At 31.8% G+C, this 71756-nt stretch overlaps 7 protein-coding genes across 12 annotated transcripts; 3 read left to right on the forward strand and 4 right to left on the reverse strand.

The window, feature by feature from the left end:
* Positions 1-459: 459 nt before the first annotated feature.
* LOC123674207 (tubulin-specific chaperone E) lies at positions 460-7203 on the reverse strand. The gene is made up of 8 exons (XM_045609122.1): positions 6884-7203; positions 6640-6813; positions 6116-6319; positions 4634-4822; positions 3234-3627; positions 3048-3179; positions 1915-2068; positions 460-882 (listed from the first exon to the last, which is right to left on the reverse strand). Exons 1-8 carry the CDS (start codon positions 6892-6894, stop codon positions 587-589), a joined length of 1554 nt encoding a protein of 517 aa, XP_045465078.1. The 5' UTR covers positions 6895-7203; the 3' UTR covers positions 460-586.
* Positions 7204-7209: 6 nt separating this feature from the next.
* On the forward strand, positions 7210-8705 carry LOC123674209 (beta-centractin). The gene has a single exon (XM_045609125.1). The coding sequence runs from the start codon at positions 7371-7373 to the stop codon at positions 8499-8501; it is 1131 nt and encodes a 376-aa protein (XP_045465081.1). The 5' UTR covers positions 7210-7370; the 3' UTR covers positions 8502-8705.
* Positions 8706-11380: 2675 nt separating this feature from the next.
* LOC123674213 lies at positions 11381-13693 on the forward strand. Its single transcript, XM_045609130.1, has one exon. The coding sequence runs from the start codon at positions 11481-11483 to the stop codon at positions 13671-13673; it is 2193 nt and encodes a 730-aa protein (XP_045465086.1). The 5' UTR covers positions 11381-11480; the 3' UTR covers positions 13674-13693.
* A 1190-nt stretch (positions 13694-14883) lies between these two features.
* On the forward strand, positions 14884-26471 carry LOC123674211 (serine/threonine-protein phosphatase 6 regulatory subunit 3). Of its 4 annotated transcripts, XM_045609127.1 has the most exons (14): positions 14884-15018; positions 15079-15266; positions 15342-15421; positions 15506-15779; positions 17890-18060; positions 18947-19125; positions 19347-19460; positions 19519-19669; positions 19805-20338; positions 20395-20487; positions 20683-20786; positions 20948-21195; positions 23785-24196; positions 25413-26471. In XM_045609127.1, the coding sequence occupies exons 2-14, from the start codon at positions 15207-15209 to the stop codon at positions 25471-25473; spliced, it is 2481 nt and encodes an 826-aa protein (XP_045465083.1). In that variant the 5' UTR covers positions 14884-15018; positions 15079-15206; the 3' UTR covers positions 25474-26471. The 4 variants fall into 4 exon arrangements, with proteins under 4 accessions (XP_045465083.1, XP_045465082.1, XP_045465084.1 ...); XM_045609126.1 differs by lacking the exon at positions 14884-15018 and having other exon boundaries at positions 15025-15266; XM_045609128.1 differs by lacking the exon at positions 14884-15018 and having other exon boundaries at positions 15025-15266; positions 23785-24190.
* A 1486-nt stretch (positions 26472-27957) lies between these two features.
* On the reverse strand, positions 27958-30569 carry LOC123674214 (NEDD8-conjugating enzyme Ubc12). Its single transcript, XM_045609132.1, has 3 exons — positions 30142-30569; positions 29992-30086; positions 27958-29938 (listed from the first exon to the last, which is right to left on the reverse strand). The coding sequence occupies exons 1-3, from the start codon at positions 30245-30247 to the stop codon at positions 29588-29590; spliced, it is 552 nt and encodes a 183-aa protein (XP_045465088.1). The 5' UTR covers positions 30248-30569; the 3' UTR covers positions 27958-29587.
* Positions 30570-33037: 2468 nt separating this feature from the next.
* Positions 33038-44240, reverse strand: LOC123674215. Of its 2 annotated transcripts, XM_045609134.1 has the most exons (4): positions 44038-44240; positions 37773-38123; positions 33399-34630; positions 33038-33277 (listed from the first exon to the last, which is right to left on the reverse strand). In XM_045609134.1, the coding sequence occupies exons 1-4, from the start codon at positions 44095-44097 to the stop codon at positions 33208-33210; spliced, it is 1713 nt and encodes a 570-aa protein (XP_045465090.1). In that variant the 5' UTR covers positions 44098-44240; the 3' UTR covers positions 33038-33207. The 2 variants fall into 2 exon arrangements, with proteins under 2 accessions (XP_045465090.1, XP_045465089.1); XM_045609133.1 differs by having other exon boundaries at positions 33038-34630; positions 44038-44236.
* Positions 44241-52065: 7825 nt separating this feature from the next.
* Positions 52066-70359, reverse strand: LOC123674216 (MOG interacting and ectopic P-granules protein 1). 2 transcript variants are annotated; one of them, XM_045609135.1, is made up of 10 exons: positions 70052-70359; positions 69604-69673; positions 68585-69549; positions 66606-67429; positions 65979-66275; positions 62745-63072; positions 60422-60502; positions 56595-57023; positions 54766-55072; positions 52066-52461 (listed from the first exon to the last, which is right to left on the reverse strand). In XM_045609135.1, the coding sequence occupies exons 2-10, from the start codon at positions 69656-69658 to the stop codon at positions 52454-52456; spliced, it is 3294 nt and encodes a 1097-aa protein (XP_045465091.1). In that variant the 5' UTR covers positions 69659-69673; positions 70052-70359; the 3' UTR covers positions 52066-52453. The 2 variants fall into 2 exon arrangements, with proteins under 2 accessions (XP_045465091.1, XP_045465093.1); XM_045609137.1 differs by lacking the exon at positions 60422-60502.
* Between the last annotated feature and the right edge of the window lie 1397 nt (positions 70360-71756).

Genomic DNA, 71756 nt, shown 5'->3' on the forward strand with positions numbered 1-71756 from the left:
AATTCTGAATAATATTTTTTTTTATGAATTTACAAAATACAGAAAATCTTTTAAATGATGATCAAAAATATCATAAATTTACTCTAAAGCCAAAAATGTAGCTGCAAATGCAGTCTTGATTCAATATTGTTCTACCAAATTGATTGTCACCATTTATTGAATATTTACATTGGTTGTGACGTCATTAGAATTATGTTATATAAACTGTTATTGTTGGAGTACAATATTCATTGCTTCATGGTCTATACTTATAAATTCTTTTGAAATATTGACTTAGTGGTATTGAACCAAATGCTAAATTTTATCTTGAAGTAATTTCAATGTAACTCGATATAAATTTCACAAAAGCTTCATTAAACTTAATAATAATCCTAAAATATTGAAATATACCTCGGCATTTTTTCTTTGGGAAAATTCAACATAACAAGGTGCAGACTTGTTTCAATAAAACAACATCAATCTGGTTGCTTTAATTAATTCATTATCATCAAGAAATAGTAAATTATAATAATAATCAGTTAAAAGTTATTTTCAGTAAAAAAAATTAATAGAATCTATTGTTACTGAAGTTATAAGTGGAAAAAAATCACTCATGACTTATAAGAATTCTATCTCCATCTTGCATTGAATAAAAACTTATTTCTCTTTGTTCTTCCAAGTTGATTTGCAAATTAGACTCCTCCCCTCTCATATGAATCAAGTTTGGTCTGTAATTCAACTTGAATGCCTTTTGTGCTAGCATAACTAACTTTTGGACTAAAATGGTCTTAGGTAATTTCTTTATAACTATCTGTCCGTTATATTCGAATTTCAATTCAATGAGAGTATTTGTTATCGATTGGGATTTGACAACCAGCTCTCCTTCCACAGGTTCTCCATACACTAAAAAAGAAAATGATGACTTTTAGTTTTTCCTAACTCCTAAGCCTCTTAAAGACCTCTACAAAGCTCAGGTCTTGAAGGGGCTTAGGAAAGTCACGCCAAAAAACATCAGACAAAAAGAATGCACATTTTTTTACTTTACTGATCCAAACCCAAAAACAGCATCGTCCAGATTTTGAGTTATGATCAGAATTTGGAAAATTTAGTATTGATCTAGAAGCATTTTTTGATAAGTAATTGAAAGGTATCGCCTGTCTGTGTTTGCAAATCCTGAGAACTAACAATTCTTATCAATACAAAACCTAATTAAATATGGATATTCAATTTGAGGCGTGTACGTTGAGCAAGCTCAAACATTAAATTCCTGGGATTGTAATATATCTAATATACAGTTTGTAGCTGGTTCTAAAGGCATTTCAGCTTTTTCGTATTCACTGTGCACCCTACTCATGCTTGAACATGGAAATCCCAAGACCTCAATATCTCACATTCTACTAGTCCGATTTTGATGACATTTGGAAAATATATTCGTGTTGAGACATAAAAGGTTAAAAAGAATGACTGTTTATGGCAGATAGATAATATAACTCACTGTAGAGTGCTGACTTCTTAGGGGAGAAGGACATGAAGGCGGTCATATCATGGATTTCTGAACTTAAAAGTAATCAATGGTAATTGAGACATAGAAAATTGATCGGTCATTTGCCAGTTGTATTGGAATACTAATCATACTCGAAAGTGATTCCTCGCATATCCCTTTGTAAAACATACTTTCAATATAATTGAATTGTGAAACGTATAGTCAAGTGTTTTATTTATTTTCTTTTACTAGTCATACATTGAACCGGAAAGCGGGAAAAAGAAAAACAGCTTCTCTTATCATCTTGCGGAGTCATAGATTAGTTTAGTCGTAATTTACAGGGAAAAAATCTTATAGAGAGGACCTAATAGTGCGAAAATTCCTCTACAGAAATTTGCTCAACAAGAAGAAGAATGAGTTGATTAATGAATGAATGAATAACTTGAACTTACTATTGATGAGTTCTAGAAATCTATTATGTAATTTCAGGAATGATTCTCTGACTTTAGTATTCTTCACTCTCAACCATTCTAAACCATATATTTTCATATAGTCATATTCAGCTTCCTTTCTCATGTAAGATTTCAATTCTGTACCATTCAAAACCTAGAAAATTATTGTATTTGAAGCAATTCATGCTGATTGAAGTGAATGGAATCATATAATAAGTGCAGCATTTAAAAGAATATATGCACAATAACTAGAAAATTAAACAATTTTCAACAAATCCGTGTTTTCACCTCCTCAAGAAAATATGTTTCAGTTAAATATACAGGGTTAGGACTATGAAATCAGGCGGCCAATTTGGACCAAGCCAACTTTTCGTCTATAAATTTCGATTTCCATATCCAATGAGATATTAGATCATTGATGTGATCAGATTGAAATTTTTCACAGAGCTTGCAATTGTTATTTCATACGACCACTCGAAATCTATACTCCATTAGTTTTATGGTCACCAAAAATATTTGGTAATTTCTTTTCGATATTCGAAATTGTTATAGTTACATATAAATGCAAAGTTGCATTTTTTATCAAATCTCCAAATTTGCAATTAACGTGAAAACAAAATTTCGAATGGACATATTTACTGGACTTTAGTAGGATTTTGTACATTATCAAACTTAACCTACCCTGACTGAATATTTAAAATTTTCGTGTAGAAACAAAAATCTTGAGGAAAATTACAGGGTGATAGAGAAATGTAGACAGACCAGTCAATCAGAGAAAGGTGTTATATACAGAATGTTGACAAGGAAGAGAATAGGGATATATTGATAAAATGAGATCTAATAGAATTGTATAATCTGCAAAGACCACCGAAAAGATGGGAACAAAGTTGGTTTTCCCATCTATGAATAGATTCCAAAGCTCAACAAACAGGGAGAATTCTCTAGCTAAAAGATGAAGAAGAAAATTGTAATGGGGCCTCCACATGGTTTATCCAATCCTAGGAAAGGATCTGTCCGCTATACACTAATGTTCCGCATATAATTTGAAAAGTGCAAAATCTATTGTCACAGTGAATATTTTAATTTGCAAGAAATCAAGAAAAATATTGTTTTTAGCAAACACAATCACTTACCTTCAAATTCCCTATTCTAGCAACAATAATTTCAAAGCTATTCGCTAAACTTTCACTTTCCAAAATGGGATTTTTTATAAATCTCAACTCTTCTAAATTTTTCATTCTATTCAATTCGCTTATCGAATCCCACTGTAAAATATAAATTCACAAGAATAACATTCAATCAAGTACACAATGGCTCACATTATCGATGAGATTGTTACTGATGACTAGTTTCTTCAATTTTGAGAAGGTGTTTACTTTAGGTTCGTCACCCACAAAATCAATTCTCTTAAGACCGACATTACCAATTAATAGTTGTTCCAAATTTTCCAATACACTCAATTTGCATATTTCCGACCATTCTCCTATTTCATTATCCTCAATATCTAATACTTTCAAGTTTCTCAGTACTTCTGGAGATGTATCCAGATTTGTAATATTATTCATTGGCACTCTTAATTCCTCTATATTTGGAAATGCTAATGTTACTTTCAAGATATCTTGCCATGTTAAACGCATTGTAGTACATATCAGAGTTTCTACAGTGGGTACATTATAATCCTCAATTTCTTCTGGTATGATGAGTAAATTTTCACTGAAAATCAAGCAAATGATAGTTATAGAGTATCTCTCAATAATACACTGATTTATTCAAACATTGATTCTAAATCTAACGCAAGGAGATCAAATATGAAAAATTAACCCAGGACAAAATTGAATTTGCATTCATCAATAGAAAGTCTAGTGTGATTGGAACAATTGATATCAAATGGATGCAAAATAATTTCTATGAGGAAAAAAGTTGTAGCCTGCTTCATTTTTCCAACCGAAAGTCGGTAGGGCAAATGAAGAGAGGTTTTGCTATTTACAGATCACACAACTGACAGTGTTGTCGATACAACAATGGCGGGTTTGAGAATTTTTCCCCAGAATTGAGGAAATATTTATAAACTGGAAAATTCAATGTTATTTAGAAACTTATGGAATTGAAAGGATAAGTAAATAGACATAATAATAGTAATAGTATCAGTCTTGAAACAAAATTCCAAAAAAAATTTTTTTTTAAATTAGAACACTGTAAGATTGAAAATCTGCATAAGAACTCAATACAATAATTTTGATTTTCGGTAAAAAATACTCTTTCAAAAGACCTAATTTTCCCTTCTGAAATATCATTACCTTGATTGATTTTACCATTGTCACAAAACAGGCTTGTTTACATCTATTTTTTCTTTCAATTTAACAGGAAATTTTTGCAAACACGAATTGTCAGATTAAGAGAACTTTCAAATGATGTAGCACTATTCCTTATCAAATTTTTAGGGGTTGAAGCATTTCCTATTTCAAGAGATTTTTTTCATTCATCACAGTATATGCAAATTATACACTATATGTAGTTCAGTATTTCCTTTTTAACGCATAATATCTGGATATAAAGATACATATCAATGAAATAACTGAATACATATCTAATATGTATTAAACAAAAAAAAATAATATCACATAATATAAAAAAGTATTTAATAGACCAAAAATTTAAGTAACTGAAATCTTAGGGTGATTTTTCTTCTGAGTTAATTTTATACAACTAAAATAATTACCTCACATTCAACCAAGACAGTTGATTCAATTGAGCACATATCTGAAAGACTGTTTTCCAGGAAGAAATTAAGTTTAAACTTAAATTCAATTCCTTGATGTTGGGAGATAATTGTTCCAACTGATTACTTTCGCCAGGTGAACTGATTTTTTGGTTTCTCAAATCCACCACTTGAAGGGAATAAAAATCGCTAAAAACATCATAAGAATTTAAAACAAAGTTTTATTATCCCAGATAAAACTTGAATAAAATATATTCAAGAATAAGTGCATGTGCTTTAATGTCCAACTAGATATATGTATAATGAAAATAGTTTGGGAAGCATTAATCCTCAAGAAAGCATTCACTATAAAAATCTTATCTAAAAATTACACAGTGTAAAGGCCACGTTTTGAAAATAGTTCCAGATGCACATTTTGCTCAGCCAATTAGTACCTACGTTCAAACTCTTGTGTCTCCCTAAGTCACCAGTTAAAATAAAGCATTGGGAACAATATGAAGTGTTCAGAATATAATGAACTCAATTCAAATTGTTGACAATATAAATGGTTATTCGAAAATAACCAAAGACTCATTCAAAATGCGGCATATCCTTACTTATGTAAAAATTTCAATTTAGAATGGTGAATTTCAGATAATTTTGAACCAATCATCAAAATGAATGCCAACATATTTGTCTTTTGAGCACATGAGAGTACCAGATCTAAACATTCTAAACTCATCATTTATAGATTTACCGGTCAAAGAATAAAAAGTATATGGAATGTTCTCCACTTTTCCAGAACATAAAATTAGACCATCAAATTAGGTTCGAGAAAAAATTTAGTTTGACTAACTATCTGAAAAATATAAATTGAAAAATTTTTAGGCGTGTATCGAAAGTGCGTGGCTTTTTTAATCCAAATACTGCAAGGCGCGTACATGGAATGTCAATAATTCTGGATTGCTTGCGTTGAACTATTTGAATCAAGTAAATGCAATTGTGGTAGAAAGAATGCTCATGCTTAATGGTTCCACTATCGGCGCTTTTTGATGTGTGGAGACAGTACTTTAGGTAATAGGTAGGTGGTTTGTCTACTTGTATCAAACATTTGAGGTTAATATCAAAATATAGCATACGCCCTCACACCCACAGCATATGCCCTGTGGTATTTGGAGCGTGCTACTAAGTACTGTCATTAGTGGCTTCAATCAATATCTCGAAAATTGAGTGAACATTATGGTTTAAACATTTTCCTTTAGAGAAGGACATTCAAACATGATAGTAAAATACATATTCAATTTACTATGATCTTTCAATTTCTTGATGTTTTCTACTTTGAATTTAGTAATTAAGTTTGAAGTAATCATATCTCATAATGTTTTCAAACCTCACATAAGATTATTATTCAACCATTGCTACAATCAATTTTGTAGTTTTGTGCTCCTAAAGAAGCCTATTGTTAAATATGAATAGAAAGAAAAACATGTTAATCTACCTTACCTCTGTTTGTCAAGAACTTTCTCAAAACCTACCATTTCTAAAAATGGGGCATTAATACTTTGTTGAAAATTAAACAATTCTTGTTGGATTTCTAAAGGCATAGAGTCATTATGTTTCTTTCCATATCTTTCTATAATTGATGTAATTATTGACTGCCCAAATTCCACTTTTTCTGGTCTAACAAATGTTCCTGAACTCTGAAAACTAAAGAACTGAATTCAATGAATGTGAACAAATGGTTAATTATAATTGTTATAGTAGTTCTAAGGTAAACGTTACTGCACCTTTCTCCACAGAACCGTCATTTGTAACAATTGTATGATATGGTTACAATAACAACATTTTGACAACGTATCAATTTAAGAATAATAGTAAGTCCAACATGAACTCAAAATTTGATAATTGGATATTGATAACTCAAAATTCATACATGGGATAAGGATACGCAGTTGTGAATATTCAGAATGGTGAATTACCTAACAGGCAATTTTGATAAAACTACATTTGTGTGTAATATTCATTACCTAGCTTCGAAGTATTGTTTTCCATTAAAATTTCCATTATGCTTTCCTCTATTGGGATCATCCCAGTCAATTCCCAACCAAATAGATGAATAACCTTCTATATTTCCTATATACTTCACTGTACCTATGGAATCGGAGCATTCAATTCTATCACCTATTTGAAAAATTTTTTCACTGAAAATAATAAAATTTTCCAAATTTAAAAATTAAATCGCATTAAATTATCAAATTTTAAAGAAAGTACCTCTTGGCCATAATGACTATATATCCTTCAATCCGAAGGAAACTTAATTAATAATATAGTTTTTCTTCATATGCAATAATATAATTTTCAAATATCCATAAGATATTATTTATCTGTCAAAATTTAAGCAATGTTGCCGAAATGTAACTGAACTTTCTCCATCTATAAATTCATTTCAGCCAGAAATATAATGAATATTTTGTGTGTTGAGAGTTTTTCCAAATAAATAAATTATTTGGAGCATAATAAGTTTTTTTTTTGTTTTCGAACTAAAAAGTAAAGAAAAACGTTTTCTTTCTCCGAACCTTATTGGGTTGACAGGTGCAAAACAGTGACCTGAGTGACAGCAAGTCCAGGCCCTGGGTGGATGATTAGATGGTTGTTTTACCCTGATTAAAATTAATCTATACTTATCAAATATTTAAAGCCTTTTCGAAGTTTATGGAGCAGATAGAACTAAATTAAAAAAAAAAAATTTGAATAAAAAATGGAAACTTATGATGTCATAGTCAATCAACCGGTAGTAATAGATAATGGATCTGGTGTTATTAAAGCTGGATTTGCAGGTGATCAAATTCCTAAATGCAGGTTTCCAAATTACGTAGGACGCCCTAAACATGTCAGAGTAATGGCAGGAGCTCTAGAAGGAGATATTTTCATTGGACCGAAAGCTGAAGAACATAGGGGTTTACTTTCTATTAAATATCCAATGGAACATGGACATGTTACAGACTGGAATGATATGGAAAAAATTTGGACTTATATTTATTCAAAAGATCAACTATCGACTTTTTCTGAAGAACATCCAGTGCTCCTAACTGAGGCACCTTTGAATCCCAGACCAAATAGAGAGAAAGCTGCAGAGTTGCTCTTTGAATCATTCAATGTGCCAGCACTTTACATCTCTATGCAAGCTGTGTTGAGTTTATATTCTACAGGTAGAACCACCGGTGTAGTTTTAGATTCAGGAGATGGTGTTACACATGCAGTACCAATTTATGAAGGATTTGCAATGCCACATAGTATAATGAGGGTAGACATAGCTGGGAGAGATGTATCTAGATATTTAAAACTTTTACTCTGTAAAGAAGGCATAAATCTTCGAACATCTGCTGAATTTGAAACGGTTCGCACAATCAAAGAAAAAGTATGTTATTTAGCAGCTAACCCTGTAAAAGAAGAATCTGTAGAAGTTGATAACATGCAGTATACACTTCCAGATGGAAACATAGTAAAAATAGGACCAGCCAGATTCAGGGCACCTGAACTCTTATTTAGACCAGATCTTATAGGTGAAGAATGTGAAGGTTTGCATGAAGTCCTTGTTTATTCCATTCAAAAGTCTGATTTGGATTTGAGAAAAATTTTATTCAAAAATATTGTGTTATCTGGCGGTTCCACATTATTTAAAGGTTTTGGGGATAGACTTCTAGCCGAAATTAAAAAACTTGCTCCTAAAGATGTTCAGATCAAAATTTCTGCTCCTCAAGAAAGATTATATTCCACTTGGATAGGCGGCTCTATTTTAGCATCTCTTGACACATTCAAGAAAATGTGGGTATCAAAGAGGGAATTTGATGAAGAAGGACAACGAGCTGTCCATCGAAAAATGTTCTAAGTATAAAACAAATCTTTATTATAATTAGGTAGCAATTTACTTTTATTATAAGTGATAAACTATATTTGCTAATAACAGGCTTAAAGCAATTTATTCCACTCATTTTTATACATATTGTGTAATAAATAAGCTGTTTTCATTCAAAATTCTGTTTTTTTAATTTATTTTATTGTATAATGTCCATTAAAACGTACTAAATGCTTACTGTATTCTTTAAATGCTCTATCCCATCCATAAAGTAAAAATTTTGAAAAATGAATTCTCAGAAATCATCATGTTAAATTGTCAAAAATCCCCTCACTTATCATTTCAATACATACTATTTGCAAAGGTATCCTAAGTGACGTTATACGTTTTTACAGGAACAACCTTTTTTTGTTACGACGTGAAGCATTCATCTAAGGTACTCCATTATTAATATGCCCACTAAAGGACTAAAAAAAGTATTCGGGATTACTTTACATAAATGGTTTCCGCCAAAATAAGGGTGATCCTGTAAAAAACGCATGGTGTCATTTACGATACTTTGGCAAATATATATCGATTTGAAAGTTGAACCGTCATATTGGTTTAAATATTTTGAAAACAGTTACCCTTCATTCTTCAGTATTTGAACCTACATCAACCACTATAGTCTGTTAGTTCTCATCTAGGTAAACGTCTTACTGCACCATTAGTAGTACCATGTTATTTCCAAGTTGACGATTATGTTAGAATTAGAGTTGATTAATCCCTTTTGCATTATTTCCTGGTTGAACACTCTAAATTAAAAAAGGCACCCAATTACATAAAATGTAATATTGGATGCCTCTTCGAGCAGATTTCACAAAATACCTGCTAGAACGTTTCAACGAAGTAGTCGCTCTATTATCATTGAATTAAGAATTTTTGCTATTATTATAGTGACTAAGACATTACCTAGATAAAGAATATCTTGCTAGGTTGATTGAAGGTCGTAGTTCGAAAGAAAAAAAATTTTTTTTTAATTATTTAAGCAATTTTCACTGACACAGTTAAACACCAATATTTCATGAAAAAAGATTTAATGCAAAATAATACCAATTCTTAGAATTTGATGGAGTAAACCAATAGAACATTTTGTTTATTTGATTAGTTTCATAAATTTTTATCGCAAATAAAACTCCCTCTTGTTTCGGATTGTGAAAAGAATCGGAAGAGATATTTGAGATTGTGTGTCTAACCTTTATTAATTGGAGACGGCACCTTGAGAAGAAGAATATAATAATCCTCCTCATGTTGAGAGGAATGGAGGTGTGTATTACACTATATAGACTATTTTTGACCAATAAAAAACATTTTTTTGCCATTTGAAAAATATTAGTTTTGAGGCTTTTTGCCATGGCTAGGACATTGACACTGAAACCGAAACACCCTGTAGCATGTCCAATTTTTGATCAACGACTGAGAAGTATCGGTATGTATTCTGATAGAAGCTATAACATTAGAAGTTTTCATGCAAAAATATCAAAGTTATTAACATTGGAATGAAGGCCTATTTGAGAAAATATAAATATTTTTTTAGATTTCAGACAAATTTTCTGGAAAAAATATTCAAACGATTCATTAAATCCATATGTAGAATTAAATGAGTATCTGATAATAAATGAAAAAACTGGATGTTACTTTAAAAAACGAAAGTTAGTATCATTTCCGGTGAATCTCCACAAGGGGCAAGGGCGTAATAGGTATTATCATAGACAAATAATCCTTTCTCTATGGGTATTATTTATATTTATACGAATGACGAGCGCTCAATACGCTCTATTTGTGTGACGCCACACACCGCCATTTTTGGTTCTCCTGTCAGTGTTCGGAATCCAAACAAATAAATTGTCATTCAAATTAGTACGCAGTAGTTGAAGGAATTGGCTTATTTTCATAAATAAGAGTATTTGAGGAACGATTTCAGTATTAATTGATAGACAGAAGGAACGAGGTTAATACCAGTAAGTTTGAATCCTGTATCATTCCCCAAATTTTGTAAAAAGCCGTGTTTATTAGTTGAACTTCAAGTTCGAACTTACTGGCATTAATCTCGTACCTTCTATCTATCAATTAATAGTAAAATCGTTCCTTAAATAATCTTATTTATCAAAATGAGCCAATTTCTTCAACGACAACGTACTTATTTGAATGACAATATGTTTGTTTAGATTCCGAACACTGACAGGAGAACTAAAATGGCGGTGTGTGACGTCATCACTAATAGAGCGTATATCTCTCAACGTCAGTGTGTTGAAAGCTCATTGCATCTAGTTTCTGAATTATATAGTTTAAAATAATCATTCTAAGACAAATAAAAAATATAATTAGATGAAAGAGAATACATTGAGCCATACAAGGTGCTGCATTTTTTTGGGGGGGCAAAGTAAATCGAAATAATACGCAAAAATTGAGTTTTATATTGTTATAATATGTCATATTTCTCCATCTCTTTGGGTATCAAAATTCTGATTGGTTAATTCACAACGAAAATAATTTCTGCAATATCAGAAAAAAACGCCTGAAGATCTAAAAAACCGATCGTTATGAATTTTCATTGAAAAAGCCGCAATTCACACAAAATTATGGAATGAGACGAGGTCCCTGTAGGCACCACTATAGAAACAAAACACTTTTGATTTTTACATTTTAGGCCAGGAATTCACCGAACACTGAAATATAAAAATTTAACCGTTAATCGAGTCTTTCGAATCTACCTACGCATGAAATTACATTTCCAGCCGATAGGTGACTTGGAGAGGAACTTGAATCGCTAATCGAGCTCAACGAGTTAGAGAGAAGAAGAAAAAGAACGAGTGCTTGAAAAAAGATTACATCATTTTAATTTTATGGTTTTTGTAACTTAAACTAAATATTTCAACTTAACCTTAACATTTTAACTTAACCTAAACATTATAAGTTATAGTATTTATTGATCAAGTGTGTGTTTGTGAATATTCAGTTAACGCAGTTACAATGTCCACAGAAAATGAATTCGATATCACGTTAAATTTATATGAAGACAGTAAGTCAAGATCTATTACCTTAGACTGCATAAAAAGTTTTTTAAACAATGAAACTTACCAGAAATCTTTTGTGGCAAATATCAATAAACTATTAAGTTCATCATCTACAAGACTGGATGGTTTACAATTGTTGACAGAATGTATGACAAATTTTTCTGCCAATGTGATATCTGAACAGGCACCATTTTGGTTAAAGTGTTGTCTAACCAATTATGAGTATAGTACTGATAATGAGTTATATTTGAAGACCTTCAGAAATATTATTGAATGCTCCCAGAAACACTCTGAATTTAGTAGAAAATTCGCAACTGAGTTTTTAAACCCTATTTTGGATATATCGTTGAATACTTCAAAGGATTTATTCACAAAGAAAGCTTCACTAGAATGCCTCACTTCATGTTTGAAGTATTACTCAACTTTTTGTAAACAACATAAGAAGAAAATTGAAGACTATCTATTAAATATTTTGGGATCACCATTAGCAAGCCTGATAGCTGACTCTGGAAGAGCATTTATATATTGTCAAAATATTCCTACCATTGGCAACAACACTGTTAGTTGTATTACTAACTTGACTCTTTGTGTGAGAAAATTATGTGTTACGTACCATCGTTGCCTTGATGGTATTTTCGAACAATGGTTAGAGATAGAAAGATTTGATATAGAAGGTATTGAACCATATAATATCATAGACCCACCTCTACATTATAATTCCTTTTTGAAAATACAGTACAGAACACAAATCATACTCAACATTTTAGAGTGGTTCATAATGTTCCTCAGCGAAAAAGGATTTCTAATAGTTTATCCTGAAGAAATGTTGAGTGCTTTAGCAAGAGGATTATCATTGCATAGGTGTTCCAAGCAAGTGGCAATAGAAGAAAAATTCTTTTCTTCAAATTTAATGCTCATTCAAACAAAAATTTTGGAGGTACTTTGTGTTAAAACATTATCATTGAAAAATAGATTAGATTCGTTTTTTCCATTTATTTCAGAAATGTTAAGAGATGTCCTTAACAGAAGTAAAAATTGCGAATGTTACAGAAATAGCAAGTTATTCCAAGAAAATTTGTATGAATTGTTATTAAAATTGTTGCTGATAGGGCATGGGTTAGAAAGACCTTTGCAAAATGCCCTTGTTTCCCAAATAATTTCATATAATACACCTAGTGATGAAGGTGTTACTGTAAGAATCCAAGGAAATTTAGTAGGTCAATCTTCCAAATCCAAACAGAACATTATACTCAACAGTATTGCTTCTAAAAATAATGGGATAGATAAGACCAAATCATGGACTAAGGAGAAACTGAATGTTTCTATTAGTTACCTTGAAGGTTTACTAATACTAATGGAAGATTCTCTTGATAGTAATACTTTAGAAAAACTCACTTGTTTTCTCATAAATAATATTTTGCTTCTTCAGAAAGGAATTGTAAAAGCTCCTTTTAATGTTCAACGGACCCAAGAATTACTTTATGAAATAATATGTTCAATATTTAAACATGATGATAAAAATATATTTTTGAACTATGGTGATGACATCAATAGAATATTTGTTAATGGTTGCATTAATGATAATCTAAATATTTCTACAACCTGCTATATGGGATTAAGGGAAATGGAGAGAGTGTTCCAATCATTAAAGTTTGAAAAGTGCAATCATCCAAGTAAGCAACCAGTAACACCTAAATGTTTTGAATCAAGTGTGAATGGTATGACCTATTCAGACTCTAAAAATACTGAAATATTGAATTTAGAAGAAATGAATTGCCCAAATATGGAAGAAATTAGTGAACTTTCCCAAGTTGAACCAGTACTCAAAAAGACACACAAAAGTGTAACTCCTAAAGATTTTGAATTAGGTATGGATGATATGAACTATTTGGACTCTGAAAAAGGTGAAACATTGATGAACACAGAAGAAATGGATTATACAAATATGGAAGAAAGGAATTGCCTAAACTTAGAAGAAAAGGATTGCCTGAATATAGAAGAAAAGGAATGCCTAATCATAGAAGAGAAGGATTGTCGAAATATGAAAGAAATTTCTATTGATGAAGAGGAACCAATACTCAAAAAGAGAAAGGTAGAAGAAAATATTGCAGATTTATTTGCAAATGAATTCAATGAAGATTACAAATAAAATATGTATATATATTTAAATGTTGCATTTTTTTCATATTCATGGAAATAATGAATATGTCAAATACCCCTCCTGAATTGTGAAATATATAATGTGAACAATCACTAAATCTCATTCACTTGAAAAGTGGAAAAATAACTTATAGAAACTGAAAGGTAGATATAAAATACACAATCTTTAAATGTTTTGAGGAAAAAATAAGATATACATATTCACATATTATTTCTTATTTTATTTAAGTGAAACAATATAATCAATTGATATAGACAAGGAAACACTCATCAAGTATATGAATATAATAAATATGATCAGTTTTTTTCTATTAGAAATGGTTTGCACTTATATTGAAATTATATAAAACAGTTCTCAAACAATTTTTTCAACTCCACTATGTAAACCAGAATATATAATTATCCAAGTAACCAAAAATCCAGCAAAAGAAGTCATAAATCCTTCTTTACATATTTCCCATGCTCCACCATATTCTTCTTCATCTACATTTTGGAAATTGGAGAAATAAAAGTAAATAATACCTGCATTCAATAACACGAATAATGATAGTCCAATAAAACCGCTTAATGGTATTAATCCCCATAAAACTCCCAACAAAAGTCCTATAACTTGTCTTGTCCAATAAATAACGTCTAATAACTCCTCTTTATCCGGCCAGACTGAGTTAGCTGTAATTGCTCTTATCCAAATTGATGGCAGCTGCTTTTCCTGGTTTTTTTCTATTGTATTTGTTTTGGAATTCATTTTAAAACATAAATAGAAAATATAACGTGATATCATCAATTCATAGCATCAATTGAAATCATAACCTCAAATGTTATCACAGACTATCTAGTAATCTGTGGTATTATCACAGACAAATATGGGTTCAGATTAGCTATCTTAACTGATGCACAGATGAAAAATTTTTGAGTTAAACCTAATTCTAAGAACAGTATAAAATCCATAAGTAAACTTTTCTTTATTATTTCTACCTAAACATAATCAAACATTTTATTCATGCCACAGATATTCTGGAAGAAATATTTTTTTATTTCATCGAAAATTTTTCGAATTAGCTTTTATGAATAATGATACCTCATTCAAAAAAATATCAATATTCTTAAAAAATTATTCCAAAAATCGAACAAATATTTCAAATTTCCCGGGATTGTCAATTAGATATTCTTCATTCAATAAGTGCATTGAGACAGTCTCATTCATAGAGAATGAATTATCATTATAATTGATTAGTTTCATCATCAAATTGTATTTCTTCTTAAATATTTTTCCACTAAGTTTATTAAGATTACTGAGTTCATTGCGTCTAAAAAGCGTTAACAAGTGACAGAATGTATGTAGCTTCTGTGTTCAAAGTATGGGAGAAATGAGAAATGTTTATAATTGATTCCAGAGCCTGTATCTACAATCTTTTGAATTAGTTGACAAATCATTAATCGCCTGCTCCAGTGCCTTTATTCGTCAAGTATAAATGTTCGAAAGCTGAGATTTCCCAGAATATTATATTAAAAGATAGTAAACATGTTTTGGAAACATAATGCAAACTCCTCTTCGGAAATAGAGGCCCTTCTTGGAAAAGAGGTAATCATTTTTCATTGTCTATTACCTCTATGCAATACTTAATGCAATTGCATTAATTAATTCACTAATTTATAGGATATAACTCTTATGGAAGTTATGGATTCGGATGACATTATCAATGAATGTAGAGTTCAAAATAAGGCCTTAATAGACTTGTATGTATGAGCAGATTTTGTATAATGTTTTGAAACTTAATTGTATAGATTTTCTGTTTATAACAATGTTTAAATTTTTGCTAGTTTACAAAAGCCAAATATAATGGAAGAATTGGTAATATTAACTACTAATGAGCCACCTATAGAACTAGAAGATCATATACGCTACAAATATCCAAACATAGCATGCGAGTTATTAACATGTGATGTTCCTGCTCTCAATGAGAGACTTGCTAGTGATGAATTACTTCTGGATAAATTATATCATTTTCTGGATAGAGAGCCACCATTGAATCCACTATTGGCTTCATTTTTCAGTAAAATTATGGGTGCCCTTATTGCAAAGAAGACTGAGCAAGTAAGAACCAATTGTAATTGTAGTTTTGAAATTAATTTCCTTTAAATGTATTTGTGAAAGTTTTATTAGGATTCTAATCCTGATACATTTCCTCCATTTATTATTTCAATGAATGTAATTCTTGGCAATCAGTTAATATGAGTTGAGATTTGTATTTATTTTAATATTAACCCCTTAGTATGATATAAGAATATAAGGTATGCTAGAATCAGAAGAATAGTAGAGAAACTATTTCTGGTCATTTTTATTATACTTTTCAAATAGAATGGTTCACATTCTTCACGTCACACCCATTCATTTCCGTATTTCTCAGTTTTTATTCAAGAGGAAGTGGGTTTCATTAATATTTCTGTAGTAGATATTTGAGTTTGATTCAAACATGTGATATACTCAAGTTAATAAGTGCTTTCCAGTCACCATTTGGAGCTCCTTGGTACAGGTCCAAAGCGTACCAGTCCGCATTTTACTGTACCAGGAAACAGTGTCGAGCCCTTGCTTTACCTTTCCCTTTCCTCTGATGCACCTCCCGATTTTGTAGGGCATCGAGCCCTGACGGGTGTGAGAGAGAAAAAAGACTGTTACTTCACATAAAGTACGAGACAGCTGTTGAATGCTTGTTTGTTTATGTTTAATTTGACAGTTTGGTTTTGACACATTCTAGTCATAGCGAGGGCGTGAGGCTCTAGAGCGCCGAACTCCGGGCTGACATACCTGTCACCTGACTTGCTGTTTATTCAGCAAGGGGGGAAATAATTATTTCTTAATAACTTAAATTTTCAATTTTGAGCTGGGAAGGGTCTCAAAAGATTAAGTGCTACTAGTACACACGATAACTTTTAAACGGAAGGACTTGGAAACTTTTAATGTTCAGGCTAGTCTTGGCCTCAAATGCGCAGTTGTGTTCTTCAATGGGCTTTAGAGGTTCCATAAATATAGCCGTCCAAAATTTTGTGCTACTGTTAATTTCTAAACTGCAGAATCAATCTAGATGAAAATTTGTATTTAGATGTAAAATTTAAAGCCTCATGCAGAATTTCATGTTAATCTCTTAACCAAAAATGTTCAATGTTGGGCCAATGTGTTAAGTTTAACATTTTATATTTATAACACTTCTAAGAGTAACAAAGGGGCAAACCATTTCATAAAAAATACATTGCTTATTATTTATTCATTCAAATGGAGATGCCATTTTACATTTATATTAATCATTATCACATATAATTACTAAATCATTCAGATTAGTTATTAAAATAAAAATACGAAAGTCAATAAAATGAGCCGGGAGCTTTTAAACAATGGTCAATCGTAAGCCAATTGTTTTCCTTGTCTCTTTCAATATTGAAAGAGACAAGGCTTATATATATCAATTTCACCCTTGGATATAGGTATATTATACCTATATCCAAGGGCGAAATTGATGTATGATTTTAACGTAAGCGCTCAAAACTCCTTCACGTTAGTGTTTCTCTCATTTTTAGTTTTTTACTCAATACTCTTAAACTTTATATAATAATGATCTCCTTGAGTTTTTGGGATATAAAATTTTTTTTAATTTATTTATATTCTATTATATTATTATTTTTATGGGTATGTTTATGTTTAATTGATTAATTGATGTATGATAAGTAAATTTCTTCAATAATATTTGCTCTGTGGATTGAGTGGATATCCTTAAATTATATACTTTGGCAGTTAATGTCCAAATCAATACACAAATTAACACATTTGAAATATACACTCAGAGTAATATGATTGAATATTTTTATGTATCTTTCGGTACAGATTTGAACTGAAATCATAACAGGTAGAACATACTAAGGAGATTCAGTTATATATTTCACCAAATATCGATTCATAGATGCAAAGCCTCACTCTCCTCTTAAATGAGAAATAGATTCATAACTAGAAAGAAGACTTAATTCATTTCTGTTCTTGAACATTATTCCATAAATACCAGTTATATTTTCAGTTCAATGTTTTGTGTAGAGAGTGAATTTATGTATAACTTGTCTGATTGAATAACTTTATAATAAGAAATATTTCTCCCCATCTTTTCCCTGGTTCCTATTCATTCCTTTCTCCTTGATATTTCCTTGATTTCCTAACCAAGAACTGGTTGTCCTATCAGTTTACTTGCTTACAGGTCCTAGACTTTTTAAAAGCCAAGGACACGTTTATATCATTACTGCTCAAACATATAGGCACATCAGCTATAATGGATCTCATGCTCAAGTTATTTACTCAAGTGGAAGGCATTGAAACTAAGCAGAATATATTGAATGTAAGTATTACATAATAGTTACTATAAATAAAACGAAAGTATCCAGAAATGTTCATGGACTGATTAAATTTAGTTTTGCCAATTTTGAGAATATCAGTTAAGCTTCATTGAGTCAACTGTAGCGCTATCAACAAATTAAGGCAGATATGTTATTTATTAGTTTTGTGTCATTTTGTACGTACCTATGTTTCTTTCATTATAGTTATGACCTGTGTAAGTAATTCTTGAAATTGTAAGAACACCAATAAACTCTCTTTATTCAAAATATTTTAATTCATTCTAGTAAACGTTTTGTGTTTTGTTTCAAGACTTTGCACAATCATACTCGGTTACACATCGCTTTTGATTGGCCTGGATCGGGTTTTAATTAATGTATCCTATCAAAATCAACGGACAAAAGATCGAAATGACAAGTATGATATTGCGGCGCCGCCACGAAATAAAACTAATATTCTCAATTTGGTCGAATGTCATTGCATTCAAAAATTGACGAGTGCATACACTATGTTTTTAGACATCTTAATAATATCTGTACTGAGAAGGGCGCCATTGAATAGCATGATGAGAGATATAAAATTATATTTCGGGATATAATGGTGAAAAGTCACCAAAACAATATCGAGCTTCATGCAAAATTTCGTGTTGATAGCTTCATCAGAATCATAAAAATTCAAGCAGAATATTAAACAAAAAAAACTGAAATTTTAGTGACAACAATTTCATTCGAGTTGAACTTATGCATATATATAAAGAATTACAATTTCAATTTGTTTAAAACATACTTGCAATGAAATTTATATTTATAATAATGTTGATTGAATTTTAAAAGCAACCTTTTAATGATTTTTATGTATATGTACTGAAATTTTTAATCTTTTTATTTCAGTGGTTAGACAGCCAACAAATTATACAATCTTTAGTCTCTATGTTCAATCCTAGCATTGATAAAGACAGACATTATAATGTAGCTCAACTTTTATGTGATTTCATAAGAATTGCAAGAGAAAATCAGAAAAATTCTTTGGAGAGGGCTGATCCAGATCCTCTGCTCAATACTCTTGAATCGTATGTATTTATTAAAAATACAGTTATTGAAGAATATGTTTATAATTCAAAAGTAATTCAACTAGATATTAATATTCTATTCTGATTGAATAGTCACATAGATATAATGAAAATTTCTGTATTCTACTGAAGTACCAACTAAGCTTTATATGTAAAATTTTCATAAATCCCTAACTCCGATAGGTTTTTTATGAGGTAGTCAGTTGTTTTTATGTTTTTAGTTCTGAAATAGTTGATTTGTGTTTGGAAACAATACTTACTGGAGAAAAATGCGAGTCTTCCACAGTCGGAGGTATTCAGGTTTTACTGGGGCTTCTTGATGTTAACCAAACCAGGTTTGTCAACAAATAGTTAATGAAAATATTATATGTAGAGCCATATAATTTTTTGCAGTATTTCTAAATTCAATTCAATAACAAGCTATAACGATATAAATGATGAAGCTAATGATATTCAACATAAGGAGAAAGTGTTAAATAATATTACTAAAGTCCTAATTGGAAAAGTAGCTGATTTTCACAATATACTATTAGATCCACCAAAGGTAAGAATATAATTTGTTTTCTTTAATTTTTTTAACTTTAATTTTGATGATGTATCATCATTTAATCCATTCTGATTCATTTAAAATAGAAAATCAAAATATTGAACAACAACTGTATTCGATGTTTTATTTCAGCAAATGCCATTGGAACTTACTTTTGGTGTACTGGATCCTCCTCTGGGTCAAACTAGGTTACAAGTATTAAAGTTATTCGTTTCAGTGATATCATCTAAAAATAATGATTTATTACATAAAATGATGTCCTTGGGAACTTTTTCAACAATGTTAGATCTGTTCTTCAAATATTCATGGAACAATTTTCTTCATACACAAGTAGAAAAGTGTTTAGTGCTTGCTCTAAATATTTACGTAACTGAAGATAGTGATGATACTGCAGTTGCCTTATGTAAACATTTAATAGAAAATTGTAAACTAATAGAAAGAATATTAAAAGCTTGGGAGGAGAATGATGAACAGCAAAAAGCCAAAAGTGTTCGTCAGGGTTATATGGGCCATTTAATAAATATAATGAATGAAATAATAATTTCTTCTTCAGAGAGTTACTTAGGTCAATTCCTCAAAGAATACCATCCAGAAATTCATGCCAAGTTAGAAGACTTTAAACAAAATACCCTTGCTGAAATCAACAACAAACAAACAATCTTATTGGTACATAATCTTTATTTCGGTTTGTTATGTCTTTCATTGATGTTTTCATTTCCTAGGGTGGTTTTCATCCTAATGGATCTAGTAACAAAGATAGTGGTGACTTTGGAGATTCAAGTCTCCCGAATTCTCTTGCTTCCCAACAGCAGCAGGTATTTATCTTCAAAGACATTATATTCAAAATAAATCTTTAGAGTTATACATATCGTGCATTGAATGATTCACTTGCAATCAATACCTATATAAGAATAAAGATCCGTATTTGACTACAGTTTCTTTTTATATAAGATTCTATTGTCTATGCGATAGATGAAGTTATTGAAGATAATCAAATTTTTTTTTTCAAGCTGTATGCTGAATACCAAATGCAGTATCTCAGTACAAGATACATAGAAGGTTATTATAGTGGATTCACTGATGATGCGTTCAACGAAGGAGGAAACACACTTCAGTAAGTCTATACATATATTCAATTTCGATTCATTATTTGATGTTTTTCTATCTCAACTCTTATAGACCAGAAGTTAAAATGTTTTTTTCAATAAGAAGAATCGATTATATTATTTGTAATATCCAGCAGGATAGCTAGTAATAAATAAATTTTAATTCTAGGTCCTTAGATCCAGAGATACCTATAGTGGATATGAATTTTGATTTCCCAGAGAATAATGCTCTTGCAAGTCAAGCGTTCAAACATCTTTGTTCTCAGAGCATTAATACATTAGATGATGCTGATGATCAGATTTTTGAAGATAAAGATCATACTTTCCAGACAGTTATTGAGAAACAAGATCAGAAGGAAGATAGGCTTGACAGTAGTGATAGCGATGATGATATTACAACTGAAGATGATATGGATCGTGAGTATTATTTACACTTGACAAGAATAGATTCCTTAACTGACTTATAAATGGTTTTAGATTAAAATGAGTTTATTTTTATTTTTACACTGGCAAAATATATTTTGGCGCAGTTTTATTAACATTTGTATAGTGTTGCCGACTTAATTTTTTTTATCACCTTTTTTACATTATGTGACATGGAAAAAGGAACACCCGGAAATAATGAATTTATTACAGATCTTTTGGGGCAATGTTTTATATACTCTGGACCCGTTGTGGGTGAATTTATATTCCAGATATTTGAACAAGTCGCTTGCGGTCTCAATTGGGACGCTTACCAACCCACATTTCGAACAAAGTAATGCTTGACTACTTATAGCCAGAATTTTGTAGAATTAGAAGCAATCAAATTGATTAGTTGTCTTGGCCCCCTAGATGCTCTGATCTTTCACCATTGAGTATGTCTAGCACATTATGAGAAAAAGATTACTTGGTTTACCCTGGCGGTACAAGCTACAAGTAGCCTGGGAGGGAACCTCAAGAGGAAGACGATCATATAATTAGGAGTATACCCAGACATGTTTCTGAGTGTATAATAATCACATAATGAATTGTTTACAAAAGTTAGATTTTTTGAAATGTTGATCAATCACTAACCCAACTCTAAGAGACATGTTTAAAAAAAAGTTATTGTTATAAATTAATTATTACTAGGTGTTCTTTTATCCATGCCACTGAGGGCCGGTTTTTTCACATGCAAATAAATGAATTTAATCCTACAGCTCAGGTTTTATCAACGAATAAATTCTGCCCAAGAGGAAAACATTTATTTATTCTCATGTAAAAAAGGTGGCCCTGAGTTTATGATTAATATATTATGATAATTTGAATTTGGATACCTGTTCAGTGGGCGAGCCTAACAGGTCATATTATAATCATCATTATTGAGATTAGAATTATTCACTGGCTGGGATTCATATTAAAAAATTTTAACATGAATTTATGAAGGTCCAACTTCAAGATGAAACAACCCTATTCAAAAGTTAATGCGAATATAGAAACATTAAGTAATTGATATCTTCTTCATTAGTGAATGGTGAAAATCTTCTTCTAATCAGGTGTCCAGAAGTCGACAGGAATCGCCAATTAATCAGTTATTAGAAAAATTCAAATTATGAATAAAAATTAAAGGCATTAAAAAAACCTGAATCCTGTGATGGTCTTTCACGCATATTCACGCTGCAAATCTTTATTCTTCTTAATTTTTTTTTATTATACAGGGTGTTTCATTATAAACTGGAAAAACATATAGTCGTGTAGATGACACAGGGAGAATCATTTTTGCCATATGACATATACATACCTCGTTTTCGAAGCATAAGCGAGATACAGAGTGTCCAATGTCATTTCAGAGCAATATTCAATTGAGTGTGGTCAGTTATGTATAATCTTTGAAGTTACGATTTCTGGTCAAATCAGAGTATTTTTGAACTAAGGGTGTTCAATGTCATTTCAGAGCAATATTCTATTGAGTGTGGTCAGTTATGTATAACCTTTGAAGTTACGATTTCTGGTCAAATCAGAGTATTTTTGAACTCTGAAAAAAAAATTTCAAAATGGCGGAAAACCTGCAGTGTTCGTGGTTTTTTTCGGTTTCCAAATTGAATTGGAGTTTCTGAATGAACTAAATTTCCTAAGAATTTTCCTGAAAAAATATTTTCATAAATCGAATCAAAATTTTTTTTTACATGTCTACAATGAAAAAAAAATTTCACCCGAAATTGTTGAAATATTTCACGATTGTACTTTTTTTATACATAACACGAATATGAAAACAGAATCAGAAAATGTCAAGCGGTTTCTTCATTCCAGTTTAAAATGAAACACCCTGTATAATCCTGTATACCAATATTTATAATTCAAAGTCAATTGCTTCAGCTTGTAAGAATATGCTACTTTTTCCCACACAAAATATTCAAAATAAATACTTCGTTCAGTAATAATTGACGGTTCTGGGGAATTTCATAAGTAACTTTGACATTTGGTGCCTTTAATGAGAATTTCAAAAATAATATGCAATGACCGGAATGACACTTTCTAGATTATTTCTTAAATTGTGCCCAATTTTTTTTTTTTTTTTGTAATGAAACTAAGTTCTGAACAAAAATTTTTTCCTTACTTAAAAATTATATGCCATCCAGACCTACCTCCTGAAACTATAAGAACTATTTTCAGACATCAGTTTATACATTCATTGTTCAGGATTATATAAAAAAATAAGAAGACTAAAGGTAGTAACATCAAGTAAAAGAACGTCACAGGGATAATCTTCAACTTCGAGATTCCTAAGCATTATAACTTATGTTACAAGTTTCTCTTCATTACCTTCAAATCATTGACTTCACGGAAGTTTGTACTATAATGAAGACATCCTTATATATTTTATTTCCCTGAGGTTTCTTTAGTAGTAGAAGTATATGGTAATGGGTAGAATGATTTGTTAAGTTTGAACTAAAGCAGTTTTCATTATGTTAGATATACTTATTATCATTTCTAAGTGATTATAGAATCGCACTTTAAAAACATTAGTGAATATTCAATTTTCAGCCTGGTCAACTGTGAAAACTGATGTTGAAAATCTAAAAACTCCAGAAGATCCATGGAATTCATCTTTTGAAAAAAAAAACTTGGAAACTGAAACATGGGCTGATTTTTCGTCAGCCTCTTTTGAAGCTGATTTTAGTAATACATTTAATAATCAATTTCCAACTAATAATGTAAATGATGAAAGCGCTGAACATAGTGTTGATTTTTCAAAAGTTTCTAGTGGGGAACTTGAAAAGAAAGATATGGCTAATGAACAGAATGTATCTGTAATAAAAGAAACAATCAATAATGATCAGATAATTGGAGATGTAGATACTTCAAATATTCCTCAAATGAATGAACATGAAACTGCAAAGAGAGAACAAGAGAATGAAATTGAACTTGATGAATTAACTTTAAATGAAGAGTCTAAGTGAGTATATAATAGTTTCCTCATTAAAAATGTCCACAATAATTCAAATTATTCCTATTTTTTTAAATTTTTGGTTCAATATGTCCAATAATAAACTTTTGAATTGATAGCCTTCTATAAAATTTTCAAGGCATATAAGATTGAAGAATCTACAAATCTATTGAAAAAAGTGATATAGATTATAGCACTTGCTTTTAAATATTAAAATACCAAGCACTGAAAAGTTTTGAGCGAGTATGTTTTTGCTTACTCTTGCTATGAACTGAGATGCATAGAAAACCTGGTGTGTTCATTTATACCTGTAAAACTTTCAGACATAACGGGAGATTTTTCAGATTTATACCTACTTGATTTCGAGAGATCGCATCTGTTTCAGATGCCACATACATCGTTTATATTTGACATTTCTCTCGGCTCTCGTAACTTATGAGTATAGAAAAAATAATATTTTATATTCTATGCTTGTAACAACCTTTTATACTGTGTCATTATATTCCATTTTTTTCATTTAAATTTGATAGGAACTGAATTGTAATTTGTTGTGAAAGTTTGTAAAGTCTAAAATCAGTATGTCATTTTTAAATGGCGCCAGGCAGATAGCGGGAATTCGAAAATTTATGAAGAGAGCCATCTTACAGAACTCTGGTGAAGCAGAACACCAAAGCAACAGGTGGATATCTCAAAAAGTGTGAAACAAAATCGAATCAGTACACACAACAGGGATTCTATGCATCTTACTATGAACTATACATCCCACGTCATTCTGTCATATATCTTCCTACATCTTGCCATTTTTTTTTACTGTTCTTACAAATGAAAAAATTCAAAACAATCAGAAAAACAGAAAGATATTCTGTGAGTTATATGGTTATCAGATCAGAAACACTTGATTATTTTTCTTTTGTGAGAGATATCATACAGCTACATTTCTAGATAACTCATTTCATCAATGAACATTATATACACAAAATGTTTTTGTAAACAAATTTTTAATCTTCCAATGACACGATACGATACGATACACCAATAGGTGCAATGCTATTCAAATGTATGCATACATTTTTGACTGAATTTCATGAAAAAAAAATTTTTTTCCGATTGAGTCAATCTACTACCTTGCTGCCTAGTAAAACAAATAACTATTCTGAGTGTTCACTACCTAAGAATAATGATGAATGGAATATCAACAAATGTTTTCATCGTTTTTTTTTCTCAGGGTTTCGAACAGTGGCCTGCTTGAACAGAAATGTCATGATTCTACTAAAACAGATGAATGATGTAGCAACATATCAAGGAATGAGTTTCAGAGATTGAATTCCTGAAAAAAAATATTTTTCCACCCTTCTGAAGCAATTATTTGTGGAATTGTTTTTTTCTAAATTGACATTATTGATTAGTGTAATCTTCTTATTTTCGATTGTCTTTAAATAATTTTACCTATCATTAGAAATACTTCACTCAATAAGTTTTGTTATAATTTCCTTCATATTTTAAGTATTTTCCAAATACATGGAGATTTTTAAGAATATATTTTATATAAAATATTTTTTTTGTTTTAAAAACTATTATTACTACCTAAATTTTAATTTTTTTATATAATAAAGTATTTTCTCTTTGACACTCAATTAAAATTAAATGATTATATCTCTTTTTTTGAATAGATAAGTTTGACATTTGGTTGAATATATTCTAAGAAAAGTTAAATTAGCTGAATTGAACACCATACTAATTCAAAGAAAAATTTGAGTTGATGTTTATTTTTTTTTTTTTCACTAAGGGATAATTTTCAGAGGAGTAGAGAATTTCAATAAACAGAAATATAAAGAATACTCTTGAAAGACGTATCTATATATTCATAATAGATGCATGTGCTTTGTACATACTTTTCAGTATTTTGCTGGAAAAACCTCAATATTCTTTTACAACAGTGGAATATTGGATTATATCTCTGCAGTTGAAAATAAAATATAAGGACATATTGTACTTGAACTAAAGTAATAAATTATTCAATTCTGATGCAGTGCCTAACATTGAGTGTATATTTTGGAATATTAAGCATAATTGAATTTTTTTAACACATTTTTAATTCCAATTCAACTACTGAATGTATTTATATCATATTTATTAGGAATCAATTGAAAACTTTGTAAAATTATTCAAAAATGAAAGGAATTAAAATCCTTAACATTTGCCAATCTATATATTAGTTGCAGTAAAGTGAATATTGGAAAATTGTATGTTTTACCATTTAATTTGAATAAAGCTTGAACAATAATTAATTGTTATCAATTTGTAATTATTAATGAAATATTTATTTGAAATTCTAGTTCTTGAGAATATAATTTTTCAATTATAATCATGATTTTTTTGCAAAAAAAAATTTATTGAAACAAATAATGAAACCATGAAAAAGTATTATTTCTTTGAAGTGAAATAACTGGTAACAATAAATTGAGAAAACATATCTATAACCAGAATAAATTAGATTCATATCAAATAGAGCTTCTAATCTAGAGTGTCACATTAGTTCAGGATCGCCAACAGGCTTCCTTGGGCCTGACATCTGGAGAATAATTTCTGCTTTAGAAGCCTAAGAAAATTACAGGGTGTTTAATGTCATGTTAGAGCAATATTTTGTTGAGTGAATTGTGATGAATGGTTTGTGACCTTTGAAGTAACGGTTTTTGGCTATATTAGTATTTTTTGGTAGTGAATTGAGATATAGTGTGATAACCGTGTTAAAGAATCCAAGAACTAATCGTTCATTTAAAGGTAATAATAAATAAAAGCAATGTGATAGTTTCGTTATGCACATTACAGGATGCAATTAATAAAACTTTCAAGAAAATTTCCATTCTCATATCAAATCAGTCAAAAATTCCGCATCATTCATTGTAGGTAGATATTGAATGGGAAAAACAATGCCATAAAACAGGATTGCCTTGTTGCTTCATTGAAAATATTCCAGATGATGCCAAAAATTCCCCCAAAATCATGATATTTTCAGAAAAATCCCCCAAATTTTCATATGTTGATTTGTAATGTAACTAAACGTCAATAATATTTAATTTTCGTTCGAATGATTGATTAAGGTCTTAATGCATGTACAGAACATAATAAAATTTATAGGATAATATATGAAAATATGTCTAGAGCAGAACTATTTTCTGCACAGGAAGAATTCCTTGAGGGTTGTTTCTCAAAGATAACTATAAATTCGAAATTGTAACCACCGATTAGGTAGTAGTAGACTAGTTGAACTCCATACAGTGATTTCAAGTATCATGGTTGAACACGTCCTACAAAAATACTCCCTTAAGCCGACGAAATAAGAAATATGCAATTATGCTACTCTGAGAAGGTTCCAAAAAATAGAAATATCTGGCTTTAAAAACCGACCTTCGAGGGTCCACGGAATTTGTAGTTTTCCATTAATAAATAGTAGTAAAAATTCCCAATAGAATAACTGACTCCCAAAAAATATCCCCCAAATTTGGGGGAAAATACCCTAGTAAGGCAACACTGCCATAAGAATCCATTTTTGGCCAGTACTATAATCTTAGAATATAGGATAGATTATTATTAATGTTCTTAGATTATACTCTATGATAACCGCACTTTCTTCATATTTCAATTGCGAATTATCTAAATGTTTCACTAGTGAAACATCTTTAAATTTAACAATACTATGTCTGTCAATACCATAAGAGCTCAACTCTTCTCTTAGTGAGGGGCGAAAAAAAATTATTCAAAGGCTACACTGTGATGTTACAATCATTTATAATAAAGACCTTGTATATGAAAAGCAACGTGACAAGTAGCAGAAAATCAAAAAAAAGTAATGTTTTATTTACAGAAATGTGAATTTTTTTTCCAACAATATCAATTAAAACAATATAAGATCATATGATTTTCTAAGCAATGCAAATCTTTCAAAAATATTTTTTTCCAACAAATTTTGACTTATAATTAAGTATTTTTTGGTATTAATATAAAAAATTACTATGATCGGATACCCAGTATCCTTGAGGTTGAGTATTTCTATCAATATATTCCATTGATTTTGCACTTTTAAGATATTACTTCAGAGCACTGAAATTATTGGAAAAGAATTAATTGATTATAAATGAATAGCAAATATTGAAACGTAACATATATTCCATCAAAAGAGCTGAAATAATTCAAGAATATTTCTCAGCTGCTGAATATAAAAGTTTGACTAGACAACCATAAATTTTTCTTTTAGTTCAATGAACATTATTGGCCTTCAGGTTTTCAAAGATTCAATGTACTAATATCTCTTAGAAAAAGCAAGTAGGCAAATATTAGAAAACATATGATGAAACTACTAAAATTATACCTTATTCAGAAAAAATTAAGAATCACTATGTCAAATTATTTCAACAATAGTACTTTGGAACATTAACATTATAAAGATACATTTATATTTGTGATCAACTTTGAATTGTTTTTTATTAGAGAACCTATCCAAGTAAAGAAAATTTTGTCGTTGAAAAAATATTTCCTTCTGCTAATTGAGAATATTCAGTCCTAAAATAGGTCTGAGAGAATACCTAATGACAAATTTGAAAAATTATGTTTACAAACAAAATTTCCAAAAAGAAAAATTAAAACCACAAGAGGTAGAGGAGAAGTAAAAAATATTGTTAAATCAGCAACTTTCTTCAATCATAACAATATTTGAGAACTGTTTTATTAACCCTTTCAAACTCACAAACATGTATCTGCTGATGAAAATATATTACCACAATTGGATGATCTCTTCCTAAAAAAAATATTTTGGAATAAAAGTAATAAAAGACAGACATAAGAAAAAATATAACTATGGAAATTTTGAAATATTATAATCCTTGCAATGTTAATTTGGAACATATATATAAATTCAACTATAAATATGACATCAGTTTTATCAAATCCTTAAAAGAGATAATCGAAATAATCATATTGAAATTATGTATATCACATCAACAATATAATATAATCGGAGACAAATGTTTAAAAAGAAATCTCATTAATTATTTTTTCAAACATTCAAGAAATTAAGTAGTGGTATTGAAAATCTACTTCAGAAAAACATTTTTAAATTGTTTCAGGTTTAAGTACGATGAAGATAAACTCAAAATGACATTCTTAAAGGTTCAGAAATCAAACAGTATATGTTATAAATATGAGATAGATATTGTAATGCTAATATATAGACTTACTAATTTAATCATTTCAATTCTGTATTTTACACACTTCACTTAAATAAACAGTTCAGAATAATTTTTATTCAAAATGCAAAGGTCAAGAAATTTTGTTCACTTGAATAAGGTTCCTCTTCTAAAAGACAATTTGCAAGTTATCATCAAAACACGCATTTCATTTTCATCACTTTGCTAGACATCTATCAAAATATACTCCTCCTACATTTCCACCTCGCATTGCTTTTTGAACATTTGTTTCAAAAACTCTTCTATTATTTGATAATACTTCTGCTGCTTCTTTATTTAAGGGATCTTCTGGGTTTGGCTCAAGGAATAAATATTGCAAACCATATACAATGCTATTGATAGTAAGGACAGGTTTCCAATCTTCCCTTAGTATATTCAAACATACATTTCCTTGCTGATCAATGTTTGGATGATAAACAGAGGTTTCACATTTCACTTTAGGAGGTTCATGTGGGTAATTAGGTCCTACTTTGAAACTGAATATAAATCGACCATTTTTATAAAATCCCTAAAATAATATTTAATAAGAAAAAGTATAAATATAAGTTATGAACAACAAACCTCATCTGGACAAATAATTAATCTGAAATTTAGTAAATCGTCTGGATCTGAGAATTCAGTAGCACATGTTTTAGGTAAATTAAGTTCATTGATATCTGTAATTAATTGGAATAATGAGATATGGCAATTTAAAGTGATGTTAAGAAAAACCTTTTGTGATCCTCAGCTGAGCAGCTGAAGCTTTTTTCTGCTGGCCTCCTCTAGGAGAAGCTTCACCATCCTTCTTTTGCTGTTTCAGTGAAAACAATTTAATCATTTTTTGTTTTTACTTGACAGTATAATCAAACTACAAATAGCCAATTCAGACGAATTGAAACATCTAAACAAAAACTTAATCAGAATTAGAGGGTACTTTTGACAGATCAAAATTTCTGTCAACTTTTTTCTGGGTTAGTTTTGTCAAACTTCCCAGAATAGTTTGTTGTATTTTTAAAATCTATCTTGAATTCTATTTCATTTATTCAATTAATGTGTAAACTATATGAATCAAATTTACTTCTAACAATTAATCAGAACGAGATATAAGAATATGACAAATTTATTGAAATAATTATTTCTTTGGTTCTCATTGCACAAGATACATAGATTAATCTTTTTCTTCTGTTTTATGCATTCTTTTTTTATATGCATATACTGCGTTCGGTATATGTCACACCGTTCGCACCATTCCCACCGTAAGCTGCCTAAGTAGTATATCCTACTAGTATATCCAAAGTCACTTGAAGGAAGCTTGAATATTTCAATTATACTCTCTCTTTATACCTACGTAAAATCAACTGAATGAATAATATAGGTTTTTTCCAAAAAACTTTTTGAGTGACTTGATGTCACTCAAGGATCTCAAGTAAGATGTCTAAAATTCAGGTGTATGAACTGATTAGCTTTTGTTTTGACAATTTTGAGAATATCAGATAAGCTTCGTTATGTCAACTGTAGGTAGCGCTATCAACAAATTAAGATTCTTGTTATTTATTATTTACGAGGTTTGTGCCATTATATACCTATATCTTTCATTATAGTTATGATCTATGGAAGCAATTCTTGTAATTGAAATACCAATAAACTCTCTCTATTACAAATATTTGAATTCATTCCAGTAAATGTTTCGTGTTTTGTTTCACGACTTTGCACGATCAGACTCGATTACACATCGCTTTTGATTGGTCAGTATCGGGTTTTATTTAATGTATCCAATCAAAATCAACGGAAATGACAAGTATGACATTGCGGCGCCGCCACGAACTAAAACTAATATTTTCAATTTGGTCGAATTCAAATTCATTCAAAATTTGACGAGTGCATTCACCATGTTTTTAGACATCTTAACCTCAAGGTAATGCACCTATTCTACCCTAGTTTGTCTTATCTTCAGACAACATTTCCGAATTCATCTCAAACATCGTGCTCTTATAATTCTATACAACGATCAGTTCATCATCGTTAATAGCGTTCCTTGATAATATATTACAGGTCGAGAATAAAGAATAATCAAATTATAACACCGTAGAATGACATAGTATCATTTTTGATGTAACAGCGAAAGCTACTCACGTCACAAATTTTCTGAACGAATCGACATCTGAGTCCCATACATACGCAAAAATATTATTTTCAACTCAAGGGTTTGAAAAGTGTGCGCCTATGGTTTATGACTGTTTTGCAATTATCTCTGGCCAAGCGTTTTTATAGACTAGTTCAAGTGACTTTGGATATACTATAACAGTTTATCGAATCTTTATTGATCTTCTCTACAGATTGGGTAAATAAGTAGGTATCAAAATTCATAATTAATTATTTATTCATCACAGCTCACTGGATCTTAAAATAATTTGAATTTTCCTGAGGATTACTGAAAAATTGTTTGACAAGAACCGATAAGAAACCATAAAGTGTAGTAATGGACCACAGCTTCTTTTTACATTTTACTAAACTACCAGTGGTTACCAAAAAAAAGTTCTGGTGGAAAGAAAGCGGGCACTCTTCCAAAAAAAAATATCATGCAAATAGATTTGCATTGAAAAATCTATGCCAAAGAACCAGGCAGCAGCCTAATGGAAAAATTGTTACCGATTAAGTTTTCTGAATTTTTCGTATGTCTAAAATGATTACCTTATGGGTAAACAATATTTGACGCGCAAAAGTGTTTCTTCGAGATTTTTCCTACGAGAAATGCCATTTCCAACTTCGATACCGAAGGTGCTATGAGAAAAAACTTAAACTTTAACATTTGTATCTCGAAAACAAATAGTTTCCGGACCCATGTTACAGGACTTTATTTCTTAAAATGATTTTTCATTTTCGTTTGTACCTCCAATTTAGAAACACCCTGTACAGTCAATTCAAAACTGATGTTTTTACAATTAAATTGCAATTTGAATGAAACACATTAAATTGTAAAACACAGCACAGACAATTTTTCGATGCAAATAACTCAGTTCAGTTCTTTGATAACTGCAGTAATCAAATTTTTAGAGGAAAATGATACAAAAAACCGAAAACATCGGGTAAGTGTATACCGATGACGAATGCAAAAATCACAGATGGCAAAACAAGGGGTCGCGGGCGAAACGGGTAGATAAAGGAAAATAATAAACCTCGGACATATACTTGCGCGTAGTGTTGCAAAAGTATCATCTTGAAAATGATAATGAACTCATAAACCGTAAAAGGCTTCGATTTTTTGCTGCCGTGTCGATTTTAAGGAAAAGTAAAAAGAGTATCGGTTCATTCTATGGAAGAATTTTCGTTCTTCGTCTTTGAGAGAATTCTGAAATTTTGTATTTTGGAAATCTTGGGGGGATAATTTACCCCCAGTACCCCCTATTTCTACGCCCTTGAAAATTGGTGATCTTAAATATTCAATCATAATTATTCAAAACATATGTAAGTTTGACATCAAATACATAGATAAAGTAAAGTTGTAATATCAAGTTGTCTAGAATAATACATCTAAACATATTTCAATTTAGAAATTTTTTTAAATATTCTTTTAGATTGCAGGCAATAATTAATCATTCGCTAAATTTTACCGAATAATGTACTTCAATTGGGATGAATATATGTTTATTTATTTACACTAATTGATTCCAATTTTCTAGTTAATGTACAAAATCAATGTACCTATTCGATTACCAAATATTTCGATCTGCCATTTTTCAATTATTGATTCACTGAGATTTCAAAGTCTAGTTGCTTCTGAACTTGTAGATACTTGTTTTAATGTTGAATTTTTAACACTATAATATGTATTTGGATCCTCTGATGTACTAGAATTCCGTTTTGGACTCTGGAAAAATCTTGTTTCAGTACCAGGTGATAGAGGGTTCAGAGAGTCACAAGAATTGTTTGAATCGGCGTATTTTTGGTAAGATAATAAACTTTCTGTAGATCTATTTGTGTTAAAATACCTTCTTTGTGTATGAGGAGTGTACTGAGGAGTTTGTGCTGAGCAGAAATTTGTTTTTTCCATTCTCGCACATTGTGTTCCTTGAGATTTCTTACTAGAATTCGATCTTGTGCTTCCTGCCTTATTCTTACTAACGGAATCAATGTAACCGTATCCTCCAAAGCCATAACCCCCGAATGCTTTAGTCTCTAAACTATCCCAGGACTTGGGTTTGACAACATTATATTGCACATAGACAGTTTCATTGGCATGAGGATAATTTTGACACTCGTATTTAAATTTACCACTAGAATTTTTTGAAGGTTTAATATCACAGGAACCATTCCAGTATAGTGTATCTGTGCTAAGAGAAGTGGTATAGCTTCCAGAACTTTCCCCAGTTGTAGTTGGTGCAATGGCACTTTGCTCGCTGGATGTGAATGAATGTAAACTACATTGACTTACAAGACCAGGTCCAATATGAAAATTTTTTCTAGGTACGTAAAACGTTTGACTAGAAGGTGACACTTGAGATGTTTGAGAATGCGGTCTAGATCTTGGAGGCCTTTGGTTTTGTGGCGGTAAATCACATTGTGTTTCTTCGCTCTTAGAATCCCTCCGCTTCATTGAATCCTTATGATGTTTTGAGCGTCTTCTGTTGGAAGGTACACAGTGAGGGTTACAACAAGGACTTGCTAGATCATAGGCATCCAAACTAACGTTGTCTGAGTTGTTGGGTACTTGAACGCAAGAATTGCATAGATTTCCAGAGTAGACATGACAAGTATTCTTTTTCTCTTTTTCCATACAAAATTTCGTTTGATTACCTTTATTTTGTTTAGTCACCGGAGTTTCACTGGGCGTTTTGACTAGGAGATGATGTTCATTAATGCTTTTTCCATCATCGAAAGCTAAAAGATATTCACTACTATTGTTTGTGGGCTGTAAAATATAGCCATAATGGGGGTCTAAATAACGGTATGCTAAAATCAAAGAAGAATTTCGTTGTTTTTCCGGTAACTTGGCCACATCTTCAGTTGATACGGTGGTTCTACAGTAAGGATAAGGAGTTTGAGTCGGAGATTCTGGATCTCCAGATGAGTTTTGTTGTGAGTATTTTTTTCTAGCTGGAAGACTGTGAGTTCTCCATTTTCCTTCAATTAATTGCCTTTCTTGTGTACACAGTTTCTCCAGTTCCAACATTTTTCCTTGCAGAGTCCTCTGTAGTTGTATGTAGCGTATATGAAGTTCAACCTGAAACAAATTCGAATTTATATCTACAATTCATTTTGATTTTATCAAAAACAGGTCGGTATATAATGGTGTAGCCCAGTGGCGTACCCAGACATAAGCTTTGGGGGGTGGGATAAAGTAAAAAAAAATTTGGTTATTCGTTTCCGATGTCCTTTGAATTTACAGATACTTCATGAGATTGTCGAAAAGTGAGCTGTTATATTCAGACGCAAAAAACTTGAAGATTCGCTTGTATAAATTTTGCTTTTTTTGAGGAAGTTTTCGAAAAAGTTTGCTTATTCATTGTTACTTCGTCTTTTTATCAAAGAATGTCTTTAGTTGTGTTAAATTTTAACTATTATTCGACAATTATTCTTCACAATTCAATTGACAAACTACTTCAAAAAAAACTTATGTCAAAAACACTGAACTGTTCCTCCTCTGATCTAACTATATGAAAAAATACATATATGTACAGAGTGAAGAGCAACATTTTTCAGTTTCAGCTTCTCTCACTCTAGCCATCTTCCATCTCGATTCTGCACAACTTTGCAACCGGGCGCTTGAATACTCCGTTACTAGTTCTGACTACTCGAACTCGTCCATCAGGGCCTGGATAAAGTGTCTCTACTCTTCCTAACTTCCACTGTCTTCTTGGACAATTTCCTTCAACAATGATGACTATGTCATTGATATTCAGCTGCTTTCCGTCATTATTCCATTTAGGCAAGTATTCTTTGGTCCACCGTTTCCAAAAACAATCGACTATTTTCTGTGATTTGGCCCACTCTTTCCTGAAGTCTTTCATTTTTGAAAAATCAGTGATATAACTAGATGATCCTAGTAAAAAATGCTTTGGGGTCAGGGACTCTAAATCATTTGGGTTTTTTGAAACTTTTGTTAATGGTCTCGTATTTATGATATTTTCACACTCGGCAAATATTGTCAGCAGAAGTTCATCTTTAAGAACTTGTCCATTCAAAATGGTGTAGAATGCTTTTTTCACGGACTGCACCATGCGTTCCCAGACACCACCCATGTGTGGTGACGCTGGTGCCAAAAATTTCCAGTCGATACCTTCCTGTGTGAAGGTGTCAGTGATTTTGCCTGGTCATTATGGTTTTTCAGACGACTTTTACTTGACAATGGCGATACATCTTATGTCTTCCCCAAAACTCTCCTGCTGGCGCCGTTTGATCAAAAGGTTTTCAGATTTTTGAATCTCAGAAACTTCCAACTACCCAAGAAAAAACTCTGTTGCTTCTTCTCAGTCTGTCCAGAAGAATATCTACGAGTCTCAACATCCAAGCAGTAACGCGTATCAACCGAGTCCATTTTGAAAATCGGTTGATATCAGGCAGATATGATTCTTCTTCTGTAGTAACTGCTGTTATTTCAATTTCTTCATATGGAAGATCTTCCAAATTCACAATATTCTTCTTGGGCCATAAGGTGTTGTCCAATTCATACAAGAAATCAGGACCTTTAAACCAACTTGCGTAGGTCGTCTTATTGCCGTCGTCTTTGTTGTAGGTTCTGGTGGCAATATCGGCCGAATTCAACTTTAAGGGAATCCAATTCCAGTTGCTGATGTTTGTTAATTCTTGGATCTCTCCGATGCGGTGACTTTCGAACTGTCCCAATTTGACAGTATGTGCAAATTTATTGCGTTTTCATAGAAAATACTCAAAAGCCCAATTTCATTGGTCTACCAAGCGAGGTATGGGCAAAGTGCCGTGGGGTATAATATTTCCCACAGTATGAGCAATACATAGTACTGAAATTGAGTAAGCTGTACAACTGCTATGAAAAGTAGAGTATTCTCCACAGCTTACTCAATTCCAAAACTATGTATTGCTCATACTATTGGAAATATTATTCCCCACAGCACTTTGCACACACCTCGCTTGGTAGACCAATGAAATTGGGCATTCGAGTCGTTTCTATAGAAACGCAATAAATTAGCACATACTGTCAACGAAGGCCATTTTGATTTCAATCAAGTCCATTACTTGAATTATTGAAATTTGTGCAGTTGTAGGAAAAGTATAGTGTGCAACATGTGGAGAAAGTCCTTTTCTCGCTCGTGTGTTTGCGGCACTCGCCTTTCAGGCTCGTGCCACAAACTTCCACACTCGCGAGAAAAGTTGAACTTTCCCCTCTTGTTGCACAATATACTATATCAATGTTCGCTAAATGTATATCTTCTGTGTAGATAAGCTTTATTTTATATTATGTGAGTATTGTATAGTTTTAAACCTTACTTTAAAAGTGGTATATGATGGAGATATTCTTTTCTTAAAATCATGTTTTTTGATAATTCATCCTTGCTGTGAGAATAGTCTGATATGTCACAATGATACTTACCATCCAGGAAAAGTTCATGCAACGGGATAATGGCTAACAAATCATAAAGTTAGAATTTTATGGATAGAAAATGTAATTGATATGATTGTGAACTAGGGTATCAAAATTAAGAGGTGGAAAAAGTTGAATAGCCTAAAGACGGCAAAGCTGTTAATCCGCCACTGTTGAACCAACTTATTTCAAGAGCAGAATAACCTTACCTTAAAGAGGGATTACCAGAACGTGGTTTTCCGCGTATCAGTCAAACTTTAGTAGATATACCTATTTATTTCCCCTCTGGCGCTACTGCGATGACCAAACTTTGTACGGTGTACGAAGTTGTATATTCACCTCATCTCTTTCTTTTTTTGAAGTAAATAAGTAGAAGGCAGCTCTGTACGACAGTCGATTATTTTTTGCACAAAATTATAGTGTGTTGACTTTTGGTAGGTTTTTTTTTACGAATATTTTAAAAATATATCAGTTCTTTGTACATTGTACATATCAGCAATTCTTTTGCGAAAACGAAAAGTTACCGAAAAGAGTTGTGTTTTATTCGCAAATAAAAATATTTACTTTCTACAATGTAGATTATTGTTTAAGGAAATTATGTGAAAACCCCATAAAAATCGGTGATTTGTAAGAAGGAATATCTCTAATTTCGTTTTGATTCGAGCAGCCACGTGATGGTGTTCCCTTTTAAGATCATTTTGGTGGTTGGACTAGTAGTATGGAATAGTGAATTTCGTTCCTAAGAATCTACTTTCGCAAGTTTTTTTCTAAAGAGGAGATATTTCACATTTATCTACAGACCTACCTTTCTAACACAGTCTTCGAATAAGACGACCATTCTCATTCTTGAATCACAACTCTTAATGAAATTGACTAATGTCTTATGGTCCGCCTTTTCCATGTCGGTACCGTTGATTGACAATATAACGTCACCTTCACGCATTCCAGCGCGATACGCAGAACCATCATAGTCGACATAGTCCACATAAGTGATCATTTCGATTTCTTGCTCTTTCTTGTAATGAATTCCGTAGCTTTGCAAGGTGAAGCCGTAGGATCCGTTCTTTTTTTCAACGATTATAGTACGTCTTCTTCGATCTTCTTCCGGCTTTGTCAGGGTAACTCGATCAGGTTGCACCCTCTCCAGAATTTGTGACTGAAAAAAAAAATTATGTAGTTTTTTTGTTAGGGATGCAACGGAAGTTCATTTCGCCGGTTTACCGGAACCGGAACCAATTATGATTTATTGGAATCGGAACCGGAATAGGAACCGAAATCGTTGGCAAAGGGACAATGGGGATGCCTTTTCAGGTTAAAAATAATATGAACCCTAACATTATTTCTCTCTTTAATTTCATTGAAAAATAAAATTGATTATTCAAAATAATGTAAAATTTAAACAGTTTTTACACCTTGCGAATCCAAAAGAAGCATATTATACTATTATATTTTTCGAGAGGGGATAAAATATCAAAATGAGATGAGAGCTTATATAGAAAAAGAAAATTACCCAATATTTTCGTGACCACAAAACAAATGGTGTTAAGATTTCGGGTGTATTGATATGCATTACCAATTTCAACATCTATGCGGAATTTCAAGCTGATCACATTGGCGATCAGAACCATAGAAAATTCAAGAAAAATATCGGAAAAATTACCTACAGATCCTATCGGTTAAGATTTCGCACATGTATATAAAATTGATATTTCAAACTCCTTGAAGAATTTTCGATGACAATTCAACTAGAATCATAAAAACATTGAGAAGAATATCGAAAAAAAACTTCTGGTTGAATGGCTACGTCAACAAACAAAACTGCCGCATTTGGAGTGAAGCTAATCCTCAAGTGTATGTCGAAACACCGTTACATCCAGAAAAACTGACTGTTTGGTGCGCTTTATGGGCTGGTGGAATCATTGGTCCGTACTTCTTCAAAAACGATGATGGCCAGAACGTTACAGTCAATGGTGATCGGTATAGAGCCATGATTACTAACTTTTTCATTCCTGAATTGAACAACCATGATGTCCAGGAGCTGTGGTTCCAACAAGACGGCGCAACATGTCACACAGCTCGTGCCACATTCGATTTATTGGAAGACAAGTTTGGTGACCGCCTAATTTCACGTTTTGGACCAATTGGCCTCCAAGATCTTGTGATTTAACACTGCTAGACTACTTTCTGTGGGGCTATGTAAACTCATTGGTCTATGCGGATAAGCCAGAAACCCTTGACCATTTGGAAGACAACATTCGCCGTGTTATTGCCGATATACGGCCACAAATGTTGGAAAAGTCATCAAAAATTGGACGTCCAGATTGGACTACATCCGAGCCAGCCTTGTCGGTCATATGCCAGAAATCATATTCAAAATGTAATGCCACAAGATTATCTTGCGGATAAATAAAATTCATATCAATCGAATAATCTATCGTTGTTTTATTGCAATTTAAAGTTCTATAGCTCTAAAAAAAAAACATATATAAAAACGATATAGAAGTTTTCTTGCTCTGCTCGCGCAGTGTGCTATATGCTGACTCCATGACAGATCCTCCGTCATATTCACACCCAGATCGTTGTGAGCGGATACATTTTCAATCAGCTGCCCCTCAATAAAATAAGAAAGTCCTGGATTCTTTTTTCCCAAATGTAACACCTTACACTTGTAGACATTTAACGGAAGCAACCAGTTATTACGCCACCTTGTCAGTGTGTTGAGATCCTCCTGTAGGACAGCACGATAGGAAGGATAGTTGAACAACTTCGTAACGTCCGCGTATGAACAAGACTTCACAGACGACGGCAGGTACCGTATTCTCGACAAGTGATCTTTCAAAACGTACACGTTCTTTCAGTGCTAAGAACACTGAATGAACGTATACGTTTTGAAAGATCACTTGTCGAGAATACAGTCCCTGATCCGAAATATAGACAAGGAACAGAATAGGGCCCAGAACTGAACCCCGAGGCACGCCACTTAAAACTTCCCTCATTGTAAACCTAGTTGAGCCTACTCTGACTGAAAACTTCCTGTTTGAAAGGAAGCTCTGGGAACACCCACATGCCGCAGTTTATGCAACAATCTCCTCAAAAGAACGCGATCGAAGGCACGGGCAAAATCGAGGTATATCACATCAACCGATTCACCAGCATCAACAGCTTTTGTCCACATGTTGATGCACTCCAATGAATTAGTGATTTTAGACCTACTCGTAATGAATCCGTGCTGACCCTGAGGTAAGATATTATTGGACGTTAAAAAGGGCAGCACAGCATTAGAAATGATCTTCTCCATTACTTTAACGGCTATTGAAGTTAAAGAGATTAGTCTATAATTTTCAGAGGACACTCGATCATCTCACTTGTATATAGGTGTTACAGATGCCCTTGTCCAACAACTTGGTAAGCGGTGAGATCTGAGAAAGGCTTTCATTATCTTGGAAAGTGGACAAGCAAGGGATCTCACGCAGCTCTTAAATAACTTCATAGATAAGCCATCCATACCAGGTGCAGTGCTAGTCTTGAAGGATCCGATGACTAGTTTAACTGCCTCAGGAGTTATACCAAAAGACTCCATCAAAATTTCAGTTCTTTCGTCTAGTTCATGCACATCGAACTTAAGCTGCCCAGTATCTCAATTTTTCGCTTTAACTAGCTTTGATGAAATTTTGATATTAAGATTCAGGTTGATACAACATTCCATAAGAATTTTAGCCTTTTTGAATATATACGGTGTGCGTTTCGCATATGTGAATCGGAACTTCTCGAAAGATGTGGAGTGCTGACTTCTTAGAAGATCGAGGTAGCATATTACCTCACCTATTAGCAGATTTTTCATTTGATATTTTCATACCCCTTTCCTTGATGCGTTTCCATATGAATTATTACAAAACTGATTTAGTTTAAATATTTGCGAAAACTATCGGCTTCTGATGAATGAATAATACAATATTTATGTCTCATTGTTCATGATAACTATGTATTATATTTTGTATTTATATCAGGGAGGATTCATATCCATATATTGCATGGTTAATTACAAATTGTTTTGATATCACTTTTCTCCAATGATGGATCTGAATCTAATATAAAATTCTGATCATTACCCACCTTTTAACAAATAGGTTCCTTTGTTATTGAACTATAATTAATTTATTTAAACAGGTAGACATGCATCTTATTGTTTTTTATAGATACCTATATATTTTCATTACGACTGAAGATTGTGTAAAACATAATTGGGATGTCGAAAAATGATAATATTGAAATGAGAATTTTCGAATTTTTTGTTGAGAGAACTTATTGTAAAAAAAAACACTGCGAATGTTATACTGTTTTAGACTATCATTTATTATTTTCTCCTATTAGGTAAATGTAGGTAATATCGAAATCATTGAAAAAAAATGCTTTATGAAAGAATAGTTATTTATAATACAAGTGCAGAAGGCATTGATATTCTTCCACGAGTTCAAAATTCAAAAACGAGCCACGAAGTGGCGAGTTTTGGAATGAACGAGTGGTAGAATGAGCCTTCTGTACGAGTATTATACATTATTTTCTCTAATTCATTGCATTTTCATTGAAATTAATGAAATATATCCATAAATATAATTTAGTGATTTTTGCATTGAAAAATGTTGGTTGGCTGAACTGATTTCTTCAAGGCAAATTGATGAATTGACAGATAAAGCCGTGGCGGAAAGTTCGGAGTACCAACATAGAATAATAAAATAAAACCATGAAAACTGTGCGTTTCTGATATATTCTCGCACGATTTTGTTCTACAAGATGTGGAAGAATGAACGGAATAACCACAGAATTGGAGAAAAAAACTTCTGATATCCAATAATGAACTTTTGATATCATTTAAGAGCAAAATTGTTCAACTCCTAGAGATATATACAGTTCACGTTTTGGAATGTATGGAATATAGAAATCGAATAAAAAAAAACTGTTTCTGCCGTCCAGAGCTTTTCTCGTGAAATATATTTAGCTAATATAAGAGCTATTCGTGTTGGTATGCCTTATTCATCTTTCTAGTTTGAGTACGCGATTCATCAATTTTGAAGGCTGAAAATCAATAAACAGTAAAGGTTCTTCTCGAAAAAAAAAATATATAGGTATACATCATGTGATAATCTACAGGGTGGTATTTCTTTTATAACAGTGCCCGCTTTTTTCCTCCAGAACCTTTTTTTTGTGGTGCACTGGTAGTTTAGTAAAATGTAAAAAGAAACTGTGATCCAGTACTACATGGTTTCTTGTCGGTTCTTGTCAGACAATTCTTCAGTAATCCACTTAGGAAGCTATGATGAATGAATTATAAATTTTGGAACATATCATTTACCCAATATGTAGCGAAGATTTTTAAAAATTCGATAAACTAGTATAATCATCCCAAAAAAGTATAAGAAACATCATGAATATCGGAAACAAAGTATTTGCAGGACTTTTTTCCATAAAATTGTCCAAGGAATCTCTCATTTGCCTTTACACCTCCAATTTGGGAAAACCCTGTATATTTGGTTGGCACGAAATCGTAGAGGAAAACAAATCAGATCAATTAATCAAGAATTAATTCAAACAAAATTGCAGATATTGCAAAAGCTATTTCCATGAATGTTGGTTTCAAGTTCAGTTGCCGTAACGCATTAATTATTCAAAAACTGATTGATTAATTGTAAATATCAACGTGTAATAATGACATGGATGTTTTTTATCATAAGTTTGTAGTCCAAGTTTTTTCGCAGTACCTAGGTAATGATTTTGTGGATATTTTATTCGGAATTCAGTAGAAACCTTGGGTTTGAACCATACAGTATGATAATTTTTCGTAATCGGATAAAAATAAACCATTGTGCAAATTTTTGGTCAAATATTCTTAAATCTTAACCTTTGCAATAATTTAAGAAATAATTTTTTTTACAACACCTTTCTAAAATATAATCAAGATTATTTATCTTTTTATGCAATGTATGTGAGGAATCCAAAAACGGAATAGAAGACTAACTGTCTGTTCGTCATATCCGTCACTTTTCTCAGAAATCATTTCATGCTTTTGGCATGAAATGGGCAAAACATATAGGTATCTTACTATTAATACTTAATAATACCTATATTTGTTATCTTGAAGCTCTAGAACGCTAATTTTAACCTCGATATGCACTTAAAGATTTTTATAACAGTTGGAGAAGACAGAATATTGTATAAAATTGACAATATTTTACGTTTTAGTTGTTTAGTCATGGAATATAGTTTTCAAAATTAAATGTTATAGATGCCATTGCAATTTAAAATCGATTGAGCATTCAGAAAAACTCGTAAAATTGAATTAATTCTGTTGCGCAAGGAAAATGTTTCCGTTTTCGAGAAAACTGTGTGTTTAAATTTGAAAAACATTGGTAAGAAATTGTCTTTACCAATATTTAATTTCGGAAATCCATCGAATTTGCATATTTTTATTTTTGGAAAATCGGTTTTTTCATAATAACATTCCTTTAACATCTTCCGATAGCCCGTGAAAAACACTATCATATTTAAGGTACACTTTTCAATCTATCTGAATGAATAAAACACAAAATCAATTGACCCGCTTACTTGAAACACACTGTACGTGTAGAATTATTCTTTATTGAAAATGTCACTGTTAGTAATTCTTTCTTCTTGAATTATTCTAAGGAATTCTTAGTGTAAATACTAATGCAAAGGGAAAATGATCTCATTGGAATATTTCAACTAGAGAACTAGGAAATCTCACTTATCATTACAAATTTAATTCAATATGAAATAACATAATCTAGAAAAAGTTCATATAGTCGGAAAATATTCCTATCGGAGTTGTATATCTATTGTTAATATTGCAGATACACATAGTTAATTTTATGAATTGAAAATGTAGAGAAACCTACAAATTTTTATTATGGGAGTAAAATCATATCTACAAGAAATAATCGATAACTTCTTTCGGTGAAAATGAGGTGTTTCATAGTGCTCGAGTTAAACTCTATTTTCCTGCACTATTTACACTGATCGTAAGGAGGAATTGATAATATTGGAAAAACACTTACTGCCGATGAAGTACAATCATCGTCACTCTGCTCAATTAATGATTGATTCTGTCGTCTCATTTTTCAGAGAAAACTGTATTCTTCAGGTAACGCACTCGAACTCATAAGGCAAACGATATAACAAGAAAATTATTGTCTCCATTTTCTAACAGCTGTTTTGACATAAATGCTCGATAGTGTTATGCTGCGTTCCCAACGTCGGGACGCCAACGATTTGCATTGTCCTCGCGAAAACGCACGAAATTTCCCGGATACGTACGGAAATCGACGCTAGGCGCCACATGAATTACTAGCGTCGTTGTTTCAGGAAAAACTTCACTACAGCTAGTCTCTTACTTATAGCAAATAACATTCAAACTTTTAGATATAAAGTGTGTTTTCTTCCAGAACAGGGCGGAAAAAGACAGGAATAGTAAAGTTAAATTTAAAATTTAAAAAGTTAATTAAAACAAAAATTCGAAATTTTTAGCGTTTTTCAAATGGATGTATTTTCGATAAAAATAATCCAATCCGAATTTGAAAAAAAACTTTTTGAAGCTTGAAGTTCATAGTTTAGAGATCTTCTGATTAAAAAAATGTTTGAGCAAAGTGAACCACTCAATGCTAACGAATACAGTAAGAAAAATTTTTGCGAAATTTTTTCAGTTTTTATTTTTGGTTTACAGACTTGGAAACTCAACCAATATATGGATGAGATAATTTGTTCACTCAGCTTCAATATCCCTTTTTCAAAACTTCGAGCTCTTCTCGCTGAAATATCGAACTTTGAATTGAAAAGGACCTTTTTATCTTTAATCATCAATCTCCCAATCAATGATTGCACAGAAAATTTAAGGGATATTTTGAAATCTTGAATCAATACTTTATAAGAAATATTGGTTTTTCGGAAAACAAACTTTCGTTCTCTACAATTTGAAAAGATGAGAAAAAAAGGGCTTCCGGAGGCTTTTTGGATAATCAAGCGCTAATTGAAAATATCGATAAAACCATTAATATTAAGTATGCGTTTTACAGTTCAATATCACCACAAAAATCCCACAGAATTTCAATTCAATCCATGGAGCGGTTTTCTTGTTTTATTCGATCGAATTTTCAAAAAAATTAAAGGATCACGTCTTCTAACCATGATAGGGAATCAAAAATAATTTTCAAACTTTACAAATTCGTTTTGTAAATAAACTATATTTTTAGCGTTGTAAAAGATCGATAGATGAAAAGTTGAGATATGCAATTTCTGAAAAGCGAGTAGATCGAGTTCGTAATTCTCTTAGGTACCTACCTATATCAACTTTATTTCGAAATTAATATGGTTTTATCATGGAATTAAATTACGGAATCGCATTAGAAATGATGATAACATGTTGTCTTGAATTATTTGGAGTCGATAAAAAAAAATCGAAAGAGAAAAAAATATTTTTTTTTCAATTTAAAAAAAAATTCATTTCATAAATTTCAACACTGTTATTGATGAAAATGCAGAAAAAAATCTTAAAAATTTTCATCTTCATTTTGTGGGAAATTATATGAACAAATCAAAAATCGTTATCCTTTAATTTTATTGAAAATTCGATCGAATGGAACAAAGAAACCGCTCAATGCATTAAATTGTTATTCTGTGGAATTCTTGTGGTGATATTGAACTGAAAGTCTGCTGGCCCCCCATAAATTCGACATACTAGGGATAAAAGATTGACAGAACTATAATTTCGCTTTACTTTGGCCCCTCCAAAAAAAATCCGGCCCCTTTTTGGCCACCCCTGTTTTTGAAAGCTGGCGTCGCCACTGCTGCAATTTATGAAAAATTGAAATATCTCAAAAAAATGAAGTTTTTGGTAAGCATATGAAACTTCGAACAAACTTTGGGTTCATTTATTCCATGCAATCTGAAAATTTAATAAAATGCAGGTTGTTCCATGAGAAAAAACATACACTTTTTTGGCACACCCAGTGTATTTCCTAACGATTTGAAAATATAGCTCCAATGGATCCTAATGATTCTATGTCGAAAAAATTTGAAAATTTCAGCGCTTAAATGCTTAAGCGCAATAGTGGTGGAACAGTGTTGTCAGCTACATTCTTGGCGGCTACTTCATTTAGATGAGAGTTTTCAGATGAAGCGATCCTCTTGTAATTCTACATGAACATCGTTTTACATGTACAAACTCAGGGCCGTCGCTAGCCAAATTGCCGCCCTAGGCAAATACCCAATTTGCCGCCCTAACAGTCAACTCTGCAGAATGCAAAAAAATTATTTTGGGTTATCGGGGTCTTCTACCGAAATATGAAAAAGTTGAAGGCGACAGTTTGTAAAATTTTAATTATAATAACATAGAAAAATATAAACAAAACCAACAAGTTCAAACTTGTAGAAAAAATGAAAATCATTTTAGGATTGGTAAGGAACAATAATAGGAATACATAATATGAATGACTAGAACAAAAAATATCTTTCCGGAAAAAATATTCAACGAATTATTCAAAAATTAACTTTTCGATCATTTGAATAAATCATCGAAAAGTTAATTAATTAAATGTCAAAATTGGCATTTGAGGATTGGTAAAAACGAATAATATACACGAGTATAAATAAATAAATGTAAAAATATTTCATAATAATATTCAATAAGGACCCGCTCTAGCGTTTCTGCCGCCCCGGCAAAAATACAAGTCTACGCCCTTGTTCGGGGCGAGAATTTTTATAAAAAGTTAGAAGGGTTTTATGGACGCAAAATGTATTGAGTGTAATTATTTCTTATGAATTCAAATTCAGATACCTTTGCAAAAAAGTATCTTATTTTGTATCTATATACTCTTACAAAGTAAGTTTGATGGCTTTGCTAACATTATTTTAAAATATAATTGATTTATAGAATTTGAAATAACATTCCATTTTCCACTCAGCATTAAAAAAATCAAGTTATTAATCCAACAAAAAACACGGTGAAAGTAAAATAAAACTATTTAATACATTCTTTTAAGGATCTAGTAGATTCCTCGGAAAAAGTAGAAAATACCTTTCTCCAATATCTGCCGCCCCTCTGCGGCCTCAGGTTATTCTGCTGAGTTCCGACTTTATAAAACGCTTGAACATTTTGTTTTTTATCTTTAAGATGATAGTGTGTAACAATCAGATGATACGGATGAACCATTATTTCAAATTCGAATGCGCCCACCCCCAAAACTAATTAATTTGATAAAAAATCATGTGTGAAATTCTTTGAAATTAAAAAAAAGTATTCAATACTTTCTTCTTGGAATTCGGATTTCTGAAAAAAATTGAAAATGCCGCCCTCCAATATTTGCCGCCCCGGCGAAATGCCAATTAGCCAGCCTCCAGAGCGGGCCCTGATTCAGTATTTAATTAAGAAAAAGTTCTTCAAGAAGCAATTGAAAGTTCCGGGCGAGGGAAGTATGAGAACGTTTTAGAAAAATATTATCTTGAAATTTTTGTTATCTCTTTCGGCACCTTACATTTTGAAATAAATGAATATGATTTTTTCTATTAAGTCTATCTCATCATCCGACGCTTCGAACGTAGGTACTTCCCAGTGCCGAAAAATGATAATAATAAGGAAATGATGAAAATAAAAAATTATAGAACTTACCTTCAGTAATCTACTTTGAAATCCTTAAATCCAAAGGCAAATCGAAAAATTCAGAATATAACACTCACTTTGCACATACAGTACGATCAAAAAAATATTGTTATATAATGGAACGTGGTATAAAATAAAATAAACTTCTCAGATATGTATTTCTTAGGAAGGATGAGATGGAAATGATGAAATGGAAACGTTTCTCGTATATTTTGCATTCATCTGGGAAATGGCATTCTGGTTGAAGAATTGTAGAGAAAAATATCCTCGCTACCCTAATAAAGCAATAAAATTGAGCATTGTAGCAAAGAGAAGCCCGACACGCCTGATTAGTACATGTGTTTTTTAGCATCAATATCTCGTAAACAGTAAACAGCTGTGAGAGGGTTTACACGACATCTGGATATTTATGAGTTGTTGTGTATAATGCGGCACCTCTGATAGTTTAAAATGTTGATTAAATTGTCTGTATATTTTCGTGTTGTTTCTAATCGATTTAAATCTCATTTCTTACTTTGAATTTCTACACATATGATTTTTGTTGATCAAGATTGAAATGCCGCCCCAGATTTTGCCGCCCTAGGCGGTCGCCTCCCCTGCCTACCCCCTAGCGACGGCCCTGTACAAACTAAATTCCAACCTAGTCGAATCTGGATATTTTTTTGTATATTCTGCTCGAATTTTCCATGGTTCTGACTATGCAATCGATATGAAGCTTGAAATTGTTATTATATAGTTACCAAGGGCGTAGAAATAGGGGGGGGTTACTGGGGTTAATTTACCCCAGATTTCCAAAATTTAAAATTTCAGAATTCCCTCAAAGACGAAGAACAAAAATTTTCCATAAAATGAACCAATACTAGGTATTTTTACTTTTCTTTGAAATCGACACGGCATCAAAACATCGGAATCTTTTACAGTTTATGAGATTATTACCACCACGTACCTACAAGCAGCATTTGTTGCTTCGGTGGGTTTAATAATATTTTGTTATTCTTATATTTTGTGTGAATAAACGATGATGATGATGATTATAGCTTTCAAGATTATTACTTTTATTTCACTTCGAACACGTCTATGTCCGAAGTTTATTATTTTCCTTCATCTACCTGTTTTGTCGGCGTTCCCCTTGTTTTGCATTCTGTGATTTTTGCATTCGTCATCGGTATACACTTACCCTTTGTTTTCGTCACAAAATTTGAATAATGCAATTATTGAAGAACTGAACTGAGAGTTGTCCGCTTCGAAAAATTGTCAGTGCTGTGTTCCATTCAAATTGCAATTTATTTGTGAAGACATCAGTTTTGAATTGACTCTACAGGGTGTTCCTAAATTGGAGGTACAAACATTTTGAGAAATAATAAAGTCCTATAATATGGGTTCCCAAACGATTTGTTTTCGAGATACAGATGTTAAAGTTCAAGTTTTTCCCCATAGCACCTTCCCTTCACAATATAATTAACTTAAATTTGGCATAGATATTCCAATTTGAAGTTTTCATACTGTGATATGCTAATTTTGAATGATGAACCACTGGTATAGTTTAGAAAAATGTAAAAAGAAACTCTTGATGTCCAGTACTACACTTCTTGCTTTCTTGTCAAACAAATTCTTCAGTTATCCTCAGGAAATATCCAAACTATTATGAGATCCAGTAAGCTGTGATGAATAAATAATTAATCATAAGTTTTGGTACTTATATTTACCCAATCTGTAGAGAAGATTAATAACGATTCGATCAACTGTTATAAGCATCACAAAAAAGTTAGGACTACAAGAAACACCCTGTATCTCGAAAACAAAGCGTTTACGGGCCCATGTATCTATAGGACATTCTATTCTTAAAATTATTCAAGGAATTTTTCATTTTTCATCGTAATAATTTAGGAACACCGCGTAGGTATAAAGTGAGAACTATCGAATAGGTAATCAAAAAAGGCTAACATTTCAAGTGATTTTTGGTTCAAACTTCGTTATCAAAGCTTTCTTATTCACATTACAAACAATTTTTTCATTACCTCCCTCCCTTCAAGAAAAAAAAATCTGCGCCCTTATAATAGTTACATGCAAAATCGCATCTCTGTCGAATCTGTTGTCAGCCAATATATTGATTACCTATGTTCTTCCAATATTCTTCGTGATTTCCTGGTTTTGGCGAGACCAATCGTCGAGAAATGTTTTGGATTATTTAAATTTCAATAATCCAATAAGTGAATTAAAACAATTGGCGGAGTACCGACATTAAGAATTGTTTTTTTTTTTTTTTAACGACTTTATTCTTCAATTAGATACAACAAGGCGACATTTAGCTTGAAGCTACTCTTACATGTAACCTCATCATACCATAACATCCATGACCTAGCCGGGATTCGAACCCGGTACCTTCAGCATCAAAGCCGTCTCCCAAACCACTGTGCTACCGAAGGTAGACTTTTTATTTTCTACTTTTTTGCAAAGCCAAATTCGGAATTTCGAGCATCGGTGATCATATTCGAAATCAAAACTGCCTGATGTGTTTCAGTTTTCAAAATATGTGATCTAAAATTTCCTTCTAAAAAATAAATAGGGTATAATGTGGTTCATTATAAGAGAGAAATAATTACAAAATCAGATAATATGTAACTAGTCAATTTTTCTTTATTATTCTTTGTTGTACTGATTCAAGCGCGGTCCCAGGGGGGGTCATGACCCCCCCCCCCAAAATGGAACCACCTATGCGTTTCAAGCAGACAATGTACGGAATGATCAGTGGCGTACCCAGACATAAGCCTTGGGGGGGGGATAAAGAAAAAAAAAATTTCAAATTTTCCTTCTTTTGAAGAAGTTGTCCAAAGAAGTTTGCTTACTCATAATAAGATAGTGATAAAAAGGTTGAATATATTGGATATTCCTCCTGGGGAGGGATATATCCCCCCATCCTTGGGTACGCCACTGGAAATGATCCCATCAAAAAACTAGAAGCCCATAACGGCTAGAACCGCCCTTGTACTGATCGAATTTTTACTAAGTATTCATCCAATAAAATAAAAGCAATAACAAATTTGGTATAATCATTATTTGAAAAACTCGATAGAAGTGCTGAATTAGTGTTAAGAGCTTTTGAGCGCTCGCTGCGGCTACGCGAAGGTTGGTTGGCAGATCTGCTGCTCGACTGTTTTTATTTTAATCATAGATAAATAAACCCCCCATCTTTGATTTCAATAAATGATGCAGCGGGGGATTTGAACCCCCTAACACACCCCCCCCCCCCTTACTACGCCCGTGCGTATGAGCGTAGGAGAATTTCAACATCTAGGCGGGTGGGTAGTCAATAATTCGTTTTGATTTTGAGAGATAGTTTTTTTTTCGGAGGGATTGTTGAAATGTCAAAATTAGTTATGGAAACATCGAATTTTATTTTCTTTCTGTTTTCCGGAAGTCACGACAACTCCACGCAGTTATAATTTGCGGTTTTTCCTCATTTAAAGTTCTTCCTCAATAACTCTTAAAGTATTAGTTTTAGGTATAAGGTTTGCTTAAGTAATGCCCACTATTTTTGTACGTAGAATCGACTGAAATAATAAAAAATATAGGTTCTAATTTGAAAATCTTGAGTTTTGAGTTGTCCAAGTTCATGATCCTTCTTATAAACACCCTGTATATTTTTGTTCCAAACCGCAAACAGTCTATGTGTTTGCAGAATCGAAAATTAAATTTTTTGTTTTCGGAAAAAGATTTTTCTGGCGACATATTCAAAAAAATGTGTCCTCATTGCCACCATTTTTTTCATAAGAATTCCATTAACTCATGAACCATTGAGTTCTTACCTAAGGTATGGCATATTGCCGAAATTGACATCAAAAAAGCTATTTACTGATGCAATAATATACTGGGTGTGCCATTTGAAATAAGCATAGTAGTCACCTGACATTTGTCCGATTGCTAGCCAGCCAGACACAGATAGTCGATTGTAATTTATTTGTACAAAATGATTTCCACCTTTCTAACACTTTTTTAGTAATTAGGTATTCAAAGAAGAATTTAATTCTCCTTTTCTTGAAAAAGCATAATAAAGTGTGAATAGGTATATTTCCAAAACTTCTATATTGAAGAAAGATATTCATAAATAGATCATTCCATTTTCACATTGAAAACTTATATGGGTGTTTTCAGATTAATTTTCACTAAGTTAATGGAACATAAGTTTATTGAGAGTAAAAAAATGAAACTATTTATAGGAAATATGAGGTACAACTATTATACATTGTTCTTTATTGTGCATCACCATTTCTGTTTCAAAACTTGCACTATATATAATCAAAATATCACATGAATATTTATGTTTTTTCTCAAACGTGAAGTTCCATATCTTAGTCAAATAATCATAAACATAAACATCACAATTAATAATAGTTTCCTCGGCTAGAAACAATAGTATAATAAAAATTCCAAATGTATAATATAATCTATTTTTATTTTTTACAAGTGCAAGTTTATTTTGAAATTTTCTACCTATACCTTATGAAATCATGTGTTTTTCACATAAATAAATAGTACTAATGTAATTCATCAGATTAAACATGTTCAACACACTGTATCATCAATAACTATAAAGAAGCATATTTTCCATAAAAATAATGGATTTTTCGTATAACAATAAGAGTCACTGTTTCACTGTAACAAATCTTAGAGAATGTCACAATAAAATGTTCATTTGGCAGTGCTTACTAATGCACTTCTTCAAGTTTTGGCATACGACAAATCCATGCCATATGTCTTCCATTAAGTTCTGGTTATCAAATAAGGCTTCTAGAATGTTTATCTCAAAGACTGCTCAAAATTCAGGTTTCTGAAAGAAATTAAAGGCGAATAAAATATCTATGTCACTATCTACATTAATTAATAATAATCAAATTTCACTAACATAAGTAACATTGTAACTTGCTTTTTTTTTTGAATAAATGTTTTTAGTAGAATAGAATTTTGTCTAAAATATTGGATTGACATGATGGAAATTCACTTTAAATCATTATTATATTTCCACTTTTTCATTCTACAAATTACAATTATTTCACTACACGCAGCAAAACAATTGTAACTCCTGAATTAACTGAGCTAGAACTTTGCGGTAAGAAATATTAAATTCAGTACAATCAGCATTACACAAATTTCATGATTCTTTGCAGTCATTTTTGTAAAAGTGAATTTTTCAAAATTTGATCCCACGATTTTTTTTATTTAAAAATTCTTGGATTGTAATATATAGCTGAGAGGATCAATAAGGTATTATAACAACTGATTTTCATACAAAATTTCATGCTAATAGCTTCAATAGTTTCCAAGGAAAACTGCATGGCAGTCGGACAGATATTTTTACTTCGATTTTTTTATTTCAGGGAGGATTAACTTTTATTCATTCAAACGATTCCAAAGGTTGATCATAAAAAATAATAAACCAGAATGTTAAAATATTCTGATATTATACTGATCAATTTTCAAATTCCATACTTAGCTCAATTGCAATATGGATGGAAATTAAAAAAATATATATATTTGAAAATCAACTAAACTTTTGACCTGTATATTTCTATTACCTCAGAGTATTATTCACCTTTTTTCCCAAAAATGAACAACATCAATTTAAATTTTGTTAGTATTAATTATTTTATTGATGTTTGTGTATTTACAATTTTTTCTGCCTTATTGAATTAGAAATGTGCAATATGCGATATAGGATTAAGACTTAAACTATAATCCTTTGAATATATTCCATTCAATGACCTGTAAAATTATCATTCAATCTTCTATAAAGGATTGAAAGCTAATTACTTAATTTACGTTGGGTAAACTCGGAAGTGACAAGATCAAATCACAATTGCACTATGGACTTGGTCCATTCTCAGTAATATACAATGACGGATTCTCACTCTAAGAGCAATCCCCTTAATTTATCCTTCTCATAACCACCATCATTTTTTAGTTTATGAATCAACCAAAAATTCAATAAATCTTCCCCTAGATTGTCACAGTTTATTCGAAAAAGCAATTAGAATCAGTAATGAAATAAAAATTCAATAAAATGAAATCGTACTGTACTGAGAAATTGTCTTTGAATTAAAGTATTTCATGTTATCCATTCTGACACATTATATTTGAAAAATTCAATGTGATTCTTTGAACTTGATTTTAAAACTAAAAAAAAGTTGAATATTTCATTCAAAATTAAATTTTTCCCACAGGAAAACTTTCATAGATTTAATTCTATATTGAAAGCTCGATATGATTGCATCATAATTCAATTCGATTTTTCCTTGAGGAAACTAGAATATATTGATTCAATGAAACATTATACACGATATGGCAAATTTAAATCTGTGCATTTTATGTTCAGGTTGGTCATTGGATAAAAAATTTAGGGCTGAAACACATTAATATGATACCGATATTAGGATGAATAACATATATCAATTATTTTGTATTATTTTCAATGGTAAACCTTCGTCCTCCGAAATTAGCACATATCAAGTTATGGAATGAAAATAGACCATCTGAATGAATTAAAAAAAGTCTGTCCGCGCACCATAGTTTTTTTTAGAAACAGTGAAATGAAAGGAAATAATAAAATATTGTGAAAAAAAAAAAAAGATTCTTTTAGGGTTAATATATTATGTAAAATATACATATAATTCTTCAAGTAAAATTTGCTTGATTTGAACTGTATAAGGGAATTGGTAAAATTCAAATACAAAAGTGTTCTAGATTCCTATATTGAAATCAAGTTACAAAGATTGATAAAAGTAATCAGATTTTCTACCAAACTAAATATAAAAATCTAAGAAAACTGAGATTTTTTTATTTATCCATAAACTTTCGTTTATCATCCACTTCCTCAAACCAGTTCAACTGTACAATGGTCCAGTATGAATAAGTGGCTACTTACAAAATTTATTAACATTTCTAATTCACCACCATTGAAATTTATGTCAATTTTTTTCTACTAATTCTTTCAACTTATGCCAAATAATTTGTACATGTTCTCAAAGTATTGAATGATGGATTCAAAGAAGAAAAAATAATTAAAAAAAAAAATAGGATATTTGTATATAGGAAGTATGGTTTTCAAAAATAATTTTTCATTCAAAAAGTTACCTACTTTTATTAGAACCAGTCTCTTCTTTTACTGACACAGCTTTCGCAGGTTGGGGTATGATTGTTATCTCATCGTTTATCTTAAGGGGTTTTAAAGCTTGTTCACTATTACCAGTTTTATTACTTGTTGACCCTTTTTTGTCCATCACACGTTTAGCGACAACGCTATGTGCAGAATATACATGATTCTCGAATTGCTTATACATTCCAAATGTTGCTGTACAAACAGTACATTTATAAGACAAGTGGGCAGGCTTCAATGTCATATTATGATCACGAGCCACGTGATTCAAGAGTTTCCACTGATATACCTATAAAAAAAAAATTAGGTTACTTTATAACATCCAAAAACATTGAAGGATTTTTTTTTAATGGATAGTGCTAGGACCACTGTATGGCCAACATGAAAAAAATTTACTCTGTCAGAAAAAAAATTAGGTCAGTTTCCACGAAGCAATGGTGGGATCCTAATAATTTATAATCGATTGATAACGTAAATTGAAGGTACTTCCCCCTTACCCTCACAAATAATGACTATTGACTATGGTGAAAGGAAGGAAGGGATACCGACTATTAACTTCATCAATCAGTAGGATCCCACCAGTGTGATAAGTGAAAAGCATAATTGATAAGATGTTTCTTTGCTAATATACAGGGTGTCCCGTAAAGACCACTTCAAACCGAGGGAGAATGTAGATCAAAGGATAACCCACCTGCTATGACAAAATTCCCATTATAAAAGTCTTACCGTTTTCGAGATATTTTTTTTTTTTTATTGAGAATATTGAATTTTTGCCCCTTTCAATAGTTTTGTCCTTACGGTTGGTACAATTTTACATCTTTTTGGTTAATTTTTTCAGTAAAATATTGCTGAAGAATGATTTTAACGTTTACGTTAGAAACATCCTCCGAACACTTTAAAGGGGGTCTATGAGAAATATTTTTATTGGAAATTTTGGTAGTGGATTATTTTGTTCATGAAGTTTAGCCCATCGTAGTGGAAAAAAAATGTACCGAGCTACTGCTGCACATTACACCAATAAATTGTCTATTTTATAGTGATTTCAAAGAGGTATCACACAAGTCATTTGTTATTCAGAGAAAAAAGATATGGACGTACCCATTTGGATAAAAACAGCCATATCTTTTTTCTTTGAATAACAAATGACTTGTGTGATACCTCTTTGAAATCACTATAAAATAGACAATTTATTGGTGTAATGTGCAGCAGTAGCTCGGTACATTTTTTTTCCACTACGATGGGCTAAACTTCATGAACAAAATAATCCAATACCAAAATTTCCAATAAAAATATTTCTCATAGCCCCCCTTTAAAATGTTCGGAGGATGTTTTTTTAACGTAAACGTTAAAATCTTTCTTCAGCAATATTTTACTGCAAAAATTAACCAAAAAGATGTAAAATTGTACCAACCGTAAGGACAAAACTATTGAAAGGGGCAAAAATTCATTATTTTCAACAAAAAAAAATATCTCGAAAACGTTAAGACTTTTATAATGGGAATTTTGTCATAGCAGATGGGTTATCCTTTGATCTACATTCTCCCTCGGTTTGACGTGGTCTTTACGGGACACCCTGTATATAAAAAAAAAAACTACACAAAAATGAAATTTTTCAAGTTCAGATAGATAGTTCTGAAAATAATAATGAAAGCCTATACAGAATTAATTTTCTAATTATAGACAGTAGGTATTTAAACTGAACCTCATTTGAAGCATTTTACCCAAAGACTTAAAAAATATGATGTTGAAACATGAACAAGTTAAATACCGATTCTCTATAACAGATAAATATAACTTATTCATTGTCATACCCTTCCACAAACAGGACATCTTCCTGCATCTTTACTCCTATTAGCCGCTTCTTGCATGCTGGAAGTAACAAGACCATGCGAACCTAAGAGATGCCGCTCTAAGCCCTGATCAGTGAAAAACCTAAATTGGCACTTCTGGCAGTTCAAAGGTGGTCTGTTATAAATCATTTTAGGATGAATCTTGACCTTATGTATCCAATGCATATGGTTCCTGAGTTGTTCAAGATCCTTTATATAGCCATCGCATATTTCACATATAACAAAGGAATTCTTTGAATTTGTATCACCAGGTTTAGCTTGCTGGGAGGCTGGTGAATTGGATGATCCTGATGAAGTCGATGCACGAGGGCTGGGTGCAGTTGTTCTTGGAAGGGGAGTAATAGAAATACTTGGAGTATTTACTGTCTTTGCTTTAGGTGATTGCTGCTGCTGTAAAAAAAAAAATGAAATTAATTCTTCATTTTCACAAGATTTAAGAGTTAATCTATTAACTATTGAAATGGCATTTTGTCAAAAAAGCATCGTGATAAAACGGAAATTTTTGTTGTCATTCGGTTCATACAACTGTCTTCTACACTCACAAGACAGTTGAGCATCATCTCTCAGTTACAGTGTTAGATCATCCAAGAACAGGTTAAGCATTTCACAATGGAAAAAATGTCAACATAAAACAAAGAAGCTGTCTTAAACTGAATGAAATTGCTCTTGCAAATGTACATCAAATGTTACATAAGGCTTATGGCGAACTAGACTATTAGATGGTATGTTGCATTCAGTGGTTGATAAGTGGTGGACGATTCGCTCATCTATTGCGAAAAATATATTAAACTGAATTACACCGTTTCCAATTGTAATTCAGAAACGGTAAAATGTAATTCAGAAAAGCAAATTGAATTTCAAAAGATGGAAATCGTTCACTGTTTCGCAATGGTTGTAGCAGTAAGTGGTAATTGAAATAAATAGTCATACAATAATCTAAGGTATTTATAAACATAACGCAATCGAAATGTTAGTAAGTTTGTGTCTGCCCCATAAAGTTATTCTCGATTAAACATATCAGCTTATAAGCAAAATTCTCGTCATTTGCGGCAAGTGTTAATTTTCTACTTTCATATGAAGAAATCAGCAACTGAGGCTCATCGAATGCTCCCAAATACCTATGGCGAGGCCGCTGAATGACGCAACAAGCCATTTCTAAACGCCTGAAAGTCATGGGAATTATTCAGAAACAAGGAAATTGGGTTCCGTGCGAGTTGAAGTCTTCCTCGTCGACAGCCAAACCAAAAAAATGGGTTCATTACGATAATCCCAAGCGCAGAAAATCTAGGGGATATCCCGGCCATGCTTTCACGACCAAACCGAATATTCACGGTTTCAAGGTCATGCCCAGTATTTGGTGGGACCAGCTCGGCGTAGGGTATGAGTTGTTAAAACCGGTTGAAACAATCACAGGCGATCGTTATCGAACGCAATTGACCATATTCACCGTCGCCATATTGGTGTGCGACAATACCAACTACCTAGTGTTCCCAACGGAGAAATATTGAGTTTACTAGAAAAATTCCACAATATAAAGTTTATAATTGTGGTTTATGTGTAAATTTCGTAGTACCTTTTCTGGTTGTTACGCCAGATTGGCTTGTTTGGGACATTATTCGCAAAAATTCCACCTTTTGGAAATGAAAACATTAGTGAAAGGTAGTTTTATATACAAATTAACTGTGGCCGAGTGTATAAATGAAGGCTTCGCTCTATTTTTGGAAATAGACAGTGGAAGAATTATGTCTTTGGCTGATAGTATTTTTGATATGAGCGGTATTTTTCTAGTAAACTCAATATTTCTCCGTTGGGAACACTGGGTAGTTGGTATTGTCGCACAACAATATGGTGAAGGTGAATATGGTCAATTAATGCGTTTGAGCCGAGCATTGAAAGACAAGTGGCCGGAATACAAAGAGAGAAATGGTGAACTGATTTTTCAGCATGACAATTCTCGACCCCATATTGCGAAAGTGGTCAAGACATACTTAGAAAGGTTGAAATGGGAAGTTCTAACCTACCCGCCATATTCTCCAGACGTTGCTTCCTCGGATTATCACTTGTTTCGATGATCAATGGCATACGGCCTGGATGATCAGCACTTCCGGCCTTATGAAGAAGTAAAAAATTGCATCGATTTGTGGATCGCTTCAAAAGATGACCAGTTTTTTCAACGCGGGATTCGTATGCTTCCCGAAAGTAGTGGCCAGCGATGGACAATACTTTGAATCATAAATGTATAACCACTTTTTTACAACAAAGCCTCAAATTTCGAAAAAAAACGCCGTGAGCAAAGTTGTACGCCTATGTATTTCAGAGTAGAAAGTTGTTATTCAGAAACGGTAATATGTATTTCAGAATACCAATATGTAATTCAGAGAACGAATATTTGATTTCAGAAAATATAAATTGGAATTCAGATTTGATAATTTTAAAATCAGAATTGGTTACACGTATTTCAGAATTAATTAAATGAGTAGCCATAGCTTTTTATAAAGGGTGTTTTTTTTAGAGCTATAGAACTTTAAATTGCAATAAAACAACCATGGATTATTTGATTGACATGAATGAAGATAATCTTGTGGCATTACATTTTGAATATGATTTCAGGCATATGACCGCCACGGCTGGCTCAGATGTAGTCCAATCTGGACGTCCAATTTTCAATGACTTTTTCCAACATTTGTGGCCGTATATCGGCAATAACACGGCGAATGTTGTCTTCCAAATGGTCAAGGGTTTGTGGCTTATCCGCATAGACCAATGACTTTACATAGCCCCACAGAAAGTAGTCTAGCGGTGTTAAATCACAAGATCTTGGAGGCCAATTCACAGGTCCAAAACGTGAAATTAGGTGGTCACCAAACGTGTCTTTCAATAAATCGATTGTGGCACGAGCTGTGTGACATGTTGCGCCGTCTTGTTGGAACCACAGCTCCTGGACATCATGGTTGTTCAATTCAGGAATGAAAAAGTTAGTAATCATGGCTCTATACCGATCTCCATTGACTGTAACGTTCTGGCCATCATCGTTTTTGAAGAAGTACGGACCAATGATTCCACCAGCCCATGAAGCGCTCCAAACAGTAAGTTTTTCTGGATCTAACGGTGTTTCGACATACACTTGAGGATTAGCTTCACTCCAAATGCTGCAGTTTTGTTTGTTGACTTAGCCATTCAACCAGAAGTGCGCTTCATCGCTAAACAAAATAAAATGGACGTAGTGCGCGATACGTATTCCGCACAGAACCATTATTTTCGAAATAAAATTGTACTATGTGCAAGCGTTGTTTAGGCGTGTGTCTATTCATGATGAATTGCCAAACCAAACTGAGAATAAATCACTTGACAGCTGTTAAATCGGTAGCCATCTTGAACAGTAATGCCAACTCAAAGTTATATACCTCGAAAAAAAAACACCCGTTATTATTAATTCTGAATCTGGGTTGTTGCGCCCCTATCAGCATTCCGGGAACTGTACCCAAATAGATCTTTTATTCTTAATCCAAGCTGATCATACAAACTAGTTCTTCTAGTGATATATAACTTTCGTGCAGTTATTTGCAAATGAGCTCCAAATTCCAAACTCCAAATAGAATTGGTATTTTTGAATTTATATAGAAATGAAGGTTCATATGGCATAAGGTAAGTTGTTAATTAAACAAATTAACCGGAGCAATTCATTATTGCGAAGCAACACCTTACAACAAAGTTTTAACTGTTAATGAAGCATAACAAAAAATAATCAAGTTAAAAATTAGTTTGTTATATCAGGCAATCTTTCATACCTGCGACAAGCCTGAGGTGGTAGGAAGGAGCATGTGACTGGTGGGGCCAAGGCGTCCGTTCAAGTCTTGCCCGCCCACCACCTGATAGACCAATTGCATTAGAAGAGTTATAACTCAAATATTTCTTCCAATAATATTTCAATATATCATAAATGTACATCTATTAGAATCTTTGCAAATTTTGAACATGATTTCCTTCAATATTCATTCTAGTAGGTATATCATCACTAGTGGATCAAAGGAGGAAAGAATTTGGTGTATATCTCAAAGTTTCCAAGATAAGTCAATGTTGTTAAAATCAGAAATTTATAATCAATAGATTGACTGTTATTATGAGATTAAGATCATCTTTCAGATGAAAGCAAATATTTTAAATTGTAGCCACGTGAATACAAAGTCAATCAGCGAAAAAACTCAGAATCAAACAGGAAAACTTTTTAAACTCTCTGCTGGAAATTTTCATTCACCTAAGATTTTCAAAATATTTAGATATGAAAAAGTAGTTGAGAAATTTATCCTTGGAGCCCAATTTAAATTTTCAAAGTATGTATTAGAGTATATTAGAGCTCCCAAGTAACAAGGGTCATAATAAATGTCATAATTTTTGCTAGAGTTAGTTCTGGAGAAAATAAATAAAATCCTTCTTAAGGGTCATCCCTTCATCTTGCTTCATCAGAGAATATTTCTAAAATTATTATATGTGAATAATGTAAATTCAAAGATGTGCCAAATTTTGTTCATAAAGCAGCAAAAAATATGTTGGAAAAAAGTAATAATATATAATGATGATAATAGTAGATAAGAATATTGTTCCAATTTTCACATTTTAAGATTACAGAACTACAGGGAATTCGTCAATTAAAAAGTATTGCAAATGGAATTTACCAGTGCTGAAAATGCAACATGTGACCTGTGAAAAATACCTTTTCCAAGGAAAGACCAAATAAAGTGAGCAGATAGCAAAGGTGTAGCAAAACCTGAACAAATGTAAGGAGGAACAGTTTGTTCAATATTCTCCCACACTTGGTAGATTTCATTCGAAGTGTAACTAGAACAATCTTATCTTTTAGCAGAAACCCATCATTAAAAATGTAGTTTTTCCTGCCATTTGCGAGATATGAATTAAATTATGGTGTTCACGGTGAATTTCAAAATTCATTCAACAAGCTTCGATAGGGCCACATTATGTTCAAGAAATACTCTAGGATGAACATGGATACTTTTGATTATTTGTTAAACAAAATCCATGACAAGTTTACCAAAACACGGACAGTAAACAGAAAAGATTATAGTCATTTATAAAAATCAATTTGCCCACTTCATCCCATATTTTATCCAAGATGACCGATTATGGTGTTGGAGGGTTCTCTTATCCCAAAATTCAAGTGGAGAAATCAAACTGGTTTAGTTTTGCTTCACTCTGTATGTACAGGGTGTCCCGAATTCGATGCTCACTGAAAGCATCTCATGACTATAAAGACTTAGAGAGAAGACGTTCTAGAATTTTTTTAATATCTCGAACAAAAACCAAGATATAGCAAAATATTTTAAACAGTAATTTTTCAGAAGCACCTTGTAACTCGAGAACGAATCAAGATATCTATGATCTGCTTACTGATTTTATCATTTCAAAAAAAAAAAGAGATATGGGGTCCTTGAAGATGTTCGTTTTAAGTCTTCTAATTCTCGAGATATTTTCAAATTATCCCAGAAAGTTGACGGACATTTTGATAGGAGGATCAATGAAATTCCAATTACAATACAACTGAATGATTTCTACAATAGAAATCATGATTTCCCAGAGGTTTCAACAATGTGAATGTCAGACTTCCACTATCAGTCTTGTTGGAAATGGTATTCTGAATCGCAAGCAATTGATGAATTTTTGTTAAAAGATAATCTTGATAAATAATTCATTATGTCTTATCTATATATCTACAGTTATTGTTTTTTTCACTAATAGAATTATGATTATGTTATACATGTATATTTTTCCTATTTTTATTTGTTGAACATTAATTCTGCCATATTTTTCATTCACATTTATTTACTTTGTTTTTTTTGCTTTCTCCTTCAATGGAAATTAGAGATCACACTGGCAAAATTTCCTTTATCATCAGCTGCTCTAATTAGATCCTCAGTTTTGATTTATCCAATATTGGAAAGAAATAAAACAACCTACTTTTGCAAGCACTGTAATGTTCAGTCTGGATTTCAATTGTTGAACCTCTTGAGAGAATAAAATATCATTTCACCTTATACCCTCCTTAGTTCTTCCAAATTAATTAACATGTTTAAAAAAATTACTGATTGTAGTACTTACTGTGAAGACCTGATTTCCACTCAGCTGGTAAGATGTAGGTACCAATACTGATCCTCCTGTCATTGTAGGTTTGTAAACCATACCAGGAATGTTGCCTTGCCTAATAAGCTGAGCTCCTTTCATTTGAGACATGTTACCCCTTCCACGACCTCTGCTCATCTGATTGTTAGTCTGTAGCTGCATTTTATTGAGCAACTGGAATTGTTGCTGCTGTTGAGGACTATTTTTCGATAGAGCTTGGTACGCCGACACACTCATACCTGGGCGCATTTTTGGTACTCTAGGAATTTTTGCTGGAGGCTCCCAATCTAGAGGAGGTTCCAAGTTTCTGCAAGAAATTTTTTTTTCGTTATTTTATCATCTATCAAACCTTCTTAATGTCTACACATTCTTAACATGAACTATGACCATTTCAGGAGGGGCAATTTTTTTTCTTAGAATGATTTCAAAGGTTGATTATTTTTTATTTCAATCGAATTTGAAATAATAAATCAAAGAATTCTGAGTTATTTATATTTATCAAAAAAGGGAAAGCTATGGTGAATTTCATCATTCATTTTTATATGAGATATAAACAAGGATTTCAAGATTGAGGAAAAGTTTTTGAATTTCTTGGTTTATATTAAAAATCTTCAAAGAATATAGAAATACTTGGTAGGGGAAATAGATTCCTATTTACCCAAGATTTATAAATTTGACGTTGTCATTCACATGTTGACCAACAAATATATATTCTGTCAGCTAACGACCATTTGCAGTACAGAATATATCTGCGTCCATATGAGGGTGGGTGTCCATTAGAAATAGAAATGAATATTTTCAAAAATTCATGCTATAATTTTAGAGACTATCTAAAATTACCAAACAATTCCTCTTCTTGTAAAAAAAATCAGATTTGCTATAAAAATATTTGTATGTACGAGTGATACCCTTTTGTGTTGTAACAAATTGATAGAAAGCAATAAATAATTCTTTAACAATAACATTCCTTATAATGAAACAGAATCCCTTAACTCTCAAGTTATTTAATTTGGATCGTCATCTCCATAGAATACCTAAACCCCTAGAGTATCCATAATAACGATATAAGGTACAATTATAAAAATATACAGGGTGTTCTGATTTGTTTCCGACAAACTGAAACGGGTGATAGATCACATCATTTTAAGCAAAAAAGTTTCTATGAACATGGGTCCGGAAATGCTTCGTTTCCGAGATACAGGGTGTTAAATTTGAAAAAATAATTCGCGTTTTCTCAAATATCTTTCGACTGATTCCAAATAATTGCATGAAAGTTGGTACATAGGGTTTTTTGAGGTGAGAAATTCAAATTTGTGGTCGATTTGGTTGTATTTTCTAGAGGGCGCCACTGGCAATCATTTCGTCCCCTTTAAACCGTAGCAACTTTTCTGTGCTACCCTGTACGTGATTCTGGACTAAAAAAATCGATTCCCCTGACTTTTCTAGTTAAAAAAGGTATAACTCATTTGAGTTGCTAGGAGCAACCGTTTCAGAGAAAAACGCATTTAAAGCCAAATCCATATTTTTGTAATCTCTAAAACATGTAGAAACAAATTTGAAATAATTTTAAATTAAATATTTTTTGGAAGTAACAATTTAGAACAAAACAAAATAACATAATAATTTTTAAAGAAGGTGTTCGAAATGTCCACCGTTCTGTTGAATGCACAAATGACATCTTCGAATGATTGATCGTTTTACATTCAACAATTGTTGCGGCAATAGATTTGAAATGGCTATACACAATGACAGATTTAAAGTGTGTTAGGTTCAGATGTCATGAATTATAATTATAGTTAACTAAGTCAATAGCTTATCAACAAATACAGGAAAATGGTATTGGTTACCAAAGGCCCGAACGAAGCATACAAAGAAGAAATCATCTACAGAGAAATAGGATTTTACAGACCTTCGAAGAAAATAAAAACTCAGTATTCGTAAAGCATCCCAACAACGCAATATTTCAGGAAACAGAATATTCAGAACACTTAAAAACAACAATTACATAGCATTCCACTTCTACTTATTAGTGGGCAATAGAAAATCCGCATGCATTTCGCCTTAGAAATTTTCAAAATGAATTTAAATTTAATATTTCAATAGGAATAATTTCATGAAAGGATTTCGAAGCAGTCAAAACATATTAAAGAAAACGCGAATTATTTTTTCAACTTTAACACCCTGTATCTCGGAAACGAAGCATTTCCGGACCCATGTTCATAGGAACTTTTTTGCTTAAAATGATGTGATCTATCACCCATTTCAGTTTGTCGGAAACAAATCAGAACACCCTGTATATTCAATTCTATGACCAGAATATTAACTGGATGGACTTTCAAATAACTGGTATGTTCACAGACAATAAGGCTCAAAACGAAATGTTGCATTTAGATGTGAAATAACAATTTCAAACTTTCATGTTGATTGCATCCCCAGAAACAAAGAAAATTCAAGAATATAAAAAAAAATTGAAAACTGAAAAATCTATTACATAGATACTGTACATATGCAAATTGGATATATTTCTAGTAAGGAATAAAAAAAAACTTTGGATGAGTGAGCTTCACAGTTTAGGATCAGTTGAAAATAGGAAACTACAAACTTTACACAATGGTTTATAAGTTTATAGTTTTCAAAAAAGACTTTAGAAAGCAGACAACGATTTTTTTCAATTCTTTATATGTATTTCAAAAGGAATTTGTTAAAACTTTTTTCTTCAATCAATTTGAAAGTTTTATCATTGTAAATAGATTATTTGTGACTGATGCTAAAATAGTTATTTATAATACAAGTGCAGAAGGCATTGATATTCTTCCACGAGCTCAAAAATTTGGAATGAACGAGTGGTAGAATGAGCCTTCTGTACGAGTATTATACATTATTTTCTCTAATTCATTGCATTTTCATTGAAATTAATGAAATATTTCCATAAATATAATTTAGTGATTTTTGCATTGAAAAATGTTGGTTGGCAGAACTGATTTCTTTAAGGCAATTTGATGAATTGACAGATAAAGCCGTAGCGGAAAGTTCGGAGAGCCAACATAGAATAATAAAATATAACCATGAAAACTGTGCGTTTCTGATATATTCTCGCACGATTTTGTTCTACAAGATGTGGAAGAATGAACGGAATAACCACAGAATTAGAGAAAAATTTATTTTATCTCATTTTTCTCTATTCTCAATTTTTTTTTATTTATAAGTACTCACCTGTCTGGTTTATACTTCCTTGAGCATGCCATTAAATGCCTGGATAATTTACCCTTCTGATTTTCCTCAAATGGACAGTTAGGACATTGATGGAACGATAAGGCTCTTTCAAGGCGACCTCTTACCATATGTTCAGCTTCCATATGATAGAGAATATCATGAGGACTTCTGGTTTCATGAACACAGAAATTACATTTATAGATATAATTTTTAACATGGGGGGTCTCCAAATGGTAAGACATAGCTAGTAATGATTCTGTTTTAAAGGAACAGAATTCACATTTCTTGAACAATAACCTGAAAAAACTTTAGCTATTCAACTAATAATGACAAATTAAAAATAATCAAGTTCAATTATTCATCACACTTATTCAGTCATGTGCACCTAATATTACCTATTTTCATGTTTATTTTTGGGCTAATTGGTGGCTCTATTACCCTATGATTTTTTTTGGTTTTGTTTCAGGGGTAACTACACAGCTGAAATTCTTGAAATTATTTTTAGGGTAAAAATATTACCTCAAAAGTAACTTCAAGAATGTTTTGTTCATACATTTTTGAGATATTTATATCAAGTTTATTTATCTGAAACATTTTTAATATTCATCAAAATCTGAAAAAACATACCTGTAAGGTTCATTATTTTCTTTGGTAAACTCCAGGTTCTTAGTTAGAGATTGAATTGTTTTTAATGTCTCGGGATTTCTGGAGCGTTCTCTATCTCTCTTCCTCTTTTGCTGCTTTAGCAGATCTGTTTGAACGAATTCTTGTACTAGACCCACCCCAATATCATTGAAGAAATTTCCTAAAGGACTGGTGAAGTAATTATATGATTTGTCATCATCACTCTTCTTTTCTTCTTGCTTTGATACTTCTTTCTTCTCGGAACCTTCTTTCTTCTCAGAGACTTCTTTTTTTGTGGAGACTTCTTTCTTCTCAGAGACTTCTTTCTCATCAGATTCATCTTGTTCTTTATTTTCTGATTCATTTTTTTCATCTGACTTCTCCTTTGCAGCATCTTTTTCTAATTGCTTTTTATAGTCTGATAAAAATTCTTTCAGATTTTGAACAGGCGGTTTCTCATACACATATGGAACAATAAATGAAGGTGCTTCAACAACAAACATGTCATCAGTGAGAGTTGGCAGCACTGGTGTATTTGATTGAGAGATTGATGGTTTTATAATTGATTGATTTTGATTAACCATTGGAATGGGGGTAATAGTTGCCCTCATATTGGGAGGATACATTCCTTGGGCAGGTAAAGCCATGGGTAAAACTGATGAGAAGCCTGCAGTCTGTGATGGAATATTCAAAGACGATTTATTTATTGGTACAGGACCTTTACCAGAGAGTATGGAGTTAGTATCAATTATTACTAGAGTTGGTTCCTTTTTTCCAGAGGTTGTTGGAGTAGATTTCGATGCTATTTCTACCAATCTTTTTGTATCCTGATAAATAAAATATATAGAATTAAATACTGGATGAATTTTTTTAAATTATGATGAAGCTAATTTGAAAGTTAAGAGAAGTAGTTCGAACAAAATGAAAACTTTGAGACGAGTATTTACCTCTCATTTCAAGTTTTTAATTGTGTTAAAATATGTTAAATAGATGATATTGGGCAAGAGAATGTTCATATAAAAGCAATATATAATAAATTAGATGTTATGCCTGTTATTTTCTTCACAAATCTAAGCATTACTTAAGTCCATTCGTCCAAGATCCCAGGGCTACTAGACATGTTGCATTGAGTATTATTTCTATGTACTATCAAGGTGCATACTTAATAGTTTCAGCTATTGGTCAATTAAGGTATTAGAGATAAATTAGAGGTATTAGATGTTAAAGTTACAGGTAAAAATTACAAATTTTTATATATTTTTCATTTATTTATCTATTGTACGCATTAACAACAAGAATTGATAACCAATATTAGTGGTTTCACGTCTGTATATTAATAAATATCAAATAAAATATAAAAAAAAAATTGTCTGAACGCCGTGAATTTAATTTGTCAGCCAGATTCAACAACCAGCTTTTCCTGCCAAACACTTCAAAGTTCATGAGAAAAAAACCATAAGCCTATCTACAGTTGATGATGTTAGTTTGAAACCTATGATGAATCTGAAAATGAACTGAAATTGAACACAGAAATGTTTGAATCTTGATGTGACACTCACTACAACAAAATAAACTTCTATGTCTTTTTGCAAACTTTAAAGGAGAAATTATCGCCCACCAAATATAAATGGCAATAACGATTATCATTTTTTCATATGTGTACAATATATATATATATATATATATATAAATATCTATATAATATTATATATAAACCATTAATCAGAATTTTAGAAGTGTTAGCAACCTTTTATGTACCTTCAACACCTGATACCACTAAATTGGCAAGTATCATCAATACCTTCAGAGTATTACAAATACTACTTAAATGTACACATTTTGTTGATCAGATAGTAACAGGAGCACTGAGATCTTGCTCTCTATAGCTTATTCAGAGAATTTAATTACTTGTCATAACATAAAACTAGATATCATGTTATCTAGTTTTGAAATTCATGCTTAAGAATAGATTAAAAATTTACCTTAACAACAATAGCAGATGAATCCGAAATGCTGGATACAACTTTCTTTTTAGAAGGTATTCGTTCAATTTGTATGGCGTCCCCTATATTAGCAAGTGGATCTTCTGGTAAAATTTCTTCAATATCTGATTCCTCAGAAGACTGGTTAACAACCTCCCGCTTAGAATCTTCCTCTTCTTCTTTATCTTCTTCAACATAACTTTTTTGTCTATTAACATTCCTTGAACTTCTCCGAGGAGTTATATTATCACCTTCTGGAGGTTTTTTCTCCGGAGTAAACAATTCTATTATATCAGTTTCATTTTGTGTACTGGTCCCATTCTGTTTAGGAGATTGTTTGGGATTATTAACTATCATTACTTCACTCTCTTCTGCACCAGAATCGTTTAGTTCAATAGTTTCTTCTATATCTTCATTATCAGAACCACTTTCTTTTGTTTCTACATGAATCACATCATCATCATCATCATCTATTTCATGAACATCTTGATCATCACAACTATCCCTGGGACTTGAGTTGCTTTGCCTTGATTCAATCCTTTCTTCTTCACTTCCTTGACTTTGGGTATCTTCCGTTTTATCTTCATCCTCATTATCATCTTCATCATCAATTTTAGAATCTTCACAGTTATTATCTACATTCACATCACATAACTTATCATCTGCACTTGTATCATCTACATTAGAACTAGATTGATCATCTTCTGTAGTTTCATCAGTGTTATTTGATCCTTCTACAACTTCCATACTAGAATCAGCATTTAAATCACAATTGTTTAGATTTGATTCCTCATTCATTTCACTAGAAACATTAACTTCCTCAGATGATTTAGATTCATCTATCAAATGTTCAGATTCTTCAACTTCCATTTTTTCACTTGAATCAGTATTAACCTCCTTTACTGTACTATCATCTTCGACACTATTCATTTCTGTATCACTAGTATCTCCATTCACTGCAGCTCCTATAAATATATTAATGAGTATTCACCTAAATTAACAATGTTCTATAACTCTACCTTCTTCTTTAGAGTGGATGTTTTCAACCTCACCCATATCAGCTATTGCTGCCATTTCAAAAGGTGAAACCTGAAATTTTTCAATCAATTTGACATATAATAACTTGACAAATTCAAAAATAGAAAAGGGTGATATTCATGTCAGTTAATGTATATTGAAAAAATATACACTCTTTCCCAACATAGAAATTTCAGGAATATTTTTCAATATTTGAAAATAATAAAATATTATAGAACACTTTAATAGAAATATTTGTGTACGCCACTGAAAACAGACTGACCGACAAGAGATTTTTACACCTCCTTGAACCCACAACGACGCCGCTGACTGAAATCTTTCAGAGAAACAGTTATCACAAATGGTATCACATAACCTATTCTGTAGGTTTCACTCAACAGAATGAAAAAAGAAACAAAATTTGAAAACGACGTCAAAAGATTAAATTACCTTATAATAAAACTAGCATTCAAATTCCCGCCAAAGCACATGGATATTCAGAGAAAATCTACATCGGAGTGATCACTGCACTACCAATAGAAGGCTATGACAATCGTAAATACCCGAAGTTCTGTGAAACTATTACCCGGGATATTCAAAATCACTGTTCAACAACAACCTGAGATTGATCATAACGATACAATTAACAATTGATTCAGATTACGATTTTTCTTCGTGTTTTTCTTTAAACATTACACAGAACGATATGTGACAGACCTAGCACTATACCCTAGCACAGCACCAAACTGCCAATATGGCGTCTAACGGTGCGTCACGTGACCAAATAGTGACGTAGCTCTTCACGATGTCTCAATTTTTTTTCATTACGTAAGCGTCTTGTGCTTAGGAAAAGTTTCGTTTGAAGAAATAAGGAATTCATTTATTGAAGGAACCTTAGTTTTCCGATACTGAAATTTTTCATCTCTTAGCGAAATTTTTTTTTCAAAAGACCCTATATACTAGATACGTGAATTTTTTTTCGTGAGATAGTTATTTGGTATTTTCATTAACATGTTATCATTCGGTATCTATCTTTCTACCTACACTTCTTATCAGAAAATTTTCATCTGATGTCAATAATAGAAATGTTTGTGCCTACATATCGAAATTAAAATTAGCAAACTTTGATTTTCACGCTCTATTAGGCGTGCCATTTAAATTTTTTTCGTGAGAATTTGAAATTCAACTCGCATTTGTTGTTATCAGATACATTTTTGAGAAGAACAAATCCTTAATCGATAAGAATTAGGCAAAAATAATTAATTAGTTTTGAACTATCGGGGAATACGAAATGAGTAGTGACTGCTCAGCCAAAAATTTGTGAAGAACCACGTTTTCAGTGAGGGAAATTGTTTATTGAAACAGAAAAATGTTATCAATAAATGTATTTATTGAGAGAAAGCAGCTAATATGTTCACTGCTCTCGGTAAAAATCTAGAGCGGACACCCCTCATGATAGAAATGGTTTCTCCCAAACCTCATTTTGTTCATATACCTATACTCACTCTCTGTATCTTATAACTTTTTCCCAACGCAAACTACGCTTTGTCTCTCTCCAACGCTTTCTAATAATGATGAATATTATGAACGCTATAAATCACCCAAATCATATATTTTTCGCAAATTCTGATGAAGTCAGAAAATACATGCAACCTACAGTTTTTCGGTTGTATCTGAGTCCCAACTTCAGCAACATATGTTTCTCGACTGCATAACGTGAAATAAGATATTCAACAGTCAAAAATTGTTTTTCGCAAACCTCACACAACTTTGCTATTCCTAAATTAATGCTCCCTCGTATAAACCACAATGTCAATTCACCAAAGATATCGATATTTGCATCAGAAACTGCCGCTTAAGAATTTACTGATAATATGTTACTCAAAATTGACCTTCCTCTTCCTGATTTTCTTGAGAACCAACACGTGATGATGAAAAATACATATAGGTACCGATTCGTCAAGAAATACAAGCCCTTTACATAGAGTGATGATGAGGTATAAACCTATTTGATTTTTATTTATATGGTGGCCTCTGAATAGAGGAGTGGTTGCGTGTTCTATGTAGGTTTTGTTACTGTGTCCTTCGTCAACTTTGTACTAACAGACTAACACTATTAATTGTTTCACTAGCAATAAACTGATATACCTACTAC

This window comes from Harmonia axyridis, chromosome 2 (assembly GCF_914767665.1).
Source record: "Harmonia axyridis chromosome 2, icHarAxyr1.1, whole genome shotgun sequence".
NCBI classification, from domain to species: domain Eukaryota; kingdom Metazoa; phylum Arthropoda; class Insecta; order Coleoptera; family Coccinellidae; genus Harmonia; species Harmonia axyridis.

What these genes read in the sequence shown, in the direction of transcription:
- LOC123674216 (XM_045609135.1), bottom strand. Translation starts at nt 69,658, where the DNA reads ATGGCAGCAATAGCTGATATGGGTGAGGTTGAAAACATCCACTCTAAA. An exon ending in CATCCACTCTAAAGAAGAAG is followed by an intron (nt 69,550 to 69,603) that starts GTAGAGTTATAG and finishes ATATATTTATAG; the next exon opens with GAGCTGCAGTGAATGGAGAT. An exon ending in GATGTCCTGTTTGTGGAAGG is followed by an intron (nt 55,073 to 56,594) that starts GTATGACAATGA and finishes TTTTTTTTATAG; the next exon opens with GTATATCAGTGGAAACTCTT.
- LOC123674209 (XM_045609125.1), top strand. Translation starts at nt 7,371, where the DNA reads ATGGAAACTTATGATGTCATAGTCAATCAACCGGTAGTAATAGATAAT.
- LOC123674213 (XM_045609130.1), top strand. Translation starts at nt 11,481, where the DNA reads ATGTCCACAGAAAATGAATTCGATATCACGTTAAATTTATATGAAGAC.
- LOC123674211 (XM_045609127.1), top strand. Translation starts at nt 15,207, where the DNA reads ATGTTTTGGAAACATAATGCAAACTCCTCTTCGGAAATAGAGGCCCTT. An exon ending in TTGCAAAGAAGACTGAGCAA is followed by an intron (nt 15,780 to 17,889) that starts GTAAGAACCAAT and finishes TTCCTAACCAAG; the next exon opens with AACTGGTTGTCCTATCAGTT. An exon ending in GAAGGAGGAAACACACTTCA is followed by an intron (nt 20,787 to 20,947) that starts GTAAGTCTATAC and finishes TTTTAATTCTAG; the next exon opens with GTCCTTAGATCCAGAGATAC.
- LOC123674215 (XM_045609133.1), bottom strand. Translation starts at nt 44,097, where the DNA reads ATGAGACGACAGAATCAATCATTAATTGAGCAGAGTGACGATGATTGT. An exon ending in ATGATTGTACTTCATCGGCA is followed by an intron (nt 38,124 to 44,037) that starts GTAAGTGTTTTT and finishes TTTTTTTTTCAG; the next exon opens with TCACAAATTCTGGAGAGGGT. An exon ending in TCGAAGACTGTGTTAGAAAG is followed by an intron (nt 34,631 to 37,772) that starts GTAGGTCTGTAG and finishes AATTTGTTTCAG; the next exon opens with GTTGAACTTCATATACGCTA.
- LOC123674207 (XM_045609122.1), bottom strand. An exon ending in CTAGAATAGGGAATTTGAAG is followed by an intron (nt 2,069 to 3,047) that starts GTAAGTGATTGT and finishes ATAATTTTCTAG; the next exon opens with GTTTTGAATGGTACAGAATT. An exon ending in ATTTCTAGAACTCATCAATA is followed by an intron (nt 883 to 1,914) that starts GTAAGTTCAAGT and finishes TTTCTTTTTTAG; the next exon opens with TGTATGGAGAACCTGTGGAA.
- LOC123674214 (XM_045609132.1), bottom strand. Translation starts at nt 30,247, where the DNA reads ATGATTAAATTGTTTTCACTGAAACAGCAAAAGAAGGATGGTGAAGCT. An exon ending in TCAGCTGAGGATCACAAAAG is followed by an intron (nt 30,087 to 30,141) that starts GTTTTTCTTAAC and finishes AATTAATTACAG; the next exon opens with ATATCAATGAACTTAATTTA. An exon ending in TAATTATTTGTCCAGATGAG is followed by an intron (nt 29,939 to 29,991) that starts GTTTGTTGTTCA and finishes ATATTATTTTAG; the next exon opens with GGATTTTATAAAAATGGTCG.